We start from the raw sequence: 72,089 nt of genomic DNA, 5'->3' as shown, positions 1-72,089 counted from the left end.
CATGTCAAATACAATTAAATGAACTCTTTGAAGTTATTCACTTTGATTCCCTGTCTGTGAATATAGATTTAACATTTGTGGAGAAACTATGGATGAAGAAATGATGGGTATTGCAAGTTCATGGCTTGAGAACCTCTGGGCTGCATAAGTCTGGGGGCTTTACAACATTTTATTTGCTTCCAAAGATTTTAGGATTCTACCCCCATTGGTGCTGCCCATTGTCTCAAATAGTGTGCCTCACAGTTGAAAGGGAAAACAGCATATTCTTCTTGTCAGCCAGCCTCTGAAGCAGTACAGATTAGTTTTTCAAGTTACTATATTTTGCTTTTATTCTGAAGCTATATGGATAAAGAGAAAAGAATATTTTTGATCTTTGCTACTCTATTCCCTTCTCTTTCTTTCTCTGAAATGATATAGCAAAAGAACTATATGAATAGTACTAAAATGAAAGATTAATACATGTTTAAAGAACTGAGTATAATTTTCTATTTTAGATGTAAACAGGGCTTAGTACATATTTTTGTAAGTAATCATATAAGGATGTCATCTAATTTTTGCCATAATTTCTAAGCAGGCTGTTCATTACTTTTATGTTACACAAGAGAAATACAAATATTCTAGGCTACTCTATAAGAAATGTGAGAAAAGAAAACAGTAACAGGAATTTCAGAGGGGAGACTACAAAGGCACTGATGCTACTCAACCTAAAGCAAATCTCTCAAGTTATCTTCATTAAACATTCTGCTGCTCTTTAAGAATATTTATTAGTGGGGCTGGAGATACGGCTTAGCAGTTAAGGTGCTTGCCTGAACAGCCAAAGGACCTTGCTTTGATTCCCAAGGACCCATTTAAGCCAGATGCAGAAGGTGGCACATACGTCTGGAGTTCATTTGCAGTGGCTGGAGGCCCTGGCACACCCATTCTCTCTCTCTCTCTCTCTCTCTCTCTCTCTCTCTCTCTCTTCCTCTCTCAAATAAATAAATAAATAATTAAAAAATATTATTATACATACATTACACTAAGTGATAGTTCACATTATGATCTTTCTGTTGAAGTACATCATGTACGTTGATCATATTCACTCTACATTATACTCGCCTTTACTATTATATCTACCCCCTTCTGCTCATCCCCTTCTTCTTCCCATATAGTCCTCCTTCTCCCTTGTATTAGCATGTCATTCATATGAGGATGTGTATTATACACACGTGTGTGTGCTTGCATGCACACACATCCCATATATATATATAAAATTTGGTTTTAATTATAAAAGAAAACATGAGATAATATTTATCTTCTTAATCTGTTTCATTTCACCAAATATGATGACTTCCAATTCCCTGTATTTTCTTGTGAATAACATAATTGCATTCTTTTTCATGGCTGAACAAAGGTCAATTGCATGTATATACCACATTTGCTTTATCCATTCATTGGCTGGTGGACAACTAGCTACCACTGGAGTTGGCTCTTGTCGAAGGTGCCTCAATGAACATGGCTATGCAGGTGCCTAAACAGTTCTTCCATGTTTATTCTCTTGTCTTGCTCTCTACTATCTCTGCTCCCTCTAGCTGCAAATGATGGAGAGGGCAGCTTTGAGAGAATGGATAGAAAAACATGAAAGACTGTGTAAACTGAAATATCTGAGAGAAAATAGTTATGATAATCAGTTAGCAAACCTTCTTTGAAATATGTATCTACAGGTGAAATATGGAAACAAATGTCGAATATTGAGATTAGTTAGAATGCCATAATGGCCTAATAATGCCTTATGAACTTTCTCTTGTGGTAGAAATGTTCTATATATTTACTATCTAGGACAATAGCCATTAGCAACATAGAGCTATTTAATACATGATGTAGCTAATATGATTGAGAATCTGAATTTTTAATTATATCAATTCTTCAACATTCATGTTTAAAATAGCCACACGTGATGAGGACCTGCTATGAAGTAAAGCACAGGTAACTTTACTTTTAGTATTTTTTCATCTTTACTGAAGTTTATGTCCAATGAAGTGCAAGCTATAATTCATCATGAAAGAAGAAAACTAAGCCCCTTATAAAGGGTTCTTTTGAAATAAATGACTTTGATGGAATTATTAGTAAATTCATAAATGAAAGATATATCAGTAGACAATAGCTTCAGTTGTTCAAAACTTTAGGAATTATCTAACTCCAAGAGAAAAGTTATATGCTGCTTTTTTTAAAAACCACTAACCTTGGGAGACTTTTGTTGCCGAGTGTATATCTATGCCCAAATATTCCTTCATTACTTAGTTCATTCTCTCTTCACTCCTTGTCCCAGAGGTGGTATTCTCATTATAGCATGTCCCAGGACAAGGCAACAGTCACTCTACACGTGTGTCTGTACTGGGCCTTTTTTTTTTTTTTTTTTTTGCAAAATACCAGGACATTTTAAATATTTTTTATTTATTTATTTGAGAGCGACAGACACAGAGAGAAAGACAGATAGAGGGAGAGAGAAAGAATGGGCGCGCCAGGGCTTCCAGCCTCTGCAAACGAACTCCAGACGCGTGCGCCCCCTTGTGCATCTGGCTAACGTGGGACCTGGGGAACCGAGCCTCAAACCCGGGTCATTAGGCTTCACAGGGAAGCGCTTAACCGCCAAGCCATCTCTCCAGCCCCTACCAGGACATCTTAAGAAATGGGAGCCAGTAAGAAGGCGCTCAGATGAGGCTCTTCTGCTTGGAAGCTAAGCTGAGAAGCACAGCAGAATTTATTCCTGTTAGCAGTAACATATGCAACTATGTGAACAGAAATGACTAATCTGTTTGTTTAGTCCCTACAGAAACACTATAATAATTTCATCAGATGTGATTCGCTTGTAGCTCTATCAATTGTAACTGTAGTTTATAAATTCAACTACATGTTGTGTGTGTGTATAGCTATTACTATGGTGAGCTACTTTACAAGCTGAAAGTTCCAACCATCAAAGTAACATCTTGGGAGATGGCTGTAGCTAGAATTCTAGGTTTACATTAGGTTGCTAGCTGAAACTGTTTTTTCAATAGCAAGCCAGATCACAGAAATGGGTATCTCCTAGAAGCAACATGCCAGCCTCAGCCACAAGCCTCATGGGGTACAGCCAGACAGTGATGGCAGCAGGTGCCCTCAGAATTCCGGTGTATAGTCAACAGTGGATAAGTTTTGAGTGATGTTCATGGTGTAGCATCTTCCATAGCCCATCTTCTTTTGAAAGCTACATTCCAGCTATAGTGGTGAAGTTCTCAAACTCAGAGTAGCTCCAGCATTACCCCAGTTTCTGTCACGTCTCAGTGACATTCCTGACATGCCAATTTGTTACAACTTTTCCATTGAAACTGTAATCTTGGATAGTATTAAAATTGTTTCTGGTCTGAGATTGTGCTTTCCACAAACAGAATCTGAGATGAGGTTTTATATCCAAATAATTTTCAGAAAATGCTCCTATAGAAACATGGAGCAAGAAAGCATGACAAGGAAGGGCAAGAAGACTGGAAAAAAGCCAATCTCAGGGTAAGCACTCCATGTTAGCATGATTCCTCAGGGTGACATCATACACTGAGTTATTTTCTTTTCTACTTCTAGGTCATAAGATACAAACTTCCATGAAGTGGTTAAGTGGAAGTGCTTATTATTTTTTCCTAAGGGGAAATTCCCGGACCTTTTTCAATGAGTCCAGAGCCACAGGCTGTCATATGGCAGTGCTTGCTGAAGGGAATTGAAGGAAACCCTGATATTATCATCCACAGTTTACCCTTTATTGTCTCAGGCCTGCCCTTTCTCATATATATCACAGATTCTTCAAAATGATGATTGGTCACAATTTGTATGGTAACATGTAAGAGCAGGATTTGTAGGATAATCTAAAGAGTTTTCTATTTTAAGAGGCCCCAGTATCCTTTTTTCTAACTGCTTTCTAAAAATAAATTCCTTTCTAGGGTCTACAATCTCCCAGTCATAGAATTTTGACCTCGTTTACAGTTCCAATCATGAGTTACCTCCTTTTCAGTTTTTAAATATAATTAGAAAGTATCAGCTTTTTTTTTTTTAACAGTCATGCCAGTACTGGACCAGGGCACAGGCCTTGTCTTTCATGCCTTATGGATCTCTGACTCATTTTCCCACAGGGAAATCATACTTCCTTCATATGTGTTCTATTCTCAATTTTGAGAAATGATGTGATCAAGATCTTTGTTCTTGGGTTGGAGAGATGGCTCAGTGATTAAGGTGCTTGCTTTAAAAGCATGAAGGTCTGGGTTCAATTCTCCAGTACCCACATAAAGTCAGATGTGGCAAAATGGCACTTGCATCTGGAGTTCATTTGCTGTGGCAAGGGCCATTGGCACACCCATTCTTTCTCTTACTCTGTGTCTCTTTCTCTCTGCTTGTAATAAATTATAAAATATAAAAGACATAATAGAAAAGATCTGTGTTCTAGGATGTGAATGTAGCTTAGTAGTAAAGCTCTTACCTACTATATACATGACCCACAGTTTTATCCTCAGCAACACACACACACACACACACACACACACACACACACACACATACACACACAATATATATATATATATATATATATATATATATATATATATATATATATATATATATATAGCTGGATGTGGTGGCTCATGCCTTTAATCCCAGCTCTCGGGAGGCAGAAGTAGGAGGATCACCATGAGATCGAGGCCACCCTGAGACTACATAGTGAATTCCAGGAGAGCCTGAGCTAGAGTGAAACCCTACATTGAAAAAAACAAACAAAACAAAATGAAACAGAACAATATATATATAATTTTGTGTTTCAAAGAATTGTGCTCCTGATGATCATACCTATGACATAAAATATTATATACTTTTTACTAATAATACATGCCAAAAAAGGGTTTTTAAAGGGCCCCACTCATTTAAGGAATTCCTACCATATCCCTCTTTCCTACCCTTAGGAAAAAGCAAACATGCCTCTTTGTGTTGATTCAGAGTAAATTACTTCTCTGGGCATAGTAGTCCCTTCTCTTTACAGCTCCTCTATGAGCCATTGAAGTTTGGAATGATATATAATAGCACTAAGTTTAAGATTAGGGGTGCTCTTAAAGTACTTAGTAAAAATATTTCTTCTATAGGAAATGGGAATCCAAGAACTACAGAAAATCCGGTCACGCAGCCTGGAAGGACATGAAGGCATTTGTCAGAGTAAAATCAACCCTTGACTCACAGACCCTTGAATTCTACTGTGTAGTAATGTGGTATTATCATTCTATTGGTTCAAAATAAATCATAATTAGATACTACAAAACTCAAAATTTATAACTCCTCTATGTTTTACTGTATTTTATGTCAGTTGTATGTAGACAGCATGTATTACAGCAAATATTCTTTTTGAGAAATAATAGTTGAGGTTTCTTCTGTAAATACCACCTTTCTCTGTTGTTGTTTCCTAAATGTCACCTGTATTTGATGTGTACAATGTATATGATTCACCAGAGAAAAGTGATACCTGTCATCAATGTACTCATCTACCCCTGCTACTAGCTCCCTGAAATCAATCTTATCACTTATTTCAGGTTAAGGTTTACTTCTTATCTCCACAACCCTTTATTTTGATGCATTTTCACTTAGAAAAAAATAGAACATGGTATAATGTTATGTGGCTGTGCAGAGAAAGACTTGGAGATCAAAATGCAATTCAGAATTATTACTAAGGACAGATGGTTTTGCTCCCTTTAAAAATTTTCTCTTCCTCAAAGATTTTTTAAAATATTATTTATTTATTTGAGAGTGACAACAGAGAGGAGGAGAGAGAGAAAGAGAGTGAGAGAGAATGGGTACGCCAGGGCTTCTATCCATTGCAAACGCACTCCAGACGTGTGCCCCCCCTTGTGCATCTGACTAATGTGGGTCCTGGGGAATCGAGCCTCAAACTGGAGTCCATAGGCTTCACAGGCAAACACTTAACCTCTAAGACATCTCTCCAGCCCATCTTCCCCAAAGTTTTAATACTTGTTAAAATATTTAATAATATAAATTGTAATATTGTAATAGTAAACATAATCAAGAAAGAGACTCAGCTTTCTCTATCCTATTAAAATAGATTTTCAAAGGGATGAGAATAGAATACAATAATTTCCTAAATACATGTGCTACTAGAACTGTATTATCCCTGCATCTGTCATTTTGTGTTGTATATGTATATGCATATATGTTTATGTTTGTATACATGTATTAATTTGCATAAAACCCTGTGGCTTAACTAGTACTTTACCTTGTTTTTAAGAAAACATGTATGGAAATTGTATATAGCTTGTTGGCACCCAACAATATGTGCTGCCACAGGAAATTTTTCCTGTATTTATGATTCTAGCCCTCCATTCTAAATCACTACATGGGAAGGAATTAGCTGTTTGGCAGAACAGTCTTGTTGCTAGGACAAATTCTTGATCAGAAGCAGTTTATGGGAGGAAAAGATTTATTCCAGGCTTACAGGTTCCAGGGGAAGCTTCGCGGTGACAGAAGAAACTGGCTCCCTTCATCTTCCATCTGCAGCACAGAGAGAAAGACAACAGCCAGGTTTTAAGCTGGATCAAAACACACCTTAGGGATGAACTCAAGGATCTACCTTCAGTGACACACCTCCTTCATTGGGGCTTAAGGAAGTTTAATGATAAACGTGTTCTCCAAATACCATTTAAGTTGAGATCTGGACATATGACTAAAAATGTTCTTTGTGGCAGGCGGCTGAATGGAAGTTCTGGGATAGAATAAACAATTGATCATAAATAAAGAGATAAATTTCTTTAAAAAAATTTCTGTGGCTATGTGGCAACTTACATTCAAATCACCATAAATCTATTATTTGAAAACAGCTATCTGAGAATGCTATAAAGCTTCGCAAGAATGATTCTTATAAAGTGGGTAAATACAGATATAAAATTTAGCAGAAATGATATATCGAATCCATGGTAGGGACATCCTTCTTATTTTAGTCAAAAGACATCACTCAATGTAATCCTAGGAATAGCACCCTCCTTGGTTCATAAAACCATCCTGCATTGTCCTATGAACAGACACTTCATGAAAACTTGATATTTTCACTACAAAAATTGAAACATAATTACTAAAAATAAGTAAATAAATAAATAAAATAAAGCTGGAAGCTGGGTGTGGTGTCACATGCCTTTAATCCCAGCACTCAGAAGGCAGAGGTAGGAGGATTGCCATAAATTCAAGGCCACCCTGAGACTACAGAGTGAATTCCAGGACAGCCTGAGCTAGAGTGAGATCCTACCTCAAAGAGAAAACAACAAAAAAATTAAACTAATTAAACTAATTAAACGAATTAACATGTGTTCTTCTGATTGTTTTAAACGTTTTTCCCCTTTTGGCTTTTTTATATCCTCTGAGAATTCACCACTTAATTTTTTTCTCTGATTCTGTAAAAATAAACCAAAATTTTCAGACAAATTAAGTCATAAAGCTAGATCATAGCAGTATGAAGTGTTCCCACTATGCTTCCACTTACATTTTCTCTAACCACCCCAGTGTTAATATGAGGAAGGCAAACCTGTCCTCAGGCCATGGTTGAGAACCAGAGCATCTCTGGAGAATGTGTAGTCTAGGATGAAAAGTCCTATGGCTAAACATCAGATAGTGGGATTATAGTAGATTTTGTTATAAATCTCTGCAGCTTGATAAAATCTCACTTTAAAAAATATTTTTACTTATTTGCAATGAGAAAAAGAGAGGAGAAAGAGAAACAAAGAGAAAGGATGAGCATGCCAGTTTCTTGCTAATGTAAACTCCAGATACGGATGTCCCTGTGCATCTGGCTCTATGTGGGCACTAGGGAATTGAACCATGGCTAGCAGGCTTTGCAAGCAAACACTTGTATCCACTGGGCCATCTCCCCAACCCTTAACTCACTTTTAACTAAACATACAAATAAAATTGCACCTTTCTGTTGCATGTAACATGATACTTGAAATAAAATATGTGCAATTTCTGCAGTCCTAGCACACATTTTGGTTGCATATAAACTTGTATTCATATTCTTTCCTTGTTGATTTATCCATGATTATGTTGATTTGTATGATAAACATACTGTCAGTTTGTTTTATATCTTCATGATAGACTATATTTCTCTAAATGGATACAATAGTCTTTCTTTTACCATGTTTTCTTTCAAATGATACCTGCATTCCTTCCATGGAGAGGTATATTTATATCAGCTCTGCTTCAGTCTAGGTGGGGTTTGACTATAGCAAACTAACCCTGTGTGACTTCTGTTTGGTATTAAAAAGTGATTCAACTTGCATCAGCTCACTTAGGGCACTTGCTCTTAAAAAGCCAACCACCTGTGCTTTGGAGAAATCCATATGGCCACATGGAGAAGCCATTTGTGAGCCTCAATCATGAGACACAGAAGGGAAGAAGATTGCAGATCTTCATCTACCCAAGTGTTAAATCACTTCCAGACTATAGTCTTTTCATCTCAAACCATATATAGGGACTACATATCTAGACTGGTATATTCACATTGTCCATAGCATCTCTAAGCATTTAAAATAGTTATGTCTGTAAGATTAGAGTGACTTTCTCACAGAATAGATAATTGAGTACATTCATCAATCTAATAATATCTTTAAGTGCTTTTATTTACTTAGTGTTTAAACTTTTATTTCAAACCACGCAAGTTTACTTCAAATATTAAAGTAAAACATTTCTATTAAACCACACTTGTATCAAGGGGATGTATTTAGATTAGAGAACCACTGCCATTAAAGCCTTTTCTCTATTTTTCCAGGGATATAATGGAAGGAGAAATTCAATTTGCAAGTTATTTCACAAGTTGACAGTTTGTTAAAAATTTAACTTTATACAACCAAGTTTGGATCAATTAAATTATTTTTGTTGTTTGTGAGATAGTAATATTTAAAGAACTAATAAGACCATGTCAACTCTGCTTACTTTTGTACGTAAGAAAGATAAATAGCTGTGCATGTTTTCATACCTTGGTAGGTAGGCAAAAAGTATTATATATAAACTCTATTGTTCCCTGATTATAAGTTCCCCAAACAACAATATATATCACTTCACATATTTCTAAACTTCATTTTTAATAATGTCTTGACCCTCTTGGCTTGTAGGAATTGTGATGTCTGTCATTTGAAATATAAGTCATTTGAATATAATTGTATCTTGCATCTGAAGCCACAGTTACTATTTATGGTAATTATGTTTTAACTATTCATATGACTGATATTTGTTTTTGTTTGCTCCATTAAATCTGATTTTTGTAAAGTGCTCCTTCCCCAAATCACAGCAACTCTAACTCTTAAGGCTTTTCTGAGTTGTGATCGGTCATGTAGTGGTTTGAATGAAGTGTCCCTCATAGCCTCACATGTTCTGAATGTTTGATCCTCAGCTGATGGCAATTGGGGAAAGTTGTGGAACCCTTGGGAAGTGGAAACATGCTGGAGAAGTGTGTCACTTGGAGTGGGCCTTGAAGTTTCATAGTCCCACCCACTCGACATTGCTAGGAAATTTACTTTTCAACTTTCTACCAGCTGAGACGGGACAATATGAGCCACCTTCCCACTCTTGCTGTGCTTTTCCTGCCATGTTGAAACTTCTCCTCAGGACTATAAGCACAAATGAACCCGTTCCTTCTAGTGAGGTATTTTGTCCCAGCAATAAGAAAGCAACTACTGCCGAGTAACTGCTTTGAGTCTCTTGCCACAGAAAACTGTCATAAATCAATAGGAAATTCAGTTAGAGATAGAGTATACAGACAAATCAAAAGTGATCACTTATCACAGATTATAAATCCATTTCCATTTGCCTTAATGTAGGCACAAAATGGAAATAAAGTACCAATTTAGTAAATTAAAAGAAATCAATGTATAGCTGCTTTATGTAGCTCTGCATGTGAAATGAAATGTGCCAGTATTATGTAAATTTAAATGCTGTAGCAGAGTGATTTCCATACATATCCTAGCATGATTGTAGTCCCAAAGTGACTATTCTGCCTTTATTAAATTAAGAAGGAGCAACAACTTTGATAGAATAAATCATCAGCATTTGAAAGATTAAAAAAAAGCACAACTTTAGAGTTAGGCTTGTAAAGACATATGGGTAGATCACTGTCCTTTCAGTTTTAATAAGACAGGGTCTCAGGTACCCTAGGCTGGCCTCAAACTTACTGTGTAGCCAAGGATGACCTCAAGTTTCTGATCCACTTGACTCCACCTCCCAAGTACTTAGATTGCAGATACATACTGCCAAACCTGCTTTTTGTGATTCTGGTGGTCAAACCTAGAGCTTTGTTCACTCTAAGAAAACAGTCTACCAATGGAACTATAGCCCCAGTCCTAGACAAATCACCTCCTGAGCCACAAAATCTTCATCTGCAATGTGGGTGCAATAATGGTTTCCTATACCACAGGATTTTTGTGAAGCTTAAGGCATAGCAATCATAGAAAGTACTGTGAGTAACCTTTGCCATGTGGAGACGTTCTTAGTGGTTTTTGGCTTGTATAATTTTAGGAGGGAAAAGAGAAAAGACTAAGAAGCGTGAGCCATTTGGTGAGTGTTTTTCTGACTGTGACCACATATCACATCCAGCAAAGGCTGAGACAAGACTACCTGTCTTATTGGTTCCATTTATTGGGCTTAAACCCAGGTCTTTATGGATTCTCATGGATTTAGTCAGTTCTTGCCTTTATTTGAATTGCCCTCTAAAGTTGCATGCTGTCTTCCTAAACAGTCTTGCATCTACTCCTTTCTTCCAGCTTTCCATATTATTTGTCTAGCGAGAAATACAATAGGGACATTCCCTTTAAATGCATATAGCCATTGTATAGAAGCAGGAAAACACAAGGAAACTACAAATACAAAGTACAGCATGAAAGCGTAGACAGTATAAGCACTTTCACTTGTTTCCTTGCATGCTGCTTTTCTTAGGTGTGTTTTAGGGAAACTTGGTAAGCATGCTATATGTACAATTATGTGGGGTCATAGCATGCTCTTCTTTACTATTTAGTTAGGAAATGGCACATGTTTTTTTTCTCCCTCAACTTCCAAAATATTTCCTTAGCTTGTTTCTGTTATTTGATCTGAAGATAACACTAGATTATGGTAGCTTATTTGTTTTATCTAGCTTCTATTTACTTTGCTCCTGATGCATTTTACAACTTCTGTTCCTTGAAAAGAGACCACAAACTTTCAGATAAAAGCCCCACATAATATTCTTATTCTAAGGTTATAATACTCTGTCCCTGTCAGCAGATCCTTAAATTTTTGGCACAAAGTTAATATTTGGGACTTTGATTACTTATGGATGAGTAAGACAAAGGTTTCTCAAGCTACCACATATTTAAAGGGTGTATTAAATGGCCAAATAACTATCCAAAAACAACCTATGGGAGGAAACGTTTATTCTGGTTCACTGTCTGAAAAGGTAGTGTCCATTGTGACGAGGAAGGCTGGTGGATTTTATGGTGGCTGGAGCATGTGGTAGTAACTATTTACATTTTAGAGTATTCAGAAGCAGAGAGCAGAAAATGCTGGTGCTCAGCTAGCTTTCTCCTTTTCCCCTTTTTATTCAGTTCAGAATTCTAGCCAAAAGATGGGGATGTCTTTGGAATGTGGTCATGGAGACACAGAGTGGCTGTTGCATTGATAATCTTACAGTGGCTGATTGTACGTGCAAGAGACCTGCATAATATGAGAGCAGGGCTGGAGAGGTGCCTCAGTGGTTAGAGTGCTTGCCTGCAAAGCCGAATGGCCCAGGTTCAGTCCCTCAGTACCCAAACAAAGCCACGTGCACAAAGTGGCATATGCGTCTGGAGTTCATTTGCTACAACTGGAGGGCCTGGCATACCCATTCTCTCTGTTTCTCTTCTCTCTATTTCTGTTCACAAATAAACAAATAAATAAATAATAAAATTAGTGCATAATATGAGGCAAAATGTAGCATCAAAATAGAATAGGGATTAGTTGGAAAGAAGTACTTTAGGGGTTCCGTGGAGAGGATATGGGAGGGAGGACAGAGAAGGGTGGTTGTAAGGGATTAGAATCAACATACATAGTGTATATGTGTGAAAGTTGTCAATAAAGAAGACTTTTTTTTAAAAACAATTATTTATTTATTTGAGAGTGACAGACACAGAGAGAAAGACACAGAGAGAGAGAGAGAGAGAGAGAGAGAGAGAGAGAGAGAGAGAATGGGTGCGCCAGGGCTTCCAGCCACTGCAAACGAACTCCAGACGTGTGCGCCCCCTTGCGCATCTGGCTAACGTGGGACCTGGGGAACCGAGCCTCGAACCGGGGTCCTTAGGCTTCACAGGCAAGCGCTTAACCACTAAGCCATCTCTCCAGCCCTAAAGAAGACTTTTTTTAAAGTGAAAGTTTCAAGATTCTTCAGGCTCTTCTACAATGCAGTAAATGGGGGCTGGAGAGATGGCTTAGCACTTAATGCACTTGTCTGCAAAGCCTAAGGAACCAGGTTCAATTCCCTAATACCCACCCCCATAAGCCAGATGCACAAGGTGGCACATGCACCTGGAGTTTGATTGCAATGGCTGCACACCCTGGTACACCTATTTTCTTTTTATCTGCCTCTTCCTCTCTCTCTCTCCCTCCCTCTCAAGTAAATAAATAAAATATAAAAATAAAAGCAGTAAACAATTGCTGGGGAGAAAAGACTTCATGGCAGAGATGATAGCAAATTTCTCAGGGAACTCCAGAAATGCAGCTTTCTTGAGTTATTAGCCATGTTGGGGATAGTCTTTCAGTAACACATATACATTTGAGTCACTTATGGTCCTGGTAATAACCCAAATGACCTCATCAGTTCATCGAGATAGACTTGGGTGAAGTTGTTTCTTTGGTCTAATGTTGGTGATCTATCTGCTGTGAATATGTGTTTGTTATGTCTTCCCAGGGAAAGTTACATAACTATGATGAATAAAGTGTCATATCCAAATAATCCAGAAAGTGACAAATGAACCATTAAAGACAACAGGTCAAAGCATAAAGTGAGTCCACATTTAAATAGAGCTGTGTAGCACAAGGCCTATACTGACAGCATTTTTACTATATATGTATATTCTCCAATGTAAGGAATTATTGAATATTTTATATCCTCTGTTCCAGTTAGATTTATACTCAACTTGAATTTAAAGTTTTAAAACTTTAAATAGCATATTTATGTATTACCTCACTTTTTTATCATATTTTTGAGGTTAAAACATTTCAAATGAGCTAGAGCTTAAATCACAGTTAAGGCGCTTGCCTGCAAAGCATTAACTGTGTCCCAAGCTATCACCACACTATTCCCTACTCTCCGATTATGAGTTCAGTTAGTTTAGATTTCATATGTAAGTGACCATGCAGTAATTGTCTTTCAGTGACTGACATTTCACAGAAGCCTATCTTTTAAATTCAAATGACAGGATTCCTTCTTTTTTATTCAGGCTGTATCATATTCTGTTGACTGTAGATACAACATTTTTAACCCATCAATCCATTGGCTGTTCAATATATTCATTTCTTTATTTTTCAAATATTTATAAATTTTCCAGTTGTGTTCTTATTAAAGATTTCTAGTTTCATATTATCAGAAGGACACTTGATATGATTTCAGTATTTGTAAATTTTCTAAAACATTTTCTAACCTATTCTACATTTAATCACCTCTAACATATATCTCATATGTGTGGATGAGAAGAATCTATTCTTTTGCTGCTGTTGGATGGGATGCTCAGCATATGTTACATTCTGTACATGTTAGATCCATTTGGCCTAAACTGTAGTTCATGTCCAATGTTTCATTATTCATTACATGTATAGATGAACTATCTGTTATAAATCGAAAAACTGAAATCTTTTGTTATGGCATTGCTATCTATATCTCTCATCATATGCATTAACATTTGCTTTATATACTTGGATGCTCCAGTGTGGAGGACATGTGTATTTACTATTGTAATATACTTCCTGTGAACTCATTCCTTTATGATGTGTAGTGACCTTTCTTTCCTCATGACTGATTTTGACTGAAAGTCTATTTTGTCTGATTTAATTATCTTCTGTTCTCTTTTTCATTTCCATGTGCATGTAATATTTTTCTATTCTTTTTTTTTTTTTTTTTTTTGGTTTTTCGAGGTAGGGTCTCACTCTGGTCCAGGCTGACCTGGAATTAACTCTGTAGTCTCAGGATGGCCTTGAACTCACGGCGATCCTCCTACCTCTGCCTCCCGAGTGCTGGGATTAAAGGCGTGCACCACCATGCCCGGCGATGTGCATGTAATATTTTTCTATTCTTAATGTTGTTAGATTATTTGTGTTCTTAAAGTGAACTGTTGCAAGCAACAGTCACTTAGATATTGTTTATTTCATTAATGTCCATTTTCTATTTTGATGCCTTGTGGTGAGAAAATTTAATATATTGAAAGTATTCCATCTAAATCTTTTCTCTCTTTTGTTCTTCTAATTGAACAAGTCTTTCAAATGAACTGATGTTGAGTTCACTAATCATTGTGTCCTGCATAATCAACTCTGCTATTGAAACTATTATGTTTTTCAGTTATGTCATTTGAATCATAAGCCCCAATATTTTTGTTAAATTCTCTCTATAGTTTCTATTTTTGTATAAAATGGCTCATGTATTTATTATTTTCCCAATTTACTTACTTCTTGTTTGTCTTTCCTTAAGTGTTCTTAGGTTTCCATGGGGGAATACACACACACACACACACACACACACACACACACACACATTTTTTTCAAGGTGGTTTCAAAGATATCCTATAGAATCAGATCTGCAATCCTGTCCCAGGTACTCAGGCTTCTCCTGGGTCTTTTGGAGAAAGAGTGGACTTGGACCACTGAGAGTGTGTGGGGATATCGGGGGGGTGTTGCTGAACTGACTTGAAGGTTATTTCAGGGTCCACATTAGACTGATGTTTATAAAATTGTCTTCTAATATGTGCGTGTATGTGCTTTGGTGCTCCCTGGTAAGTGTTTTTGGTAAACCCAATGTCAAATGAAGCCATGGTTAACCCACAGGAAGATGGGGCCATATGAAGGTGTGGAGCTGTGCTCACAAGCGTCAAGTCTTCTGGCTGGGAGTAGAGTCTACCTTCTACTAGGGACCTGCCTAGTTCTTAGATTCTGAGGCCAAACCCTAAGACTCCCCCCAAATGTATTCATTGTTAATGGCTATGGGATTATTATCAAAGGATAGCAGTGGAGTACTTATTCCACAGTCTTTCTCAACAGCACTGTCTGAAGAGTTAATCACATTTATTAGGTGCTCAAGTAAAATCCAGCCAGTATTTAATTCTTGTTAATATGTACTATGACCTGCTCATATCCTTTAAGTGCTAAATGCTTTTGTATGGTTGTTAGGAATGTAAGTATAAATTTCTGTGCATGGAACACTGATCTTCCTAAAACTATGCCTGAATTCAAAACCATATTTTCTATTTAACAACTTGCTCCAAATCCTCATTCTTCAGTGATGTAGTGATGCCAATTTCTTGTATTTTGCTTATTGTTTCTCAAAGGTGAGTCAAATGAGTACTTAACACAAAAAAACACACTAAAGATTTTGTCTGTTTACTTTTTAATTAATTAATTAATATTTGCCTATGTGTGTGTGGAGATGCCAGGGTTTCTTGACACTGTAAACAAATGCCAGGCACCTGGGTCACTGTTTGCATCAGGCTTCATGTGGATAACTGGGGAATGGAATTGGGACAAGCTGGCTTTGCAAACAAATGCCTGTAACAGCTAAACTATGCCCCCAGCCCCAAATAATTATTTTGACTTGCACATTTTTCATGGTTATCCCTCAAAATTGGATTTTAATAATATGAAGCAACTAGCAGTTAAGAGTGATCTGTAGTAATATTTCCCCCAAAGTCAGAACTGTTTAAGAGTATATCTAATAATATAACATTTGCTTCATAAAAATAACTATTCACAAACAAGCAACTCTCCTTTCTGTCAAGCCCCTGTCATTCCCATTCCTGTGAAACAGATCATTGCAGCTACTAATCTTCAAAACTGACATTGGATTCTCCTTAATAAAAGTTATAAAATTAATGTAAAAATATTAGGAGTTAATAAGACAAGAGTCATATAGAAAAAGTTACAAGTAAAATGTTTTGACTTATCTCGTAGAAACTGTGTCATCAGTTTTCTTCCAAGTATTGATTTCCTCTCCAGACTTCTAGCATGTACTAAGCAGCAGCTGAGTGACTTACAGCAGCTATTTTTAAACTATTATTTCTTATAGGCAAAGTATCAGACACTCCTTACATACCAACTGGGCACATCCCAGCCTCAGCCAATCCTGGCTCAGGCCTTTGGAGATGTTTCACCTCAGCTGTGTCTGGCAGCCCACCTCTTTGTGGGAACTACTCGTCTGTCCTGGAATTGTCCTGCACTGTCTGGGTACATCGTGGCAAGATCTCACTTGTAGTCTGTGATGTGTGTCTCCAGCCTTCTCCTCTGGGGATCGCCTGTTGCTTCAGTGACTGGTTTTATAAGACCAATGAGAGAAAAAAAAATGGGGTTTGCATCCTCTCTTATCCCTCTCCCCATCCCCCTCACATGGCCACAGACGGTGCTGCCACTGTGCTGTGTACACAGGGTGGCCAGCTCTGACCAATGTGTGTTTGCTTTTCCTTCTTTCTGAATCTAACTTGTCTTTGTGTTTACTTAAGAATAAGTTCTTGGGGCTGGAGAGATGGCTTAGTGGTTAAGCACTTGCCTGAGAAGCCTAAGGACCTGGGTTCAAGGCTCGATTCCCCAGGACCTATGTTATCCAGATGCACAAGGGTGAGCAGGCGTCTGGAGTTTGTTTGCAGTGGCTGGAGGCCCTGCCATGCCCATTCGCTCTCTCTCTGTCTCTCTGTCTGCCTCTTTCTCTCTCTGCCTGTCACTCTCAAATAAATAAATAAAAGTAAACAAAATTAAAGAAAAGAATAAGTTCTTAAATCAATTCAAAGAAAAATATTGCCCCAGGATCTGCTTTCTGGAGAATAAAGCTAAGACAGACAGTTCCTAGGGAATTTTTTTTTCTTCCTGTCATTTCAACCAGAACTTACCATATGATACATTTTAGAAAAGATATTACTTTTATTTATTTATTTTTATTTTTTCGAGGTAGGGTCTCACTCTAGCCAAGGCTGGCCTGGAATTCACTCTGTATTCTCAGGGTGGCCTCAAACTCATGGCAATCCTCCTACTTCTGCCTCCACAGTACTGGGGTTAAAGGAGTGCACCACCACACCTGGTTTAAAAAAGATATTAAGTAAGAATCTTTAAGGGCCTCGGAGAAAAGATTTTCTCCCAATTACAGAATCAGAAGGAAAGAGAAACCCTCATATCCCCTGAACTGTACATTGTTCTGTGAATACATGGGGCCACTGCCATTCCAAATGAACTTCTCTTCTTCTGAGTAAGTCACCAGCAGGTGAGGGGTAGGCCTTTTAAAGTGGGGAGTTCCAACTTCTGTGGTGCCAACCGGCTTGGCTTCCAAACTCAGAGGTTTACAGCTGCAGGAACAGTGAACTGGAAACTTCTGATTCCCAGCTTTGAGAAGCCATAGACAACAGCTTTAGATCCTCCACAACTGGAGGCTTACTGCTATGGGTTTTTCCTGTCAGTGGCCTTACATCTTACACAGTGGCAGCTAGGAAGATCCTTGACTTTGAGCAGTAGATTTAAGCAGCAGCAGCAAGTAGCAGTTAGTGGCAGGTAGCATCACATCTCTTAAGCTTTGGACATCAGGACCTTGTACCTTTAAGTTTTAGCAGGTCTTTGGAATTCTTCCAGATTCAGAGACCTGGAGTTCTGCCTTCTCTATATGCCCAGCATTTTTCATCGCTCCTTACTACCTGTTCTCCTTACCATGTCTGTCTTCCCATCACTCTCTGGAAGTCTTCAGCTACCTTCTTGTAGTAGCTGCTGCTGCGAGCACCGTCATCTCCTCGCCATGTTGCCAGCTTGGACTGATCTACCCAGGGCAATGCTCACAAGCAGACAAGAAGACACCATGCCTGAGAAGCCTTCTGTTGGGCATAATGCAATACCAGGGGCCAGAACAGGAAGGGGTCTTCTGGAATACTGGAAAAGTGAATTGAGCACCCTGATTTCATGTGCAGAAGAGGGTGTGTGGCATAGGTGTAACATGCAAATGAAAAAATATATTTTTTCAGGGCTGGGGAGATGGCTCAGCAGTAACTGCTTCCTGTACAATCTTGAGGACCTCTGGGGGCCTAGAACCACCAGAGTTCAAATCTCCAGAGCAGCTGGGCTTGACCATATGTGTCTGTTAGCAAATAGGAACAAAGATCATGGAATCATCCAGTCTTATGAAAAACAGCAAGCCCTGTTATCAATAAGGGATTCCTGTTCAAAATATGAACAGGCAGAAGAGTAATGGAGCGGGACTCCCAACATTCTACTACAGCCAGCCCAGGGCAAGCACCCGTGCAGCAGGCAAGTTCATGGAGCACTGCAGTGGTACATAATACACATGCGTAACACACACACACACAAGCAAAAATATCATATTTGTACTAATAACAGCACAGCTCCAGTTCCACCAACAGAGAGACTTTATATATATAGGCCAACTTGGGCCTTGCATAAGGATCAATCATAAGAACTGCATTTCACCAATCAGTCATCTTTTCATGTTACTGACATGGAAGAGGTTCTCCTGTCCCATCTTTAGTGAAGATAGCTGTAAGGTCAAGTCATACATGGTGTGTTTGTGATTACAGCCAGGCCTTCTGGACCAGAACTTGTGTCTTTGCATCTAGCATACCCTTAGCATGTTCACAAAATATACAAAGCATTGAATTTATATGAAAGCAATGGCCCATTGGGCAATTGTTCTTTGCTCCCAGCCACAAGGCATAATGGAGGGATGGAGCTGATACCATTTATAAGACCTGAATGGCAAATGCTGTGTGTGTGTGTATGTGTGTGTTTGTGTGTGTGTGTTGAAGAAAGCTTTAACATTAACAAGCATTGTCAACCAAATTTAGCAATGCTTAGCAGAGCTTAATCCCTATCCAGTCTTCTAAGGAGAATTGGGTCCTCTGATGAGTCTCAACCCAATCTTTGAACACAAATCTTAAGTGTTTTGAGGTTGGCAGATTGAACGACTGAAAATACCTTTGGTAATATCATTGAACAATGGAACCAACCTTGGGACTACAGGCAACTAGACAACTTGTTATTTCAGAAAATAAATTAAAAGCGAACAAAAGTGCCTACAAATAGTTGGAATGAAATAGTCTATTGGTGTAATGAACTCCAAAAGCAAGAATTCTTCGTTGAGTTTATTTCCTTCTGCATGAAGTGAATCTTTTCTTTTTCTCTTGTCTTTTGGTTGTTGAGAATATTCTTTTTTGACTTTATAAACATGGCACATTCATGATAAGATGCCATCTCATTCTCTCCATGGCTGAATACAATGAAAGGTAAATAAACAATCCTGACTTCATTGGAAATTGAAAATCTTATCAGTGAAAGTATAATATATAAGAAATTTTCTTTCAAAATGTTAGAAAATACTTATTTAAAAAATTTAATAAGTGTGGGTTAAGCCCTTGCCTGGCTTTGCCATTGTTGAGAAGATAGCCATGTAAAGTTCAGTCTTACATAGTCTTTTCAGTTCATGATTCCAGAGAATCCCTCTTCCGGGTATGTTTTAAAAAACTTCAGTGAAACTCTGATCCACATTTAATCAGATGTTCGCTCTTCTACTTTTCTTTAGAATTCAAGTGCATTGGTCTTCCTGGATTATATGCTTGGTGTGAGGATTTACTGTGTGGGGGAGGAAGAAGCCAGAGAAATGCATGTGAACAGTGTGGATAGTTCCCTAACCAAAAGCAAAACAACAACAGCAAAAAATTAAGTAAACAAGTCCCTACTATAATATCCAGGAGAAGAAGAAGTAAGATTTCTGAGGAGACAAAAATTAAGTATCAAATATTTACCAAGTTATATAAATAGGAAATGGTGGTAAGAAAAGGGAGATAGAGCAAGAACAGACATTTTCCCATCTATACACATCAAAGTTCTTTTCTAATTCCCTAAAAACTTCTGGTGCAACTCATTCTTCAATATGGAGTCCAATGTGAACCATGGTCAGTCTCTGAAGAGAACATTCCATTCCATTCCTTCCCTATAATCCAAGAAAGCTTCCAGAGTCCACATTGTAAGTGAAATTTTTATTGGAACAAAGTAAGAGGTGGCAGATTGGGTGAACTTGGAATGCTCTAAAGTTTCAATTGTAAAGCAATAAATATGTAAACACACAACTAGAATTACAAACCCTGGTTTGGTCAGGGAATTTGGAAAAGATGCTGTGCTATTTATTGTTTCTAAGGCAGTTAAACTAAATGAAGGCCTTTGTGTCAACTCTGAAAATGAAGGTGAGTCACATGCTCTGGAAAAGCCATAGCTTTGCTAAATTTCAGATAAAGGTAAGTTAAAGAATGCTTGCTTTTAGTAATTTTTTCTAAAAAAATAAGATCCAGGCTGGAGATGAAACTCAGTGGTGGAGTACTTGCTTTGGAGGCACAAGACCTTGGATTCTGTCACTAGTAACACCCTCCATCCATGCACATATAAACATACAATAATATAGGGTTTGATCAGGTCTGAGTAAAAAATGTTCCTGTTCCTGTCCAAGGTAACCTCAGTGAGTACGATTCTTCCTCAGAGCCAATAGCTCTGTCCCTTGTCCACTAACAATACAAAGCACTGACAATGAATACCTGATAGTGAGCTACAACACTGGTAATACCACGTGTTTAGCACTGAGAACAAAGCTAGTACTGAGCCATCCACAATACTGGCCTCAGCATTAGTTTAGTAGAAATTCCAAGACAGAAGGCTAGACCTGAGGTGTCATAGTAGTATGATGGAACTTGACAGTGTTTACATTTCAAAGAGACAGTACACCTACTTTGTGGAATACACTCAGAAAAACAAAAAAGAAAAAAAAAAAAAGCCAGAGTGAGCACTGGAGAGATGACTCAGTAGTTAAAGGCGATTGTTTCCAAAGGCTGACAACCTCGGTTCAATTCCCCAGGACCCATGTAAAGCCAGATGTACAAAGTGGCAAATGCATCTGGAATTCATTTGCAGTGGCAAGAGTCCCTGATGCACCCATTCTATCTATTTTTCTGTCTGCCTCTCTCTCTCTGTGTGTCTCAGATAAATAAATAAATATAAAAATAAAACACTGCTGGACACTGTGTAGAAGTGGTTAAACAAAATTATAATCTAGTTTTACTGTCATTTCATGTGACACGCTTTGCCCTAACCCACTATTGCCCTGCAAATAAACAAATCATCAAGCAAACAAGCAAATAAATAAATAATAAACAATAAACAATAGGGGCAATAAAAGAAATTCAGCTTCACTCTAATTAACAGGAGTTTAGAGGACAAGAAAGCACATGAAAATGAAAATAAGCCATCTCTCCAGTTCCAGCACTTGTTTTGAATAAGAAGTTATTATAATACTCTCACACTCACATATAGTTTATCTTATCTAATTGCTACCTAGTCGATAGTGATGAGATGCACACTGACATGAATCACACTTGCCTCACTTTGATGCCACCATGTTCTGAAACCAGAATTATTTAGATAGGATCCTATTAGATAGAATGCTCTAACTTTGAATGTTAGGATAACTTGTAAATGAATTATCAGAGTAGTGTGTATGCATGTACATCAAGAACTTTCAACCTGTGTATTTTAAACCTGTTTTTACTTGTGTATCACATTCCTGCTAGGAACTCTAGTTATATAAAGCTAATGAAAATATTGAGGATACCTGCTATTCATAAGGACACTATATACAGAAAAATCATGCTAATTAAATGCTAGAACAAAATACTTGATGAAGTTTAAAACTAAGGATAGCCTAGGTTTTTCTGGGAAAATATGGTTATTTGTTTTGCTTTAACTACTTTTTCTTGGCCTGACAGTAGTCTCAGGAGAAATTTTCTACTTTAAATGATAAATATACAAGCTTTCTTTGAAATAATTAAACACGTACTTCTCAAAATATATAGTGGTTCTGAGAAATATATATATATATATATAAAATTGGTTTTTCGAGGTAGGGTCTCACTCTGGCTCAGGCTGACCTGGAATTCACAGAGCTCCTCCTACCTCTGCCTCCCAAATGCCGGAATTAAAGGCATTAACTACCATGTCTGGCATATTATATATCTTTAAAATATGGATTAAGGGCTGGAAAGTGACTCAGTGGTTGAGGTGCTTGCTTGCAAAGCCTAAAATCCCAGGTTCAATTCCCCAGTACCCAAAGTGGCACATGTGCCTAAAATACATTTGCAGTGGCTGGAGGCCCTAGTGCACCCATTCTCTCTTCTTGCCTCTCTCTCTCTCAAATAAATAAAATAAAATACTTTTAAAAAATATGGCTTGAATGAAATTCAGCTTCATACTGACACTATCCCTTCCTCATTCATTGTCCTTGAGATCCAGTGGACACCTCAGTGCTTTCCACACTTCAGGCTTACTTCTCCTAACTCCTATTTCCACTGATAATAAAATATTTTGCTCACATGTCCACTACAGCTCACTCTCTCTCTCTTTTTTTGAGTCTCTGTGAAGGTAGCACTTAGTGAGCACCATTCATGTGACTCCACTGGAGTTATAACCAGCCCCTCCCCCAACCTTAGACACATCTCTTCTCCTTAACTTTATTAGTTACTTTTCTCATCACTTTTATAAAATACCTGAAAGTAGCAGCCTATTACAGGATAGGTTTAGGTTTATTCCATCTCATGTTTTGAGAGTGTACAGTTCACCGTGGATTAGAGCTGTGTCAGCAGAGTATGAGATAGCAAATTATGTTATATTACCAGGAAACATAGGGAGACTGGGGAAGAAGCAGGGCTGGACAATAATTATCCATAGCTGTCCTTAGTGACCCATGCCTCCAGCTAGGCTGAACTCCCTAGAGGACTCATCAGCTCCTGGAACAGTGCCACCAGCTGGAGATGAAAAGTGCTCAGACCCTAGGGACTTCCGGTTAAGATGGCGGCGTAGGTACCACGCCAAAGCAGTCTAGGGGGTAAAAAGACCAAAAAAACTCAGCAAAATACACACTTTTACTAAAAAGTGAGGTGTATAGGAAATTGAAGCGGCAGCAGAGAAGTAAAAGAGTTCCAGAGCATCCAGAGCCTGCACAGGCAGGAAAAGTGGCTCCGGCCAACCGCCGCGGCCGTGGCGCACCAGAAAGCTACCAGACTCGGCTCCAGCCGCAGGAAAAGCCAGGTGCAGGAGCTTTCCCTCACACCGCACTCTCTGCAACTCGGGAAACGTGAGGGGAGAGCGGCAGCGAGCAACGGAGGAGCAGACCACAAGGTAGAAGAACACGTGGAGCAGCATGAGAACCAGAGCAGCTGCGGCTCCCTCCCCTCCCCCACCACCTGAACCCAGCTCCGGCAAACAGAGCAGCGCCCGGGGACCCGGCCACGCCAACTTGGGCTGACAGCGGGACCCAAGCAGGAGCAGAGTTCGGCAGCAACATCAGCGGCTCCAGCACCGGTAACAGCGGCCCCAGCAGCAGCAGACCCAGGAGTGGCAGCAGTGGCAGACGCGGCAGCAGCAGCATCAGGGCGAGCAGTAGCAGTGGACACAGCAGCAGCAGCTTCAGCAGCAGTGGTGGCTCCAGCAGTGACAGCTACAGCAGCAGCAGAGGCAGCAGCAGCAGCTCTGTTTGCCCCGCAGGAAAAGCAAGTGTCCAGCTCCAGAAATCAGAACAGCAGCCCGACAGCCCAGGCGGCAACTTGACTGAGACCAAAATCATCCAAGGTAACTGGGATTGCACCAGGGAAGGGTCTCACTTGGTCACAAGCTGACTTGGATCCCTCAACAGACCAGAAATCTTAACCTCTTTGTTGATAGAGGATCTGGTCGTTATAATAACTACTCTTGCATACATACTCAGGGCTGTTTTTGATTGAATGTGTACAGTGTTTAGTTAAATTTTAGAATCTACCTGTATTTTATTCCACTCAGCCTGCTTGAATACTCCTATAGCAGGGAAACTCAACCCCTAGGAACATCTTTGTAGATACTCTGAGAGTCTTAAGAGCCACACCTAACACATTAAGGTCCTACCCTGAAAATATATTACATCAAATCAATTGATACAGCTAAGAATAAACAGCTAGCTAGAAAATCCAAGCATTAACTTAATCCAAGATGCAAACATATATACATTATAACACAAGAAACACTAAAAAGCAAGATGATAAAAATCCACCTAAAAGTATTAATGCATCAGAAATGTCCTTCAGTGAGAGTTAGAGGGAATGCCTGAGAAAGAATTCAAAAGAATGATTATAAATATGTTCAAAGAGGTCAAAGAACACATCAAAACAATCCAAGAAGAAATCAAAGAGGAAATCAAAGAGGAAATCAAAGGAATCAAAGAAGAGGCAGGACACCAATTTAATGAAATAAAGAAGGCAATACAAGACATAAATAGGGAAATAGAAATAATAAAGAAAAACCAGTCAGAATTACTAGCAATGAAGAACACAGTTAATGAAATAAAAAAACTCTGTAGAAAATCTCACCAGTAGGATGGATGAGGGAGAGGACAGAATATCTAAGCTAGAAGACCAGGTGGCAGACCTAATGCAGTCCAACAAAGAGAAAGACAAACTTATAGAAAAGTATGAGTGGGAATTTCAAGATATTCGGGACACTATGAAAAGATCCAATATAAGAATTCAGGGCATAGTAGAAGGAGAAGAACTCCACTCCAGAGGCATAGTAGGCATCTTCAACAAAATCATAGAGGAAAATTTCCCCCAAATTGGGAAAGAAGTGCCAATACAGATACAGGAAGCCTTTAGAACCCCAGCCAGACAAAACCCAGAAAGAACTTCTCCGCGCCATATTATAATCAAACTTCCAAACACACACACCAAAGAAAAAATATTGAAAGCAGTTAGAGAGAAAAATCAAGTTACCTACAAAAGCAAGCCCATCAGGATTACAGCAGATTATTCAACACAAACTTTTAAAGCCAGAAGGGCTTGGAGTGATATATTCCAAGTTCTAAAAGGTAACAAATGTCAACCAAGGTTACTTTATCCTGCAAAGTTATCCATTCAAATAGATGGAGAAATAAAGACATTCTATGACAAAGGCAGGTTAAAGGAATATTTGAAGACAAAACCAGCTCTACAGAAAATACTTGATAGAAATCTCCATGCTGAACAAAAGGAAAAGCACACATATAAAGAACCTAGAAAAAACAAGCTATACTGAAATACCAGTTAACAGAAGAGAGCATAGGTAGAACCAGAAACACACACACACACACAAATGGCAAACATAAATACACACCTTTCAATAATATCTCTTAATATCAACGGCCTCAATGCCCCCAAAAAAGACATAGATTTGCAGACTGGGTTAAAAAGCAGGATCCTACAATTTGTTGTCTCCAAGAAACTCACCTTTCTACAAAGGATAGACATTATCTTAGGGTGAAAGTTTGGAAAACGGTGTTTCAAGCAAATGGGCCTAGAAAACAAGCAGGGGTTGCTATCCTAATATCAGACAGGGTAGACTTTAGTCCGACGTTAGTCAAGAAAGATAAGGAAGGTCACTTTATATTCATTAAGGGCACACTCCAACAGGAGGACATTACAATCCTAAACATATATGCACCTAACATGGGGGCTCCCAAATTCGTCAAACAAACACTATTAGAACTAAGGTCACAGATAACACCAAACACAGTGGTGGTGGGTGACTTTAACACCCCACTCTCATCAATTGACAGGTCATCCAGGGAAAGAATAAACAGAGAGGCATCTGGACTAAATGAGGTCATAGAAGGAATGGACCTAACAGATATATACAGGAAATTTCATCCAAAGGCTGCAGAATATACATTCTTATTAGACACAAAGCAAATCTTAACAAATTCAGGAAAATTGAAATAATTCCTTGCATTCTATCTGACCACAATGGAATTAAACTACAAATCAGTGGCAAGAAAGGCTATAGAGCATACACAAAATCATGGAAACTAAACAATACACTACTAAATGATGAATGGGTCAATGAAGAAATCAAAAAGGAAATCAAAAAATTTATAGAGTCAAATGATAATGAGAACACAACATACCAAAATCTCTGGGACACAATGAAGGCAGTTGTAAGAGGTAAATTTATAGCCTTAAGTGCCTATATTAAGAAATTAGAAAGGTCTTAAGTAAACGACCTAATGCTTCACCTTAAAGCCTTGGAAAAAGAAGAACAAGGCAAACCAAAAATCAGTAGACGGGAAGAAATAATAAAGATTAGGGCAGAAATTAATGAAATAGAAACAAAAAGAACAATCCAAAGAATTAATGAAACAATGAGTTGGTTCTTTGAAAGGATAAACAAGATTGATAAACCCTTAGCAAATCTGACCAAAAGAAAGAGAGAAGAGACACAAATTAATAAAATCAGAGATGAACAAGGCAACATCACAACAGATTCCAGAGAAATTCAAAAAATCATAGGGACATAATATAAAAGCATATACTCCACAAAGTATGAAAATCTGAAAGAAATGGATGATTTCCTTGATCTATATGACCTACCTAAATTAAATCAGAATGAGATTAATCACTTAAATAGGCCTATAACAAACATGGAGATCCGAACAATTATCAATAATCTCCCAACTAAAAAAAGCCCAGGCCCGGATGGATTCACTGCTGAATTTTACCAGACTTTTAAGGAAGAGCTAACACCATTGCTTCTTAAGCTTTTCCAGGAAATAGAAAAAGAAGGAATTCTACCAAACTCCTTCTATGAGGCCAGCATCACCCTGATTCCAAAACCAGGCAAAGATAGAACAAAAAAAGAAAATTACAGACCAATCTCCCTTATGAACATAGATGCAAAGATTCTCAACAAAATATTGGCAAACAGAATACAAGAGTATATCAAAAAGATCATTCACCCTGACCAAGTAGGCTTTATCCCAGAGATGCAGGGCTGGTCCAACATACGCAAATCTATAAATGTAATACATTATATAAATGGGTTGAAGGACAAAAATCACATGATCATCTCATTAGATGCAGAGAAAGCATTTGATAAAATCCAACGTCCCTTCATGATAAAAGTCCTACAGAGACTGGGAATAGCAGGAACATATCTCAATATAATAAAGGCTATTTATGACAAGCCTACAGCCAACATAATACTAAATGGGAAAAAACTGGGAGCTTTTCCACTAAAATCAGGAACAAGGCAAGGGTGTCCACTGTCCCCACTTTTATTTAATATAGTTTTGGAAGTCTTAGCCATAGCAATAAGGCAAGAGACACACATAAAAGGGATACAAATTGGAAAGGAAGAGATCAAGTTATCATTATTTGCAGATGACATGATTCTATACATAAAGGACCCTAAAGACTCTACTAGCAAGCTGTTAGAGCTGATCAAAACCTACAGCAATGTAACAGGGTACAAAATAAATACACAGAAATCAGTAGCCTTTATATATGCTAACAACAAACACACAGAGGATGAAATCAGAGAATCACTCCCATTCACAATTGCATCAAAAAAAATAAAGTACCTTGCAATAAACCTAACCAAGGAAGTAAAGAATCTCTACAATGAGAACTTTAAAACACTCAAGCGAGAAATTGCAGAAGACACTAGAAAGTAGAGAAACATCCCTTGTTCCTGGATGGAAGAATCAATATCGTGAAAATGGCAATCTTACCTAAAGCAATCTACACATTTAATGCAATCCCTATCAAAATTCCAAAGGCTTTCTTCATGGAAATAGAAAAAACAATCCAAAAATTCATTTGGAGTCACAAAAAAACCTCAAATATCTAAAATAATACTGAGCAACAAAAATAAGGCTGGTGGTATCATCATACCTGATTTTAACCTATACTACAGAGCCATAGTAACAAAAACAGCATGGTACTGGCACAAAAGCAGACATGTAGATAAGTGGAACAGAATAGAGGACCCAGATGTAAGCCCAAGTAGCTATAGCCACCTGATATTTGATAAAAATGCCCAAAATACTCATTGGAGAAAATACAGCCTCTTCAGCAAATGGTGTTGGGAAAACTGGATATATATCTGCAGAAGGATGAGAATAGATTCTTCTCTCTCACCATGCACAAGAATTAAGTCCAAATGGATTAAAGACCTTAACATCAGACCTGAAACTCTGAAACTGCTAGAGGAAAAAGTAGGGGAAACCCTTCAACATATTGGTCTTGGCAAAGACTTTCTGAATACAACCCCAATTGCTCAGGTAATAAAACGACAGATTAACCACTGGGACCTCATGAAATTACAAAGATTTTGCACTGCAAAGGACACAGTGAAAAAAGCAAAGAGGCAACCTACAGAATGAGAAAAAATCTTCACCAGCTATATATCTGATAGAGGATTAGTATCTAGGATATACAAAGAACTAAAAAAGTTAAATAATAAGGAATCAAACAAGCCAATCAAAAAATGGGCTATGGAGCTAAATAGAGAGTTCTCAAAGGAAGAAATACGAATGGCATATAAGCATCTAAAAAAATGTTCTACGTCACTAGTCATCAGGGAAATGCAGATTAAAACTACATTGAGATTCCATCTCACTCCTGTCAGATTGGCCACCATCATGACAACAAATGATCATAAATGTTGGTGGGGATGTGGAAAAAAAGGAACCCTTCTGCACTGCTGGTGGGAATGCAATCTGGTCCAGCCATTGTGGAAAACAGTGTGGAGGTTCCTAAAACAGCTAGAGATTGATCTACCGTATGACCCAGCGATAGCACTCCTAGGCATATATCCAAAGGACTCATCTCATTTCCTTAGAAGTATGTGCTCAACCATGTTTATTGCTGCTCAATGTATAATAGCTGGGAAATGGAACCAGCCTAGATGTCCCTCAACAGATGAGTGGATAATGAAGATGTGGCACATTTATACAATGGAGTTCTACTCAGCGGTAAAGAAAAATGAAGTTATGAAATTTGCAGAAAAATGGATGGACCTGGAAAGTATTATACTAAGTGAGGTAACCCAGGCCCAGAAAGCCAAGCGCCACATGTTCTCTCTCATATGTGGATCCTAGCTACAGATGACTGGGCTTCTGCATGAGAATGAAAATACTTAGTAGCAGAGGCCAGTAAGTTAAAAAGGAGACATAAAGTGTAGAGAAAGGAAGGGAGGAGGATACTTAATAGGTTGATATTGTATATATGTAATTACAATGATTGTAATGGGGAGGTAATATGATGGAGAATGGAATTTCAAACGGGAAAGTGTGGGCGTGGGGAGGGAGGGAATTACCATGGGATATATTTTATAATCATGGAAAATGTTAATAAAAATTTAAAAAAATAAAAAATTTAAAAAAAAGGAAAAGTGCTCAAAACCCTGAGGAAGGGGTATTTGACACTCATACACATCTATTGGGTGTTTTGTTTTATTTTAGGTAATCTAGGTTAGGTAAGGACACCTTGTTTTATTTAAAAATATTTTCATGTCATTTTCAATATTTAGAACTATTTTGCTAATATAAAATTATTGGTTGTAATACTCTTGTTCTTACTTTTTCTAGAATTTTCCAATACTGTGTAGGTGTCTCCTGGTTTCCATAGCTTTATATACTGACATGACTAAAAAGTAAAATTTTAAAGTTGAATCTTGAGTAAGTAGGTAGGGAGAAAAGGTGATGTTTCCTGAGAAAGTGATTAATGTATTGATGGAAATGATAAGGAACTAGTGCTGACAACAATGAGATACAAAGAATTTAATATAAAGGGGAAAACTGTGTTTTGTGAGATCAAATTTTTGGCTACTGTATTTCTTACTAGTCATGTGAGTCAATGCTTTCTTTCCTTATAATATCAAATTTCTAGAGGATTTCTGCTCTTATTGGTTTCTTCTTCATTACTTAAACCAAGAACATATGACTTCTGTCACTGTAAGGATGATACATGGTCTTCTCATCAAGTACAGAGTATTTAGTTCACCATCTGCTCTTATGTTGTGGGGCATTTGGTATGTCACCCTCCTGGGATTCCCTCAGGATGTGGGGTCCTTTGTGGATCTTTATTTCCATATGAAATGACCCTTTGTTCTGCCCTCAACTTTGACATAATCATTTGTTTCTATTATTTCAATTTCTTTCTTTTCATCTTCGTGTCCAACAATACATGATCATAGCTCCAAACTTGTCCCCAATCCAGAACCATCTTCACTCTGTATATGGGTTTCTCATATTCAACTTATGTATATCCTATTTCACAATGAATCAGTGTATTCCTAAACATCACCCTGAGTTTTCTATGTCCCTAAAATTGATGCTCACACTTACTTAGTCCCTGAACATTTCCTTGAACTTCATATCAAATTGCTCAAAATTCAAGATTCAACTTTAAAATTTTACTTTTTAGTCATGTCAGTCTGAATAGATCCAGAACTGTTTATGCCGTTACTATTAAAATACACTTACTTTTTAACCAAAACATTCATCAGCTTTTTTATTATTCCTATTTTGAGGTTTATGCACTGTCACAACCAACTCATCACAAATGTTTTCTATGTTTCACACTGACTTTAAATTGCCACATGCTGGTGAACATCACTTTGAGTGTCTATCTGAGTGGCAATCAGGGCAGACACATGGAAATAAAAATAAGTAAAGTTCATTGTTTTTTTTCTGAACTTAATTTACTCTTTCCATTCTAATTTATTCTCCATATACCAGCCAGACGGATCTTTGCAAAAATGCCATAAGATTACATCTACTTCTGTCTCAAAATGGCCACAATCTTCACATCATACTAAGATAAACTTCTGTCCATGCTAGGAAATATTTCAGCCTGCTTTCTTATATTTCTTCTTCTTCTTCTTCTTCTTTTTTTTTTTTTTTTGAGATAGGGTCTCAGTCTAGTTCAAGCTAACCTAGTTCAAGCTAACCTGGAATTCACTATGTAGTCTCAGGGTGGCCTTGAACTCATGGTGATCCTCCCACCTCTGCCTCCCAAGTGCTGGGATTAAAGGTGTGAGCCACCACGCCAGGCTTTATATTTCTTTATGTCTTTTTTATGCCTTCTTTATGGCTGCTTTTTCATGTCTTTAACTATCAACTTACTGTAGTTAATCTTGCTTGAATTTATTATTTTACTCTTATTCTCTTGGAAGTCATAGAAATTTTGTGAGCTTGCTTTCTGCTGATGTATAACACCTATAATTATTTACTTAATAAGCATTTTAGAACAAACATGAAGATGGACATTTGGTTTGACTATGAAAATTCAATAATAAGGTGAGGAGAGTTTTGAAGTATATGTATTGTCATAGACATGAAGACCTATTCCCAACTTGATAATTTTTAGCAGTCATAAGTATAGAGAAAGAAGTAAGTAGGACCATTAGCAATGAGGAGAATGACTTTTGGTAGGATTTTGAGCTGTGAAATGCTTTTATGGGTAATATGCTATAATAGAAAAAAACATTGAACTTAATATTTTCAGTACACCCAACTCATATTTGAAATTAGAGAAAATTTAAATATCTAAATTAAAATTTCTATGAATTTTTTGTTATCTAAATTAACCATTTGCTACAAGTTGAAGTGAAATAAAAATGTACTAGTCTGAAATGTCTTCTTTGTGGATTAAGAAGTTTGAGATTCAATGCACAGAAGTGTTTTAATTGAATTTGCTGATACATAAAGATTCGCTTAGTGCCTTTGAAACTAAGTGCTGAGCATTCACTCATGAAAGAGGCTCAGTGCCTGCTCTGGGAGAAGTTATTGTCTGGAAGAGAGGTGCAACTTGTAAACAAATCAATTATCATGTACTGTGTGAAATGCTAAAGGAAAAGCGTGAAGAGAGGGCACCTGAGGACATGAAACAAGACCAGCAAATTGTGATGGTAATATCCAGAAAAGAAAAGGGCATCTTTAATTTCCAATGTAGTTTGGCTCATTACCTGAATTTTCCCTGCAATAGTCATGAATATACCGTGATACATAGCACTTCTGGTTAGACATATATGTTTACAAGTCATTCTCCCCGCCTCCCCAGAGTGATGTTCTATTCCTGTTTGGTCTCTCAGAATACAGACTCACAGAAGAGGTGAGATTATCTGTCTCAGGAATCAGTGTTCCTAGGTTCCCAGAACCCAAATACAGTACTCATTAGTATAATTTCTTTGTGTTTCTATTTCTTTATTCCTAAAATGGGGGTGAGAGAAACAATTTGAATAAATATTTGGGGCCTAGAGAGATGGGAGGCACTAGTCTGCAAAGCCTAATGACCTGGGTTCAATTCCCCAGTGCCAACATAAACCCAGATGGACAAAGTGATGCATGCCTCTAGAATTCATTTGCAGTGGTTAGAGACCTGACATACCCATTCTCTCTCAATCTCTCTCTCCCCTCCCTCCTTGAAAATAAATAAATAAGTAGAATATTTTTAAATTAATACATATTTGACAATAACGACAAGTTATTGCAGGGTATGTCATTAGGGATTTATGAAACATTTTGTAACTACCAACCAATGATCTGAAAATATTGTGAGGAAAAGCATTCCTTCAGTGAAGAAGACATACCATAATTTGAGGATATCCCTTGTGCATATTTCCATGCTTATTTCAATAAAATGGATATTCTCAAATGTACCAGCATTAGATGATCTTAGGTTTTACTGAAATTAAAGTTGTCTGCATGTATGTGTGTAAGCACAGGTGTACACATATGTGTGTGTGACATTTGGCTTCATATCCTGACATTCTTAATATTCAGAAACAAAATTAAGTACCTGACAGCAGTTTCTCAAATAGCAGCTTTTTAAAAATAGAACATTGAAAATTACAGTAAATTTCCATTCCATTAGACATATATTATTGATGCAAAATATTTGCTGTGTTGTGCCCTTTGAAGGTGAAGTGGCTGACAATGGATATAATGACAATGACAATAGCTTGTGTGCTACTGAGCTCTATTATTCACTTACTCATTCCAGGGATTAGTTAAAGCACTGAATCTGACAATAGCATTCAGCTTAGCAGGATATAAATCATAAAAGACTGTATTTAGCCATTTATTAAAATTACTGCTCTTATTATTTTCTTCATGCAGGTCCTGGGGTGATTTCAATTTAATGACCACTTGTCAGGACCCTCTTTCTCTCATAGTACTGAAAATTCATATGTATGCATTTGCTACTCAGCAGTCAGGAATCTATTCCCTAGTAATTTGGCAGGAGTACCTTAATTTTGTTGGTAAAGGATCACAAGTGCTTCACACAAAGCCTGTTTGACCTCCTTATCTACTTGTAGAGTTAAGGACGTAAGCTGAGCTATTTAGTGAAGTCTCCCATGAACACAATGATACTTTGATGGATTAAGGACAGTTATAAAATTAGATTTAGGTCATAAGATGTGTTTCTTTTTCATACTGTTTATTGACTTTGTTTATCAAGTTCTATTTAGCATCAAATATAATGTGATTTTTAAAAGAAGAATTAGTATTATGTCATCTAATTATACCCACACTATTTTCTTCCACTTCATAGTATTTCATCACTTTATAGCAATTTTCAAGATTTATGTTTCTTGGTAATCTCTACTATTTGCTTAAACCACAGAAACTTGGAGAGCATGTCTATTTTTATTCCATGCCTAGAGTAGTGCCTAGAACATTACAGGTAATAAATAATTTGTGATCAAATAGATATGTTTATTTGCCTAGTCCCTGAAACATACTAGGATAATTGAAACTACTAGAAATTTGATTCTGTTTCTAGTGGAAAACATACAGGGGAAGATCAAGAAGGCAACCTTGTTAGAATTGTTCTGACACATAAAGTTCAAGCCAATTTCTTTCCCCCAGAAAGGTCCTGGTAAGGGTTTAGAATAATCAAATATAATGGCACTGCATATATCCCAGATGCTTCAAATGTTAGTTTGTGTAGCTGGTTATAATAATATCCTGTTGTTGGAACAAGTAAGCACATAAAATAGTGTTGTGAGAAAAAATTGCTGTCATTCTATTTTCATATGGTCTACAATAAATAGAACTGATAGTTAATAACAATGTATGTCAATTAGGGTGGGATAAATAGCCCAGACATTTGGCCAAACATTATTCTGAGAGTTTTAACAGAGTTCTTTTTGTTTTATTGTACACTTTTATTAACACATATTAATTATACAGAATCATTTGTTTCATTGTGATATACTCATATATATTCATAAAACATACTTTAGTCATACTCACCTTCTTTTGTTCTCCATGTACTCTCCTCCTTACAGAAGCTTTTTAACTTAATTCATGCCCATTTTTTCAGTTAAGTTATTTGGTGTATTTTGAGGTGATTCTTTTGTGTGGGGAGAGAGATAATTATCTGGTTTCGATTATCTGCTTACGGAGATTCCATTATTCTAGCAATATTCATTGAAGATATTTTCTGGTATATTTTTGGCATCATTGATGTAAGCCAGATGATTGTGAGTGTGTAGCTTTCTTACTGGATTTTCTATTCCACTGGTCTGCTTTTTTTTTTTTTTCTTCTCTGTTCCATTGGTCTACATTTGTCTAATGTTATAGTAACATCAAACTGGTTTTATTATTAAGAATTTATGATGAGCTGGGCATGGTGGTGCATGCCTTTAACCCCAGCACTCGGGAGGCAGAGGTAGGAGGAACACTGTGAGTTCGAGGCTACCCTGAGACTACATAGAGAATTCCGGGTCCGCCTGAGCTAAAGTGAGACCCTACCTCATAAAACCAAAAAAAAAAAAAAAAAAAAGAATTTATGATGTTAGCTGGGCATGGAACTTCACACCTTTAATCCCAGCACTCAGGAGGCAGAGGTAGGAGGATAGCCATGAGGTCCAGGCCATCCTGAGACTTCATAGTGAGTTCCAGGTCAACCTGAACTAGAGGGAAACCCTACCTTGAAAAAACAAAAAAAGAACTCATGATGTAATTTCAAAATGGGTGTTGTAGTATTACCATCATGGCTCTTTTTACTGGACTGTTTTGACTATTTGGTGTACAAGAGTGTTTTGTGGACACATCTCCCTGAGTGTCTTATGACTGCCATTTAATGAAGACCTTCATTTCCATCACTCTCTCCCCTTTAGACTTGCTGTGAAGTTATACCTTGTCTGGGAACTTGCACATATTAGTTTGGGACTGAATTCCCACAGTACGCTCTCCTGCTTCTCAAGTCTCCGAGTAGAACCATATCATTGTCTGCCCTGTATCTCCTTTATCTGGCACACCATACATGTCTTGGCACATATCCATATCTGACTCTTACCAACTAATTCCTTAAAATATCTAAATATTTTAGATTTCTAAATGTTTCTCTCTCTCTCTCTCTCTCTCTCTCTCTCTCTCTCTCTGTGTGTGTGTGTGTGTGTGTGTGTGTGTGTGTGTGTGTGTGTGTGTGTGCTTGCCTTTCTCTCTCTCCCCCATACCTTCATACACATACACTCACACACTTGGTTCTGGTTCTTTGAGGAAATCTAATATATTGGATTTATTTTAACTGTTTGGATTTCAGTAAGTTTCAAAGAATATGAAGGATAAGATGAATCTTTTCTTTATCCATCTCCCTCTGAGAATTCATCCAGAGTCCATTAGTGTGCATTTTATGAATATCTGAATTTTAAACTTCTAATTCAAATGTCTATAACCTCTGTGCTATAAATAAATTGATTGGCTACAGGAAACATCAATCAAAGATGTAGGAAATGTCTGCTCAAAAAATACAAAGTTTGCCAGGCATGGTGGTGCATGCTTTTAATCCCAGCACTCAGGAGACAGAGGTAGGAGGATCACCATGAGTTTGAGGCCACCATGAGACTACACAGTGAATTCCAGGTCAGCCTGAACTAGAATGAGACCCTACCTCTATAAAAAAAAACAAAAAAGTTTGATTATATAGCTAGAAATTAAGTTCTTTCAGAGTTGGCACCATGTGCTAGATCCTAAGAGAAGTACAAATGCATAAATGTTTTGTTTCTCTTCTGTTAATTAGACTGCTGGATTGTTTGCCACCTGAGTTACATTAATATTTTCATGTGTAGAAATATGATTTTTAATATTACCAAGTTCTAAAAGCTGCATTATGGAGTCTAACTCATAAAATATGTTAAAAAAATAAATATCCTGGTGTGAATCCTTTAAAATGCTAATATAAAATGCTTAAAAATTTTTATTGTAATAGTCCTTTTAAGGTTTCCTCTTAATATTTCCACATTAATACTCAAAAATATCTACTTTTGTTAAATCCAGAGAAACAAAATACTTTATAATTATTCAGAAATTGTGTTTATAGTTATTCTGGTAACAACTTAGTGACACACTAATTTTGGAATTTTACAATAGTGGATTATTTCTGGGACAGCATTACTTATCAACTTCTTATTAGTCCTGTGAACCCACTGAAGCACCACCTCCGTCAGTGGGGGTTGCACCTTCTCCTCAAATGATCTATACTTACATATTCTCTGTTTCTTTCATAGGTTTTGCTCACTGTCTCTTTTAGTAAAAATTCATCTTAATGCACATGGTTTCATCATTTTATTTTTGATGATCTGAAGCTGTGGGCTTGCTTAAGAAATGTTTGTAGTAGAACGAGAAAGAATACAAATAAAATCATGGGAGATCTCAAATACATTCACTAAAAGAAGATAAAATTTTACCACACAAATCTGGTATTTCTTTTGCCATTGAATTCTCCCAGATGTTTATTAGCTACATTGTTTGTAGAACAATATAAAATATACTAAAATATTAAACTCTCACAGGTTTTCATTTCTGATATGACGTTTTCACTAATTTTATAAACTAGTATTTATTTTTGCATTGCTTTCCATCCAGCTGGTGTGTGTGCATGTGTGTGTGTTCAGAGAAGGTTGAAATAAGAGTTGAATTTGTCTTTCATGATTCACATTATGCTCTGAAGTTATCCTAAGGTTTTTGTGTACCACAAAAGCAAATAGCATGCATTACAATAACTATTTTTTTCTTTATTGGGGTAAGATCTAGACCTAAAATACTTTTGTTTACCCTGTGTGGTAATAATGTGAGCTTCTAAACAAATCTATTTTACATTCATTGATTTGAATGTGGTTCTTGAGCTGCTGAAGTATTTCTTCTTAGAATGTGGTAGTTAAACAAGGACAAATGCCAGAAAAATCAAAAGAAGCTGAGCTAGATGCAGCTCCCATACAGGGAAAACTAAACACCCAAAACCAATCCTAGTAAAATAAATAGGGAAAGATTTTATAGGACCTCACCAGAGAATTGTGTCTAAATAATTGTGCCATGCTGTGACTAGGAATTGATGTCATGGTCTTCTAGCTATACTTGAATACACATGGTTGAATTTCTAATTAATAAGTTATAGAGTTTCTTCTCTTAATTGTTCAAAGAATTAGATTTTCTTCTTTACTAAAGGGATCCCACTACATCAAAGACACATCCATCCTTTGGAAATTGAGATTAGTACTCAAATTCTTGTTTCATAGGTCACTGTGCTTGACCACAGTATAAATTAGCTTGTGTACTTGTTAAGATTCATAATCAGTGAGTAACACCAGCAGGAAGGAGGAATTTTTATGTGAAGTGGAAATAATAAAAATCATGCTACCTCTCAGTCTTTTCTCTTAAGTAAATTGAACATACTGCCTACTTAATATGGTTCTTTGTATATCATTACTGCTCAGCATGTTACCTGGAGAAACAAGAACATTTCAGCAAAAATAATGGCGAATTTTGAATAAAATGAGTAAATTTTTTATACTTTGTATGTTCATTATAACTAAAATTTTTAAATATTTTGCTTACTTATTTTAGAGAAAGAGACACACATAGAGAGAACAAGTACACCAGGGCCTCTAGTCACTCCAAACAAAGTCAGATACATGTACCACCTTTATGTTTTATGTTTTATGTTGGGACTGGGAATTGAACCTGGGCCCTTTGGCTTTGCAGGCAAGTACCTTAACCACTAATCTACCTCTCTAGAGCCATTATAACTAAATTTTAAGAGAACCAAGCAAGTATTGATAATGTATTGTTTGTTTTTATTTCTGTCCTTCAGAGAGGTCATATCACTTTACTGCAAAACCTCAACTGGCATTTTTGAATGTACCAGGGCAGCATTCATATTTTTTGAGTCAGATGTATCTTGGCAAGTGTCATTGGAAAGTTTTTCCCTGTGGTGTTGTGAACATATGTCTTCTCTACAAGATAGGGTACAGATGCCAGACCAAAGGACAATTACACCAAAATCAGTTATGGTGAATCAATGAGTTTATTGGGGTTACTTATGGGGCATGGATGAGGGGTTACTTACAGTAGCATGTGTGACTCAAGAGCAGCTCTAACACAACAAAGTCCCACCATATCCAGGTTGGTGACCTCATTAAAGCCATATCATGGAGGCCCCTGAGCAGCCACACCATAGGGAAGTGCTATTTCACCCTGCATGATAACCTTCCATAACCACAGTGGAGCCTGAGCTCCCTATGTCAGGATTACTCCCACAAATGCTCTTCCCTCAGCATGTGCACAAGGGCTTACTTATAGAGCACAGAGACCCAAAAAGCAACTGCATCATTGAGAAGTTCATTCCATTGGATGATTACCTCATGGAACTGCTTCATGGAAGCCCCCTTCTAGTTAACCTCCTACCTCTTATATAATCTAGCTTTTCTCCAAGATCTTTTGCAGCTGGGGAGGGACAGAAACAATCCAGGTGGGAACCTATACAATGAACTCTTATGCATATCCCATGTTGTTTATTCAGTTTAAAGTCATAGTGAATGAGATCACTGCATAATTATTTTTGCATATACCAAAAACAGTTAAAGGTAAAACCACTTTTAAGGTATAGTGTACCTGAATGTTCTAATTTTTGAAAACCTTTTCATTCATTAATTAAATTTTATTTTATTATATGGACATATTAAATTGAGATTCCTTCTTCCCATGTGTTGTGTGAACTCTTTTCTTGGGAGAAGCTGAAGAATGCTTGCTCTCCCAGAGAAGACAGTACCCTGGACAAGCAAAGGGGTGATTCCATCAGTTAACCTTGGCAAACCAATGAATTGATTGAGCTTTCTGACAGAGCGTGTGCAAGGTGTTACTTATAGGGGTATGATTCCAAAGCAACTACAATAAAAAAATCTTGGGTCTGGAAAGATGGCTTGGTGCTTAAAATGCTTGTCTGGGAAGTCAAAGAATCCAGGTTCTATTCCCCAGAACCCACGTAAGCCAGATGCACAAAGTGGCACATGCATCTGGAGTTTCTTTGCAGTGGCTCGAGGCCCTGGCATGCCTATTCTCTCCCTCCCTCTCTCTGTCTCTCTCTCCTTCTCCCTCTTTATCTCAAATAAATAAATAAATGAGAGTAAAAAAAAGTTTCATCCCAGCATGAGTAACAACCTCTCCTTGGTGAAACAGGTACTATTCCCATACCTTAGTTTTCTTCTGTCTATATACCCTATCTCCTCCTGAGGCCACAAGACAATGCATCACTGCATAAAGCTGTCACAGCGCACTAGTGAGACCTTTCAGGAGAAAGATAGCTTCTTTTTGGCCATTTCAGTTAGGGAAAGGAAACCAAAAAGAAAACCAGACCAGACAATGCCATCCCACCTCAGCAGGAATGGAACTTCTGTCTGATCCCTTTTCGTCTGAAACAGCTGTAGCACTCCTGCTTCCTCCAGTCTAACACACTACTTGGGTGGGATGGCCTTTGTGGTCAACTCCTTGACTACCCACCAATCAGGTATTCCCCTTACATACCTGAGCCTGACAAAAGAATACATTTTTTTAATTGACTGTAAAGTGTTGTCTGCTGACCTCACTGCTCTCTCTGCCTTGTGATCTCTGTTTGGACCCAAGTAAGTCAGACTTTGCCCTGCTCAGTCAGACTGGGTAAGATGGAACAGATTTTCTGCTTGTCTTTGTTTTATGCTTTGGGGTAACTTTTCACATTACTTACATGTATGTTTTTCCTCTGATCTCTGAGTACACCATGTGTATTTTTTCTTTAAACTCTAGATTCACCACTTGGGAATTACTTCTAAACTCTAGGCCTGCTACCTGTGTAATTTCTCTAAACTACGAGGAACCATGGGAGCAACACATTGTTTCTTTTTTTGTTCTTGTTATTAGCAACATTTTGTATGGATACATCATGTGTGTGTTGGATCCCACTTTTCCCTTGTTTCTGCCCCCATTCTGCTGAGGACCCTCTTCTGTGGGGCTGCATGTATTCTCCATGGGGTTTTGGGTCATATGTTACTGGAGCAGCAGCCAGTTTGTGGGGGGAGGGAGGAGGCAATACCTCTGTGCATGATGTCTCAACCAGTGTCTCTTACGATCTTTCCTCCCCCCTCTTCTGGAAAATTCCCCTAGCCATAGTAAGTGTGTTTTAAGTCTACTTCAGTGCTGAGCTCTTAGAAGCCTCTGGATCTCTGCTTTGGTAAGTGTTGAATATCCTCAGGGTCTGTCTCCTTTACCCTGGTAGTGATTGTCAGGCTTACCATGGAAACAGCACTCTTACTTGTCTCCCCAAGTTTTAGCTGTGAGTTGGGTGAAGTGTGAGGAATGGTTTATCTCCTTGGGTCTTGATATCTTTTGTAAAAGAAAAACAGATTCTCCAACAGAGAGTGAAGTCAGCATAGTTTAAATGGGATAAACATTAGTAATTTAGGGAGAATTTGATATATGTAACTCCTCTCTTAACCAAAGACTCGTGAGAGCTTGACACTGCAGAGCATAACCTTTGTCTCCATAGGATTCTGATTTGGTTCCCAATTCCATATATGGGTTGCTTTACACTGAGAAGATTTCTTGGCTAATCAGAAAGCTATTGGATACCCACCAAGGTTGTGAGCCACTTTTGCACTGGTGTGTACATCCTGTCAGGGTGTTTGCGTCTATATAGCTTAGACCTCTGGTTGCTCAGATCATTGTAGGCCACTTTTCCCTAGTGGCTCATTTAGTGCTTTCTAGCACTAGGTGGGCTGTTTGGGAATTGGCTTTCTTCCAGATTCCAGCCAGGTCTCTCCATGCTGTGTTGGCAGCATATGGTGTCTTTAGCAATAGGGCTTACCTTTTCCTTCATTCAGGTGGATAATCTGATGCTTTGACAGCAGCCTGTCTTTTTTTGGTGACCTTATAGTTCTCTCCAATCAACAGCTCATTGTAGGTAGCAATGTTACACTGTTTGTTATGCTACTGGGAATTACAGGCCAGAGACAAAATAAATAAATAAGGTTAATCTTCATTCCACCCTCTCCAGGGCCCTTCATTTTAGGTGTTCTCCCTTACTTCTGTTGAGGGTTATATGTTTTAGTCTATTTTCAAGAATAAAGGTTACTGGACTGGAGAGATGGCTTAATGGTTAAGGCATTTTTCTGCAATGCCAAAGGATCTTGGTTCGACTCTCCAGGACCAACATAAGCCAGATGCACAAGGGGACACAGGCATCTGGAGTTTGTTTGCAGTGGCAGGAGGCAATGGCGAGCCTATTCTCTCTCTCTCCCTCTCTCACGTTCTGTCTCTTTCTCTCTTTCAAATAAATAAAAATAAATAAAATATATTAAAAATTAAAAAAAGAATAAAGGTTACTATGGAACCAGTTGATTTTGGATTTAGTTTTGCGATTGCAATACTTTTTTTTTTTTAATTTTTATTAACATTTTCCATGATTATAAAATATATCCCATGGTAATTCCCTCCCTCCCCACCCCCACACTTTCCCGTTTGAAATTCCATTCTCAATCATATTACCTCCCCATTACAATCATTGTAATTACATATATACAATATCAACCTATTAAGTATCCTCCTCCCTTCCTTTCTCCACCCTTTATGTCTCCTTTTCAACTTACTTGCCTCTGCTACTAAGTATTTTCATTCTCACGCAGAAGCCCAGTCATCTGTAGCTAGGATCCACATATGAGAGAGAACATGTGGCGCTTGGCTTTCTGGGCCTGGGTTACCTCACTTAGTATAATACTTTCCAGGTCCATCCATTTTTCTGCAAATTTCATAACTTCATTTTTCTTTACCGCTGAGTAGAACTCCATTGTATAAATGTACCACATCTTCATTATACACTCATCTGTTGAGGGACATCTAGGCTGGTTCCATTTCCCAGCTATTATAAATTGAGCAGCAATAAACATGGTTGAGCATGTGCTTCTAAGGAAATGAGATGAGTCCTTTGGATATATGCCTAGGAGTGCTATAGCTGGGTCATATGGTAGATCAATCTCTAGCTGCTTTAGGAACCTCCACACTGTTTTCCACAATGGCTGGACCAGATTGCATTCCCACCAGCAGTGCAGAAGGGTTCCTTTTTTTCCACATCCCCGCCAACATTTATGATCATTTGTTTTCATGATGGTGGCCAATCTGACAGGAGTGAGATGGAATCTCAATGTAGTTTTAATCTGCATTTCCCTGATGACTAGTGACGTAGAACATTTTTTTAGGTGCTTATATGCCATTCGTATTTCTTCCTTTGAGAACTCTCTATTTAGCTCCTTAGCCCATTTTTTGATTGGCTTGTTTGATTCCTTATTAGTTAACTTTTTGAGTTCTTTGTATATCCTAGATATTAATCCTCTATCAGATATATAGCTGGCGAAGATTTTTTCCCATTCTGTAGGTTGCCTCTTTGCTTTTTTCACTGTGTCCTTTGCGGTGCAAAATCTTTGTAATTTCATTAGGTCCCAGTGGTTAATCTGTGGTTTTATTGCCTGAGCAATTGGGGTTGTATTCAGAAAGTCTTTGCCAAGACCAATATGTTGAAGGGTTTCCCCTACTTTTTCCTCTAGCAGTTTCAAAGTTTCCGGTCTGATGTTAAGGTCTTTAATCCATTTGGACTTAATTCTTGTGCATGGCGAGAGAGAAGAATCTATTTTCATCCTTCTGCAGATATTTATCCAGTTTTTAAAACACCATTTGCTGAAGAGGCTGTCTCTTCTCCAATGAGTATTTTTGGCATTTTTATCGAATATCAGGTGGCTATAGCTACTTGGGCTTACATCTGGGTCCTCTATTCTGTTCCACTCATCTACATGTCTGTTTTTGTGCCAGTACCATGCTGTTTTTGTTACTATGGCTCTGTAGTATAGGTTAAAATCAGGTATGGTGATACCACCAGCCTCTTTTTTGTTGCTCAGTATTATTTTAGATATTCGAGGTTTTTTGTGATTCCAAATGAATTTTTGGATTGTTTTTTCTATTTCCATGAAGAAAGCCTTTGGAATTTTGATAGGGATTGCATTAAATGTGTAGATTGCTTTTGGTAAGATTGCCATTTTCACGATATTGATTCTTCCAAGCCAGGAACAAGGGATGTTTCTCCACTTTCTAGTGTCTTCTGCAATTTCTCGCTTGAGTGTTTTAAAGTTCTCATTGTATAGATTCTTTACTTCCTTGGTTAGGTTTATTCCAAGGTATTTTATTTTTTTTGATGCAATTGTGAATGGGAGTGATTCTCTGATTTCATCCTCTGTGTGTTTGTTGTTAGCATATACGAAGGCTACTGATTTCTGTGTATTTATTTTGTATCCTGCTACATTGCTGTAGGTTTTAATCAGCTCTAACAGCTTGCTAGTAGAGTCTTTAGGGTCCTTTATGTATAGAATCATGTCCTCTGCAAATAATGATAACTTGATTTCTTCCTTTCCAATTTGTATCCCTTTTATGTGTGTCTCTTGCCTTATTGCTATGGCTAAGACTTCCAAAACTATATTAAATAGAAGTGGAGACAGTGGACACCCTTGTCTTGTTCCATTTTAGTGGAAAAGCTTCCAGTTTTTCCCCATTTAGTAATATGTTGGCTGTAGGCTTGTCATAAATAGCCTTTATTATATTGAGATATGTTCCTTCTATTCCCAGTCTCTGTAGGACTTTTATCATGAAGGGATGTTGGATTTTGTCAAATGCTTTCTCTGCATCTAATGAGATGATCATGTGATTTTTGTCCTTCAATCCATTTATGTAATGTATTACATTTATAGATTTGCGTATGTTGAACCATCCCTGCATCTCTGGGATAAAGCCTACTTGATCAGGGTGAATGATCTTTTTGATATACTCTTGTATTCTGTTTGCCAATATTTTGTTGAGAAATTTTGCATCTATGTTCATGGGGGAGATTGGTCTGTAATTTTCTTTTTTTGTTCTATCTTTGCCTGGTTTTGGTATCAGGGTGATGCTGGCCTCATAGAAGGAGTTTGGTAGAATTCCTTCTTTTTCTATTTCCTGGAAAAGCTTGAGAAGCAATGGTGTTAGCTCTTCCTTAAAAGTCTGGTAAAATTCAGCAGTGAATCCATCCGGGCCTGGGCTTTTTTTAGTTGGGAGATTATTGATAACTGCTCGGATCTCCATGTTTGTTATAGGTCTATTTAAGTGATTAATCTCATTTTGATTTAATTTAGGTAGGTCATATAGATCAAGGAAATCATCCATTTCTTTCAGATTTTCATACTTTGTGGAGTATATGCTTTTATAGTATGTCCCTATGATTTTTTGAATTTCTCTGGAATCTGTTGTGATGATACCTTGTTCATCTCTGATTTTATTAATTTGTGTCTCTTCTCTCTTTCTTTTGGTCAGATTTGCTAAGGGTTTATCAATCTTGTTTATCCTTTCAAAGAACCAACTCTTTGTTTCATTAATTCTTTGGATTGTTCTTTTTGTTTCTATTTCATTAATTTCTGCCCTAATCTTTATTATTTCTTCCCGTCTACTAATTTTTGGTTTGACTTGTTCTTCTTTTTCCAAGGCTTTAAGGCGGAGCATTAGGTCGTTTACTTGCGACCTTTCTAATTTCTTAATATAGGCACTTAAGGCTATAAATTTACCTCTTACAACTGCCTTCATTGTGTCCCAGAGATTTTGGTATGTTGTGTTCTCATTATCATTTGACTCTATAAATTTTTTGATTTTCTTTTTGATTTCTTCATTGACCCACTCATCATTTAGTAGTGTATTGTTTAGTTTCCATGATTTTGTGTATGCTCTATAGCCTTTCTTGCTACTGATTTGTAGTTTAATTCCATTGTGGTCAGATAGAATGCAAGGAATTATTTCAATTTTCTTGAATTTGTTAAGATTTGCTTTGTGTCCTAATATATGGTCTATTTTAGAGAATGTTCCATGTGCTCCTGAAAAGAATGTATATTCTGCAGCCTTTGGATGAAATGTCCTGTATATATCTGTTAGGTCCATTCCTTCTATGACCTCATTTAGTCCAGATGCCTCTCTGTTTATTCTTTCCCTGGATGACCTGTCAATTGATGAGAGTGGGGTGTTAAAGTCACCCACCACCACTGTGTTTGGTGTTATCTGTGCCCTTAGTTCTAATAGTGTTTGTTTGACGAATTTGGGAGCCCCCATGTTAGGTGCATATATGTTTAGGATTGTAATGTCCTCCTGTTGGAGTGTGCCTTTAATCAATATAAAGTGACCTTCCTTATCTTTCTTGATTAACGTCGGACTAAAGTCTACCCTGTCTGATATTAGGATAGCAACCCCTGCTTGTTTTCTAGGCCCATTTGCTTGAAACACCGTCTTCCAACCTTTCACCCTAAGATAATGTCTATCCTTTGTAGAAAGGTGAGTTTCTTGGAGACAACAAATTGTAGGATCCTGCTTTTTAACCCAGTCTGCAAATCTATGTCTTTTCGTTGGGGCATTGAGGCCGTTGATATTAAGAGATATTATTGAAAGGTGTGTATTTATGTTTGCCATTTGTGTGTGTGTGTGTGTTTCTGGTTCTACCTGTGCTCTCTTCTGTTAACTGGTATTTGAGTATGGCTTGTTTTTTCTAGGTTCCTTATATGTGTGCTTTTCCTTTTGTTCAGCATGGAGGATTCTATCAAGTATTTTCTGTAGAGCTGGTTTTGTCTTCAAATACTCCTTTAACCTGCTTTTGTCATGGAATGTCTTTATTTCTCCATCTATTTGAATGGATAACTTTGCAGGATAAAGTAACCTTGGTTGACAGTTGTTATCTTTCAGAACTTGGAATATATCACTCCAAGCCCTTCTGGCTTTAAAAGTTTGAGTTGAATAATCTGCTGTAATCCTGATGGGCTTGCTTTTGTAGGTAACTTGATTTTTCTCTCTAACTGCTTTCAATATTTTTTCTTTGGTTTGTGTGTTTGGAAGTTTGAGTATAATGTGGCGAGGAGAGGTTCTTTCTGGGTTTTGTCTGGCTGGGGTTCTAAAGGCTTCCTGTATCTGTTTTGGCACCTCTTTCCAAATTTGGGGGAAATTTTCCTCTATGATTTTGTTGAAGATGCCTACTATGCCTCTGGAGTGGAGTTCTTCTCCTTCTACTATGCCCTGAATTCTTATATTGGATCTTTTCATAGTGTCCCGAATATCTTGAAATCCCCACTCATACTTTTCTATAAGTTTGTCTTTCTCTTTGTTGGACTGCATTAGGTCTGCCACCTGATCTTCTAGCTTAGATATTCTGTCCTCTCCCTCATCCATCCTACTGGTGAGATTTTCTACAGAGTTTTTTATTTCATTAACTGTGTTCTTCATTGCTAGTAATTCTGACTGGTTTTTCTTTATTATTTCTATTTCTCTATTTATGTCTTGTATTGCCTTCTTTATTTCATTAAATTGGTGTCCTGCCTCTTCTTTGATTCCTTTGATTTCCTCTTTGATTTCTTCTTTGATTGTTTTCATGTGTTCTTTGACCTCTTTGAACATATTTATAATTATTCTTTTGAACTCTTTCTCAGGCATTTCCTCTAACTCTTTCTCACTGGAGGACATTTCTGATGCATTAATACTTTTAGGTTGATTTATATCGTCTTGCTTTTTAGTGTTTCTTGTGTTATAATGTATATATTTTTGCATCTTGGATTAAGTTAATGCTTGGATTTTCTAGCCAGCTGTGTATTCTTAGCTGTATCAATTGATTTGATGTAATATATTTTCAGGGTAGGACCTTAAGGTATTAGGTGTGGCTCTTAAGACTCTCAGAGTATCTACAAAGATGTTCTTAGGGGTTGAGTTTCCCTGCTATAGGAGTATTCAAGCAGGCCTAGTGGAATAAAATACTGGTAGATTCTAAAATTTAACTAAACACTGTACACATTCAATCAAAAACAGCCCCGAGTATGTATGCAAGAGTAGTTATTATAATGACCAGATCCTCTATCAACAAAGAGATTTAGATTTCTTGTCTGTTGAGGTATCCAAGTCAGCTTGTGACCAAGTGAGACCCTTCCCTGGTGCAATCCCAGTTACCTTGGGTGATTGTGGTCTCAGTCAAGTTGCTGCCTGGGTCGTCGGGCTGCTGTTCTGATTTCTGGAGCTGGGCACTTGCTTTTCCTGCGGGGCAAACTGAGCCGCTGCTGCTGCCTCTGCTGCTGTTGTAGCTGCCACCTCCGGAGCCACCACCGCTGCTGAAGCTGCCGCTGCTGTGTCCACCGCCGCTGCTCACCCCGAAGCCGCTGCTGCGGGATCTGCCGCGCTGCCGCTCCTGGGTCCGCTGCTGCTGGGGCCGCTGGTACCGGTGCTGGAGCCGCTGAAGTTGCTGCCGAACTCTGCTCCTGCTTGGGTCCTGCTGTCAGCCCAAGTTGCCGTGGCCGGTCCCGGGCCGCTGCTGTGTTCGCTGGAGCTGGGTTCAGGCGGTGGGGGAGGGGAGGGAGCCGCGGCTGCTCTGGTTGTATCGCTGTTCCACGTGTGCTTCTACCTCGCGGTCTGCTCCTCCCTCCGTTGCTCGCTGCCGCTCTCCCCTCACGTTTCCCGAGTTGCGGAAAGCGCGGAGTGAGGGGAATATCCCGCACCTGGCTTGTCCTGAGGCTCGAGCCGAGAGTCCGGCGGCTTTCTGCCGCGCCGCGGCTGCGGCGGTTGGCCGAGCTGCCCCGGAGCCGCTGTTCCCGCCTGTGCAGGCTCTGGATGCTCTATAACTCTTCTACTTCTCCGCTGCCGCCTCAATTTCCTATACACCTCACTTTTTAGTAAAAGTTTGTATTTTGCTGAGTTTTTTTGGTCTTTTTCCCCCCTAAGCTGCTTTGGCGTGGTACCTACGCCGCCATCTTAACTGGAAGTCACGATTGCAATACTTTTGATTCCCCATTTCTCATCTGAAATTTCTGGTCTCTACTTTGGAACTTTCTTTCTGCAATTCTTCTTCCTTTTGCCATCACCACTTGTTCTCTTAACTTTCTTCCATGGGGAGGCTCAAGGCGGATGCTGTGCTTTGCACATAAGTGCACTTTTCTTTTAAATCTTCCTATATAGCTCCTAGGGTCTATCTTCCGTGTGTTTGTGGTTCTGATCCAGCCTCTTCCCAGACCTCCATGAACCTCATGAAGTGTGCTATGCCTTCCACACGAGTGTATTTTCTTTCATCCACAAGCTTGCAACTCTGGTCCAGCCTTTTACTAGACCAATTTCCCATAAATAATCCCTAAATACTCAATAGTTCACAATTTATCCTCCTTGAGTTTGTTTTATCAATTATTTGTTAAAAATAAGATGAGAGAGGACTTGATTTTATTCAACTATTCAACTATTTTATTTTAGCGAGTTTAAAACACAAACCCAAGCTCATGTCTGATTTTAACCAAAGAATTGGCTAAACCAGACTAAAAAGGATAATTGTTAAATTATTAGTTTTATTCATAAATCAGGAGGAGTGAGGGAGAGTCCATGAATTAAAGAAAGGGGAATGGCTTGGGAGGTTAGATGGGGAACCAAAGAGTAAGAAATGGATACATCCACATGGTGTACAGGCCACTGTATATCTGTTTCCACCTAACAGCAGTTAAGTGGTGCAGGTAAGCTGCCAGGGTGGGATGGCCAAAACCTTACCGGTGGAGCAACCTCAGATGCTGAGAGATGAGAAGCCCAAGAGCTGGAAAAGAGGGAAAAGGCCACCAAAAGCCTTGTGAGGAGCCAGGCTTCTTATTTGGGGTCTGTGGTTGAATCTGAACGAAGTCAGCGCACCTGGGTGCAGCCTGTGGCAGTGGCTGGGTTTGAACACACACAACTGAGCAATACAGCTCTGCAGTAGCCATTGCAGACATGTGAGGTAATTTTCTCAAAATTTTGGTTAATAAGTTTGGGAGACCTCTCCTAAACCCCAAAATGCTACACCAAGATGTGGGTCTGATAATCCCTCTCTTCTTGCCTACTTCTATGGGGGAGAGTCTCCGGGCTTGACCTGATATCTCATGTATGGCCACAGCTGCTTGTGATAAAGGTGACAGCAGTTGCTTTTCTCAGAGGCCTGTTGCAGAAATCTGGGTTCAAGTCAGCTGGGAAGCTAAGCACTACTCAGTTGATTGGAGAACTTACTACACCATTCCAGTGGGCTGAAGGAAATTCCATGTGCTAAAATCCCTTCAGCAGCCCATTCTAGTGGATCTGGACCTTTCATAGGCTGTTTGTCAAGACATCTGACATCACCTTGGGTCTTTTGCATTACTAATGAGCAAGTTTCTAACTCTATGTGACTATAGTCATGAAATTTTTCAGTGATAAGCAGGTTACAAAAGGCAAAACAATAAGCTGTTAGCTTGGAAATAGGGTTAGGTGTTTTACCTGTGGTCTGGTCTTACAAAATAATGGACTCATGTCAGGCCATGGCTGGCTGGATTATGATAAAAGTAGGGCAAGGTTGTTTGTTTTCAGTATACATATTTCAGTATAATTTCCAGCTTAGAAACTGAGGTGATTGCCACACATTAAGCACAGAATGGGGAGAGTGGCTTTAGTTTAATATTTCTACCATATTTCCCCTTTGATATAGATATTATCAAGAGACATAACCTACTTAACAAGTGGGATTTATCCAGGATTTCCAAGGTAAAGGGAAGGAGTGTTAGATATTCTGCATATGTATGGTGGGTAATGGGCACTATTTAATCCTCTAGAGCTTAATAGCACTCAATCTCTTACAAGAAATAGATATATATATATTTTTAAACCAAGCATAGCGAACACACGAGGAACATAGTGTATTAGTCAGGGTTCTCTAGAGGAACAGAACTGCAGGAATGAATTATTTTTAAAAATGGAATTTATTGGATTAGCTTCAGTAGTCCAATAGCAGTTGCAGGCTCAAGAATCACAGAACTTGGTAGCTGCTCAGTCCACATGGCCAGATGCCTCAGCAGGCCTGACCCGGCACTGCAGATGGCTGTGGAAAGCCTGGAGGCTTGCTGAGGAGCCTCTGGATTTCCATCCACACGAGTCTTCAGTTGATGCTGGTCTTCAGTCCACGCTGGTATCCAATCCATGCTGGAAGGCAGTGAGCAGCTCCGGCAGCCAAGTGGAAGGAAGGAAAGAAGGAAGGAAGGGAGGGAGGGAGGGAGGGAGGGAAGAAGGAAGGAAGAAAGGAAGGAAGGAAGGAAGGAAGGAAGGAAGGAAGGGACTCTTTTTACCCAGAGCTTCCTTATATCAAGTCCCCCTCTGAGTGGGGCTGCCCACTCTGGGGGAAGGGCTCACTCTGGGGGAAGGACTTTCTCCTTTAGTTGATCCTTCCTGGAAGGGTGGCCTCGAACTCAGGGCGATCCTCCTGCCTCTGCTACCCCAGTGCTGGAATTAAAGGCATGTGCCACCATGCCCTGCAGTGAACCACTTTTTGATTACTGGATCATTTATTTAAAGGCTGATTAAGTAAGGGCCAGGTGAAGGTAGAAGGCATAAATTAACATAAGTTTGGTATTCTAAGCTGAAATCAGAAAAGTGAGCTTATCAGTCTGAATCTTTGTTTACATTGTAATACTTTGTGTTTATATTTTACTGCATGTTTAAGATCATGTAGAGAAATACATTACTGGTGTGTTCTATTTTCAATGGTCAGTTATGGCTGTGCAGGGAAGACTCTTAGGGAGCTTTGTGCTGCTCTATGACTCCCAGTATTGTGTCATCTTCAAGGATAAGTCAAGGCCATGTTGACCTTGTGGCTGTCTTTGGAAGTACTTGTTGTGACTCTCCTTTTGGCAGATAATCTGATTTGGAATCCATCTTTGGGTCTCAATTCCCTCACTGATCAAGATGACAGGTGACTTACGAGAGGTAAAGGACATGCTAGAAGTGAAAAGTGTTCCATCATCTCCTGAGGCCTTTTGACCTGTGAGCAAGAACCAAATTATTGGTTGTGTTTGGTCTTGACACTAATGTCTCCAATTGAATTTGGTTTCTACATATGGCTATTAACCACTCAGAGAGACGATATACATTTGATTAAAAAGACAGATCTACTTAAAGAAGTATAGAGCATAGTTGGTTAACACCTAAGTTTAATTTTCAGGTGACAGTGTAAGTCATGTCTGGAACATAGAAAATAAGCATTTTTAAATTTTAAGTATCTGTCAATTATAAGTATAGGCAGAACAGCCATGGAAGTAATATTCAACTGGCAACTTTAAATTAATTGCTTTGATGTAGAAATTATATACTGGGAAAAGACAAAACTGCATAAAATCTTGGCATCTGTGTTTGAAACATCTTCAGTCTGTGCCTCTGTGTGGGTACTAATTGCCCTGAGAAAGCTCAAAGTAGAACAGCAGAGCTTGAGATTATTTTTCTTAGATAAAGATCATTTGAACATGAGGCTGTATCCTGGCACAGAGTATATGTGTTAAGAATTAATTCAACTATAAGCAAGTTGCTTGAGATAACAGAAATGAGACAATTACTTAAGTAAAACCTTGACTGAGACCATTTGATTACACACAGTTTAAGAATAGAGCAAAACATGGCCATTTTTTAACTAAACCAGTTTGGCCTCAAGCATGATCCTGTGAGGTCCCAAAACAGTAATCATGCTAGAATTTTTTTCTTTTCTTTTCTTTTCTTTTCTTTTCTTTTCTTTTCTTTTCTTTTCTTTTCTTTTCTTTTCTTTTCTTTTCTTTTCTTTTCTTTTCTTTCTTTCTTTCTTTCTTTCTTTCTTTCTTTTTTCTTTCTCTCTTTCTTTTTGTCCAACCCCAGTGTGGCTGATGTTAGAGAGTGTTTTTAATCTTCCCTTCCAAAGTTTCTTGCTGTATTTCATCATCCTTCCTTGGATAATCTTGTTTTCTAGTTCTCCCCCATCTGCACTTAGGTCTGGGTGGGATCTGTGAAACTCCTGTTGTCTCTTCCTTTCAAAGATCCATATCTGCTTACTTATTTTATTATTTGGTCTTTTTCTTTCTTCACATTCTTTTACTTTAGACTGTATGTGATCACTTTATAAAAATCCATTTTAAACATTTTATAATATGAAGCATAACATGTTTCCTCTCTAGCCTATTGTCTGATCATCCTGTCACACCATAAGTTTGAACAAAATCCTTTTATTAGTCATTGGTTTCAGTAGGATCAGTAAGTCCATTTTTACTGTATAAACAAATCACAAGTTGGTGTTATTTCCTTATGCTATCATTGAGAGCAAGTTTTGTTTTGTTTTTTTTTTTTTTCTTCCTGTTCATTGAGGACCCTCCTCAATGAAGTTATGCATACATCAATCAGTCTTCATGGGGGACAATGTCTCAGAACACTTTTTGCCATAAGTCTTTTAAGGGCTTTTGGTAAAAGGTCATTAAGTACTTTGAGATAACTTCTTACAAAATAGTAGACCAGACTTGATTTATAATTTTTACCCAGTACCCACGTACAGATTTTATCATTTGTTGAACTTGGGACTTTTTTGTAAGTTCTCTGAAACACATTTTTATAAGTATGAAAGAAGGTTAGAACATCATAAAAATTCTGGAAGTTTTTAACTAACCCAGTATTTAGTACTCCTGAATTTGCAAAGCATAAGAAATGTTTACGCTGTGTTTCCTATTAGCAGTCCCGCGGAATCAGAGAGAGAAAGCAAGCTTTGAAGCAGTGATAGCACTTTTTTTTTTAACATGGTTTTTAAAAAGTATTTTGTTTATTTTATTTATTTGAGAGTGACAGACAGAGAGAGAAAGAGGCAGATAGAGAGAAAGAGAGAGAGAATGGGCGCGCCAGGGCCTCCAGCCACTGCAAACAAGCTCCAGACGCGTGCACCCCCTTGTGCTGGCTAATGTGGGTCCTGGGGAATTGAGCCTCGAACCTGGGTCCTTAGGCTTCACAGGCTAGCGCTTAACCACTAAACCATTTCTCCCGCCCTTTACATGGTTTTTATAAGACGTTTCCCATCTGTTCATAAGGAAACCTGAAGCAGCTTGGGACCTGGCCATCATCATCCGGGAGCTCTGGAGACTTGTTTGCCCATAGCACAACGGTTTCCATCAGGCCAGGCAAAGATGCCAAGGAGGAAAGGATCTTAGGGACTTCCCTGGGAACAGCAACGCCCCCACCCCCCAGATAGATCTGTGCCTTCGCTTGTTCTCCCCCCGCCCCCCACCTCACCGCCACAGCACTCAAGAGCAAGGCAGATGAGGTCCTGTTGTGTCTCCAGCATCCTCCTGGGACATACCCAGCACGCAACTTTTCCTGTCTCCACCCCTCCAAGTGCTGGGGAGCAACAGTGGGACAGGGCGACCTCACCAGATCTGTGCTGAGTTCTGTCTCCTCCCACTGTCAGTTCGTACTGAGCAAGGAGACAAAACACATTTTGAAATAGGTAGTGTATTTTTCAGAGCCAAAAAGCCACAGAAGAACAAAAGATAAAATTTGGCGTTGTCATGGCTCCACAAACAGTTCTAGAATAAGAAGCCCTCTTGGACATGGCCAAATATTTCTTTCCAATAAGCTCCAAGGCCTTGGCACATACCTGTCTGGGCGAGCTCCTCTCGGGTTAGCAGCCCACATCCCTCAGCCCCTTCCTCCCAGCGTTAGGCTGTGGAACAGCAGAAGCCCCCATCGTCCAAACTGGTGTCCATCCTCTCCTGACTTCCCAGAGCCTGGCAGGGAAGGAAGGCGCGGGGCCATAGTCCACAAGACAAGTGCCTTGGGGGCTCACAGGAAATCTGTTTTGCAATCTGTCTCCTCGCCACTGGTCCATCAATGACACTTACGTGCAGGGCACCCCCTGGTGCTGCTCACTGGCAACCAATGCCACCAGGCCACTGTGCCATCCAATCCCTGCTGAGGAGGCGCTGAGCAAGTTAGTGACACATTGAGGTCACTGGCTTATGCACGGCCCCATTTGAGGTCTTTTTAAAACCAAACCTCGCTTAAACTGTGGCTCACGCAGCAGCTAGTGGGCCCACTCTCAGCATCACTCATTCCCTGGTTCTGGGGTACAGGGGCAGGAGCTAAAAGTGACCTCCTCAGCTTGGGCCAGGCTCCCTCCTTTAGGGCCCAGCTATGGCCCACTCTAGGATTTGATGCCTTTACAGCCTCTGCTCATGGAGTGGAGCAGCCAGGCAGAAATCACTGGAAGCCTCAGGACATTGAGACACACACACACACACACACACACACACACTCTGAGAGGTATCACAGTGCCTCCCCCATACCCGCTTGCTTATAGCCCCTCCCCCTTTTCCTGGTATACATTCAGGTTCAGGGGCTCTGCAGGAAGGTGTTACCTACCTGTCCCTGTGAGACACAGGGAGATTTCTAGAACTCCCCACACCACAGTCACTTATATATGGGATCATGCCATCTACAAATAGGGCAAACTTGACTTCTTCTTTCCCAATATGAATCCATCCACAATCCCCATGGGGTTGAACTGCATCCCCAACTGGGGAAGGCCTCCCCAGAAAAGGGGCAGGCAGGAGGGAAAGGAATGTACCAACATGTTATGTTTGCATACAAAATATTTCCATATCTAATAATAAAAAACTCCACCACAGGACCACAATATACAATACCATGTATGTATATTTTATGTATATCTAAATACCAATATTGCCACAGGGCACAATAAAATACCAGCTTTTAGAAAGTCACTGATCTTATTGACTTTAATGAAGAACTTATGCCACCTACAAATGGCCTTTTTTGTTTTGTTTTGGTTTGGTTTTCCAGGTAGGGTCTCACCATATCCCAGGTTGACCCTCAAACTCACAGTGATCCTTCTACCTCTGCCTCCCAAGTGCAGGAATTAAAGGTGTGTACCACCATGCCCAGCTACAAATGGCCTTCTTAATCCTCAGTTATTTCTATTGACTAAGTGAATTTCCAAATACTACCAGTGTTGTTTGGATGCTGTTTATATAAACAATGACAAAAATTTTGAACTCATGTTGGATAACATCACCTGTTGTATCATTTTGTATTTCAATTTATGTTTTTGATATTCCTTGATAAGTGAGGATGTCTATTCTTTTATGCCTCAAGGACACATATTATGGTAATGAAAGTATGTTTGTTTACGTGGTTGTTGTCTTAATAAGCATCAACACTGGTGGTGTTTGATAAAATTTTGTACAGTGCTGGAAAGTCACTTGATCCAGGTAGTTTGAAGTATCAACATTGCATATGAATAGGATTTTCTAGACTAATTAAATATCTCGCCAATCAAAATGGCTCAGAGAAATTGATAATAAGTTCCTTTATGCAAGAAGGTACTATGATAAAAGTTGGCAATGAAAATGACATTTTAAAGGTCAGTGCAATTTCCCTTGGTGCAGACTAGCTTTCTTTTTTTCTACGAAGAGAAGCAGACTTTTTTTTTTTTTTTAATTTATCTATTTATTTATTTGAGAGCGACAGACACAGAGAGAAAGACAGATAGAGGGAGAGGGAGAGAATGGGCGCACCAGGGCTTCCAGCCTCTGCAAAGCAACTCGACGCGTGCGCCCCCTTGTGCATCTGGCTAACGTGGGACCTGGGGAACCGAGCCTCGAACCGGGGTCCTTAGGCTTCACAGGCAAACGCTTAACCGCTAAGCCATCTCTCCAGCCCGAGAAGCAGACTTTTTGAGACAATAAGTAGTCCTGTGCATTTAATAATTGTTTTCTAGAAATAAATAAGCCAAATGAAATAGCCTTCCTCCAATGTGACACACTATCTTTGGGAGAGTCAGACAAGCAAAATGTGGCATTTTCCAACTACAAGCTAGAGCTAGGAAGTTGGGGAATGGAGAAACATAGAAAGATAACATTCTGGTCTGGATGCTGTTCACATCTTGCTTAAACGCAAAGTAGGTTTTGAACCAGGACTAGTCCTTTGGCTTTCATATTTGAACAAATGACTGAAGTCTGGAAGCAAAAGCAGTAAAGTCACACTCCATGCAGCTCTCCTACCCATCACCAGTCACCATTCACAGCCATCTTCATAGTTAACACTCCCAAGGTAACAAACACATACCATTTTCTTGGCATCAATAGAAGAAGCGTGCATTGAGTTAACATATTCACAGTGTTTGATGAATGTGGTCCATATATAAGGATGCATTAGAAAACACTGGAGTAATGTTTTTCCTTGGCTCTCAGTATCTTTTATGTAATTCAGGAGCCAAATGGAAGAGTTTCCATTATTAATGACACAGTTCTAGAAGTAGCCATTTCAAATGCCATAGACATATGAATTAACATTTCTTACCATTTCATAATTACTTAATTATTATCAATTAAGAGCATGATATGAGCATATGGTGATTTCCCATCTGCTCATTTCTTCTGCTCAACTTGTAATTTCCATTAATATAGTTGATGGTGACAGTGTTGTACCAAATTAAACTAATTAATAACAGTCTACTGGGTTAAGGCCTTTCTTTTTGCATCTCATGCTCATTCATCAGATGCTGACTTCCCCACTGTAATCAAGTTTGAGCAGAATAAAATATTTGATGGAAGTTATAAATATTTTGATTAATGATATTTGAGGATTTCTAAATTTTTGACTTTTCTAGTATGTGAAAGTCAAACATGCTAGTACTAACCAGGCCTGTTCTTAGTTAGCTTCTGAGATGAGACCCTACCTAACTCGTTCAGAGTCACATGGCCATACACCGGTTTTAGAAGTAATGCTTCTTCTTTTTCATTATGCCACACATGCATGGTTTCTTCTCCCTTGAGGCTTTCAAGTTTTATTTTATATAAATTAAAAACTCCTCTGCATGTGTGTGCACACGCACACACACAATATATATACATACATACATATATATATATATATATATATATATATATATATATATATATACATATGATATTTGTATATATATATATATACATATGATACATATATATATATATATATATATATATATATATATATATATGATATTTGTTTTTAAAGGGATATAATTGTAGTTCTGAAGAATTATCAGTCTTGAATATGTACTCACCTTGGGTACAAGACACTCAGATTTCTTTTTCTTGTTAATCATGTAAGTTTTATTTGTTTTGTTGATGAGTCATGAAATTGGATTTTTGTGCCAAGGTTATTATTTGTAAACTTGAAAACTGTGACTAGACCAATTTAATCCACATAGCACAACGATCAGGATTGAGAACAAAGATTACTCATGTCAAGTTGATTCAATCATTTTAATATATATATTTTTATTGACAACTTCTATACTTGCAAATAACAAACAATGGTATTCCCCTCCCTTCCCCTCTCCCACTTTCCTCTTCATAACTCTGCTCTCTGTCATATACCCTCCCTCTCTCAATTATTCTCTCTTTTAATTTGATGTCATCAATTTTTTCTCCTATTATGAGGGTCTTTGTGTGGGTATTGCTAGGCATTGCGAGGTCTTGGATATCGAGGCTAAATTCTGTCCAAACAGTTGTATGTAAGGAGTGGTACTTTTCATTTGGCTATTACATTCTTTGCACCACCTCTTCCACAATGATGCTGAGCCTTGGAGGGTGTGAGATGTTTCATTCTGGACACTCCTCCATTCCTTCTTCTCAGCACTATGTTGTCTTTTGGGTCATCACAGTGGTAATCACCATCTGAAAAGATAAGCTTCTCTAACCAGAAGTGAGAGTAGCATTAATATATGAGTATGAACATTAAGTGTAGTGCTTTCAGGGCAATATGGTCAGAGTAATATATGCATTTATCCAGACAAGTGCAGACTTTATACCCCTAAGGCTCATGACCTCCCTTGCCATAGGCTTTTGATTAGGTTTTCAGTACCAGGCACATATTCCCTCCCATAGAGTGGGCCTTCAGTCCAATTAGAGAGCAGTTGGTTTCCTCCAGAGAAGACATGCCACTTTTGCACTTGTTCAGTCATTGGGCCTGTCTGGCCAAACTTGAGGTTTTCAGTGTCCACTGTTTTCACTGCTGATGACTTCTGTCTCCCATAAGACTGCATACAGTACAGTTTTTTTCCAGCTTTCAGCTTGGTAGTATACAGGGAGAAGGTTTTCTGCTCAGCACCATCTTTATTTCTCAGTGACTTTGCCACTCAGGCAGGTGAAGTCTTCAGCAGTTGGTCTTACCATCTCTTTTTCACGGGGAACCAAGGGCCTTGGCAATAGCCTATAATGTTTTAGAGGCAACAAGGACCTCCCTGGCAACAACTCACTGGAAGGTATCCCATCCCAGACACTGAAAATTTTCTAGTAACAATCTATGGTTTCTGGATGTGCCATTATTTAAGAAAGTAGATTTTCATGTCTTATTCAGAACACCTTGAATTTTGATTGGCCCTCCCCCCTCCACCTTTCTTTTATACAATCTCTTCCTCTGACCTCACTTAGGCCTTTCCCGTCTTTGTAATCTGTTCTACTTACCTTCCTGGCCAACTCAAGGGTAGGTATCCCATTCCTGGCACTGAAAATTTTCTAGTAGCAATCTATGGCTTCTGGATGTGTTGTTATCCAAAGACGTAGGCTTTCATATGTCTTATTCAGAATATCTTGAATTTTGTTTGATCCTCCCCCCACCCTTCTCTTAATCTTTTTCCCTGGTCTCACTTAGGCCATTCCACTCCCTGTAATCTATTCTTCTACTTAAATATACACAATACCATCCACTAAAGTCCTTTCTCCTCCCTCCCTTATAGCATTTTTTCCAGTTTACTGGCCTCTGGTACCAAATTTTTGGTTCCAGATCACACAGAAGTTGAAACATTTGTAGCTAGAATCCACATATGAGAGAGAACATGTGACTTTTGGCTTTCTGGGCATAGGTTACCTCACATAGTAGAATTCTTTCCAGATCCACCCATTTTCCAGCAAATTTCCTAATTTCATTTTTCTTTACTGCTGAATAGAACTCCATTGTGTAACTGTGCCACATCTTTATTATCCATTCATCTGTTGAGAGACATCTAGACTGCTTCCATTTCCTAGCTACTGTGAATGAAATGGCAATAAACATGGTTGTGTAAGTATCTCTAACGTAGTGAGAAGAGTCATTAGGATATATGCCTAGAAGTGCTGTAAATGAATCATATAGTAAATCTATTTTTAGCTTTCTCAAGAACTTCCACACTGATTTCCCCAATGGTGTACCACATTACATTCCCAAAAAAAAACAGTGTAGAAGGGTTCCCCTTTTACTGTATCCTTGTCAACATTTATTGTCATTTGTTTTCTTGATGGTAGCCATAATGACAGAAGTGAGATAGAATGTCCCTGATGGCTAATGATGTAGAACACTTTTTTTTAGAAGTTTATATGCCATCTGTATTTCTTCCAATGAGAACTGTATATTTAGTTCCATAGCCCATTTTTACTTGTATTGTTTGATTTCTTATTATTTAGTTTTTTTGAGTTCTTTGTATGTCCTAGATATTGATGCTCTGTCAAATGTATAGCTGGCAAAGATTTTTCTCCTATTCTGTAGGTTGCCTCTTCACTTTATTCACAGGGTCCTTTGCTGTACAAATGCTTTGTAATTTCATGATGTCCTAGCAGCTGATCTGTGGTTTTATTTCCTGAGCTATTGGGGTTATAGTGAGAAAGTCTTTGCCAAGACCAATATGTTGAAAGGTTTCCCCTACTTTTTTCTCCAGAACTTTCAGAGTTTTAGGTATGATATTAAGGTCCCTGATCTATTGAGACTTAATTCTTATGCAAGGAGAGAGATAAGGATCTATTTTCATCTTTCTACATATATATTCAGTTTTCTCAGCACCACTTGTTTAAGAGGCTACCTTTCCTTCAGTGAATTTATTTATTTATTTATATATTTATTTATTTATTTTGGTTTTCTGAAGTAGGGTCTCACTCTAGCCCAGGCTGACCTGGAATTCACTATGGAGTCTCAGGGAGGCCTTGAACTCATGGTATTCCTGCTACCTCTGCCTTCTGAGTGCTGGGATTAAAGGCGTGCACCGCCACACCTTGCTCCAGTGAATATTTTTGACATTTTTGTCAAAAATCAGATGGCTGTAGCTGCCAGGATTAACATCTGGATCTTCTATTCTGTTCCATTGATCTATGTGTCTGTCTTTGTACCAATACCTTGCTGTTTTGTTCCTATGGCTTTGTAATATACCTTAAACTCAGGTATGATGAAACCACCCACCTTATTTTTGTTGCTGAAAATTGTTTTGGCTATTGAAGGTTTTGTGTGTTTCCAAACAAATTTTAGGATTTTTTTTTCTATTTCTGTGAAGAATGCCATTGTAATTTTAATGAGGATTGCAATAAATGTGTAGATTGCATTTGTTAAGATTGACATTTTCACAATATTGATTCTTCCCATTAAAGAACATGGGATACCTTTCCATTTCCTATGGTCTTCTGTAATTTCTTGCTTGAGTGTTTTAAAGTTCTCATTGTTGAGCTCCTGCATTTCCTTGGTTAAGTGTATTCCAAGGTTTTTGCTATTTTTTTTTTTTTTGAGACAATTGTAAATGGGATAGACTCCCAGATTTCATCCTCCGCATGTTTATTGTCAGTATATAGGAAAGGTACTGGTTTCTGTGTGTTTATTTTGTATCCTGCTACATTGCTAAAAGTGTTTAACAGCTCTAACAATTTGCTGGTAGAGTCGTTAGGGTCTTTAATGTATAGAATCATATCATCTGCAAATAATGATAATTTGGTCTCTTCCTTTCCAATTTGTAGCCCTTTTATGAGTGTCTCTTCCCTTATTGCTACAACTAAGCCTTCCAGTACTATAGTAAATAAAAGTGGGGACAGTGGACACCCTTGTTCTTTTCCTGAATTTAGTGGAAAAGCTTCAAGATTGTCCCCATTTAGTATTATGTTGGCTGTAGGTTTGTCATAAATAGCCTTTATTATGTTGGGACAAATTCCTTTTATTCCCAGTTTCTGTAGGACTTTTACTATGAAGGGCTGTTGTATACTGTATTACATTTATCGATATGTGTATGTTGAACCATCCCTGCATCTCTAGGATAAAACCTACTCGATCAGGGTGAATAATCTTTTGGATATATTCTTGTATTAGTTTTGCCAATATTTTTTTTCAGAATTTTTACATCTATGTACTTGAGGGAAGTTGGTCTGTATGTTTATCTTTTTGTTTTGTCTTTGTCTGGTTTTGGTATCAGGGTGAGGCTGGCTTCATCAAAAGAATTCTGTGGAATTCCTTACTTTAATATTTTATGGAAAAATTCTGAGAAACAGTGCTGTTAGTTCTTCCATGAAAGTCTGGTAAAATTCACCAGTACATCCATCTGGGCCTGGACTTTTTTTAGTTGGGAGACTTTTTATAAGTGTTTGGATATCTGTACTTGTTATAGCTCTACTTAAATGTTTTATCTCATCTTAATTTAATTTTGGTAGGTCATATGAATCAAGGAACTCATCCATTTCTTTCAGACTTTCAAACTAGGAGGCATATATATTCTCAAAGTATGCCATTATGATTTTCTGAATTTCTTTGGTATGTGTTATAATTGTGCTTTCTTTCATCTCTAATTTTATTAATAATTTCTCTTCTCTGTTTCTATTGGTCAGCTTTTTATTTATTTTGTTGTTTATTTTTAGTTATTTATTTGACAGTGACAGATAGAGAGAGAGTGAGAGAAAGAATGGGCATGCCAGAGCCTCCGGCCACTGCAAACGAACTCCAGATGCATGCACCCCCTTTTGTATCTGGCTAATGTGGGTCCTGGAGAATCGAGCCTCGAACCGGGGTCCTTAAGCTTCACAGGCAAGCACTTAACTGCAAAGCCATCTCTCCAGCCCTTGGTCAGTTTTGCTAAGGGTTTATCAATATTATTTATCCTTTCAAAAAACCAACTCTTTGTTTCATTTATTCTTTGGATTGTGTTTTTGTTGTTGCTATTTCATTAATTTCTGCCCTAATCTTTATTATTGCTTCCTGCCTACTGATTTTTGGTTTGCCTTGTTCTACTCTGTTCAAGGCCTTAAGGTGAAGCATTAAATTGTTTATTTGTGAACTCTCTAATTTTTTAGTATAGGAACTTAGAGCTGTAAATTTCCCTCCTAGGACTGCCTACATTGTGTCCCAGATGTTTTGGTATGTCATAGTCTCATCATCATTTGAGGCTATGAATGCATTGATTTCCTTTTTCATTTTTTCAATGACCCATGCATCATTCAGTAATGTACTGTTTAGTCTCCATGATTTTGTGTATGCTTAGTGGTTTTTCTTATTGCTGATTTTTAGTTTTATCTCATTGTGGTCAGATAGAATATAAGGGATTATTTCAATTTTCCTATATTTGTTAAGATTTGCTTTGTGTCCTAATATATGGTCTATTTTAGAGAGTGTTCCATGTACTACTGAGAAAAATGTATATTCTGCAGCATTTGGATGAAATGTTATGTAGATACTATACCCTGAATTCTTTTTTTTTTTTAATTTTTATTAACATTTTCCATGATTATAAAATATATCCCATGGTCCCTGAATTCTTATATTTGATCTTTTCATAGTGTCCCAGATATCTTGAAATTGCCATCCATACCTTCCTTCCTATTAGCTTCTCTTTCTCTTTGTTGTATGGTTTTGGATAGGCCGCCTGGTCTTCTACTTTAGATATTGTTTTCTCCTTCATTCATTCTGCTTGTGAGACTTTCTGTAGAGTTTTTTTTAAATTTTTTTTATTTGACTAGCTGTTATTTTGCACTTGAATTTCTGGCTGAGTTTTCTTCAGCATTTCTATTTCCTTACTCATGTCTTGTAATGACCTCCTTATTTCATTATTCTTGTTTCCTGTGTTCCTTTGGAATTCCTTCAGTAGTTTGTTTTCTTCTTTAATTCCTTTGATTTCTTCCAATATAGATATATTTTTTTAAATCTTTGTCAGGCATTCCATCTAAAACAGTCTCATTGGGGGCCATTTCTGGTAGATTTATAATTTTTGGTGAGATTGTATTGTCTTTATTCTTTGTGTTTCTTATAGTATAATGTTGTGATTTTTGCATCTTGAGTTGATTTGATGCTTGGGTTTTCTAATAATCTGTGGAGCTTTAAGATTTTGAAATCCACATTTATGTACCTTCAGAGTAGGAGTTTAAGGTGCCAAGTGTAGCTGTTGTACTCCAGTCCAACTGCATAACTAATCCTAGGTGTTGAGTTGCCTGCTACTGAAGTATTCTAGTGGGCTAGGTGGAGCAATTTACTTGCAAATTCTAAAATTCAACTGAGCAATATATACATTCAATGAAACCAGTACATAGTATGCAAATGTGGGGATTGAAGCAAGCAGATAATCTTGTAAAGTCAAAATCCCTAAGAGTGTGTGTTACTTTATAACCTTAATCCTGTCAACTGAGAGATTTCTGTTCTGATTTGGGTTCCAGGTCATTCTGGATCTGAATCAGATCCTGCCCCCAATAATAACAGAAGTAAAAGGCAAAGGCCCTATAAAAATCTGATAGCCTCTAAGGCAATAATAGTCAAACCCCAAGTATAGCTTAATTGAAAATGGTAAAGCCAACCAAGAATATGTAACCAATAACCTGACCTGACATGGAAAGAGAGATTAGCACTTCCAGTGCAGACCTATGTACCTGCTTTTTTGTCAGTTGGCCTCATTACCTTTTGAGGTGGCTTCCAATCTCATCAAGTCTGAGTGTCTACCTGGATCCTTCCGTGTTGTGCTGTGGAGCAGTGTTCTGATCAGCTGTGCTGTCTACACTGCCACTAGGGGCTGAATGCATTCTCTGGAGGTTCGCAGTTCGGATGGTTGGGAGAGTGCAGAAAGCCTAGAGTTGTACTGGAACTGCTCAGCTGGTCCTACTGTATCTGTTTCAGCAGCTGCTTAGCTGATCACTGTCTCCCTTTTAGATTTCTTGACTTTGCAAGGAGGCTGAAGAGATTGGAAAATCCCCTTGTTTGGTCGCTGCTCCTGCAGCTCATCTCTGGGCAGGCAGCACTGGAGTTGCACAGATCCGGTAGATAGTGCAGATAGGGCTGCTAGAGCCTCAGTGGGATTCTAGCCATTTTCCTCCTTTCTGGTAGATCTTGGTCTCTCTTGCTTCTCCACTGTTGCAAAAAACAAACAAACAAACAAAAAACTATACACCTTCACTTTTTAAGAAGAGTCTATTTTTCTGTGGTTTTGTTTAAATCTCACTAGGGAAGTTTGGAGTGGCTCCTATACCACCATCTTACCCATAAGTTGCCCCTCTCTTTAATGATGTACTGAATCCTATAATCATGAGTAAAATAAATTCTTCCTGTTGATTATTCTTATATTTTGATCATTGTGTGATGCTTTCAATCAGATATCCTCTACTAACTCATGTGTTCTGAATGCTTGATGGCAAATTTGGAGGTAGAGTTTTCCTGGAAGGAGGTGTGGTGTTACAGGCAGGGTCAAGGGTGTTATAGCTAGCTCCTCCTTGATAGAGTTTGGCTCACTGTCCCAGTGTTCCTGCTGGGGCAAGGAAACGACCTTCATCCTCTGCTCAAGCTGTGCTGCCTAATACCACCGTGAATCTTCCACTTGAGACTATAAGCCAAAATAAAAAAAATTTCTGCCCATCAGTGGCTTTTGGTCAAGTGCTTTGTCCCAACAATAAGAAGTTAAGTGCAGCACACTGTGGTGAAAATATAAACTAATAAATCCAATCCTCAGGATTAAGTGGAAGTAGGTAAATGAAGAAACTCACACCCAAACTGCTTACATATATTGCAGCACTATGTCAATTATTATCATTAAAAGATTAATGAAGGCAATCATAAAAATTAAAGCACTGACATTAGGTCTGCCTATACACACATTCCTTAATTCTAACTCATTAATTAGGAAATTTGGGTCTAATTTACCAGATGGCTAATTGTGCAAGGCAGCCCTCATGCCCTAATCATGCCTTGGCTTTTACCTGTTCTCATATTCTTTAAGAACAAACGTTATTGCCAAATTCCCACCACAAACAGGACCACAAAATTCTCACACAGCCAGTGTGCTTCCCACAGTGCTAATTTTCATAGCTGAATGTTTAAATAGCTCCACAACAGAAAAACAAAATGCAAGAGGAGCATGCTGGCTTGTTAAAGGCAGAATATAGCCAAGATGGTGCGAGTTTTATTTCAAAATGATGAGCTATATTTTTTAAGGGTTCTGGGGCTCAAAGTGATAGCCTCCCACTTATGGACAGATGCTCTACCATGGAGCTACACCTTGAGTCCAAGGTACCTTTTTATTAGTTCAAATTCTAACTCACTTCATCTTAAATATCAAGGACACCAAAAACCTTTCACATATGTGAACAAAACTGTCAATAATTTCTACTCATTAAAATAATTGAATTAAAAAATATGATAGTAGCCATGTTCTAAAATATGTTCTGTGTCAATATAAATATATTTTAATAATATGTTTTTCTCTTTTTTTTGAGGTAGGGTTTCACTCTAGCTCAGGCTGACCTGGAATTCACTATGTATTCTCAGGGTGGCCTCGAACTCACAGTGATCCTCCTACCTCTGCCTCCTAAATGCTGGGATTAAAGACGTGTTTCACCACGCACTGCTATATTTTTCTTTTTTCATTTATTATTTTCTGTGTGTTCATGTGTGTGTGTGTGTGTGTGTGTGTGTGTGTGTCATGGTGCACGTGTGGAGGTCAGCAGACACTTGTCAGGTCTGTCCTCACCTGTCTACTTCATCTGACGCAGTTCCTTGCTCTAGATTCTCCCTCTGCCATACTTTGCTGCTTTTGCCATGAGCTTCTGCAGAAATTCTTCTGCCTCCTCCCCCCCATCTTGCTCTCAGTGCTGGTGTGCTGGGATTATAGACATCTGCAACAACTTCTGGCTCTTTTTACTTGGGGTTTGGTGGTTGAACTCAGGTACTCCAACCTGAATGGTGAATATTTTACTCATTGTGCTGTCTTCTCTGCCTATGAAATGCATTTTCTAGAAGCTAAAGTCATTGTAGTGAGAGAAAAGCCATTTTAAAAATGTTTGTAATTTTTTACTCTGAATTAATTAAACAAAATGATTCTCACATCTTTTTCAACAACCCAATATTTTGCTATATATATATATTACACATAATATATATATTATATTTAATTCATATATATATATATATATATATAATGTTTTTTAAAATTAAGAAAATCTGTCATAGTGCAGTGAATAATGCAAAGAATAGTGGGAAATGATGTTGCTATAGTCTCTTCAGATAATTGTAATTATTCTTCTTTGATTATACTTCCAAAATTTGATAGTTGGTGTAGCAGTTTAAATACATGTCCCCCAATATATTCAGTGTTTTATTAATTTTTAGTTTGGATCTATAGCCACCTGCCTGGAGGAGGTGTCACTGAGTGAATCTTAGGATCCAGCTGTTAAGGTGCAATGATGGATTGAAAATCCCAGTCTAAAGATATAAAAGTGTTAAGCTCTGCCTGAAGTTCCTTAAGTCTACTTATGGTGTGGCTTTTGTATTTGTGGATTGTGTCTTTTCTCTTTGCTTGGACCTGTGAAAGCAGGCCAGCTTCTTCTGCCATTATGAAACTTCCCCCTGTACCTTCAACAAATTCCCTCTCTCCATAACTGTACCTGGTCTAAAAGTTCATTTCAGCAAACCTGAAGCTGTCTACTACAGAAAAATATTTTTTTGATTCTGAATTAATTTTAAAAAATGAATAACACATCTGTTTCAACAATATAATCATTTTCTATATATATTATGTTTAAAATATACTAGGGAAATCTCTCATAGTACAGTAAATAATGCAAAGAATAGAGGAAAATTATACTGCTATAGTCTCTTCAGATAACTATAATTATCCTTATTTGATTATTCTCCCAAAACTTGACAGTTAGTAATGTCTTAAAATAAATTTGGTTACCACGTAAAATGTATACACACACACACACACACACACACACACACACACATATATATATACAAATATATATACACACAATTATGTAAACCAAATGCCTTAATATGCATAGGATGAGTTATATTTAAATAAATATTTATATTTACATGGAATTATAATAAACTGGAAATATTGTTTTATAGAGTGTATATCAAGTTTATGGTAGCAGACACAATTTTCTTCATCATCAAAACCTCAAATCCCATTTATTAAGAAATGACATTAGAAATCAACATCTGGCATTAGATGTGATTCAGGTGACTGGGTATTTCTGCTTTTAGATCCCAGATAACAAAGTAAGTAAGCAGTGTGTGTGTGTGTGTGTGTGTGTGTGTGTGTGTGTGTGCACATAAACTCATTTGGTCACTGAAATATTGCTCTAGACTCCCATCAGTTCCTTGGTCATTGTCATTTCAATTCAAATAATTTAGACTAGACACACGAAGTATAAAAGGTAGAGTTTATAGCAGAGAAGCACACACTCTCAATGTATGGGAGTAGACAATGAGCAAAGGGACCATGGTGGAGTAGAACACTCTAAAGAGGTGAAAGTGGGCAATGCCCCAATAAGTCATTTTGCCACATCATATTTTAGGAAGTTTGGTCCTACTTCTAAAGTTTATACAACAGTCAGCTTTACTGACAGGCATTTTCCTGTCCAAATGATGAAGAGGTCTATTTGAACAGACTTTTACAACAGGGAGCCTAGCTGTTTTTTAATCATAAAACCTTCTCAAATATAGCCATTTTATAAGGCTTAGGGCTTCTGGGAGCAAGTTTAGACAGTGATCAATTAGTAGCCTTCGGGCACTTCTGGATATCACATCCTTTAAAGCCAAAGATGCAATCCTTGTGACAGCTTCAGGTACTTCTGGTTAGGCTTCCTACTTGTCTCCAGAGGAGGAGCCCTGCTGCAGGAGGGGGTCACTTGGGGCATATCAAAACCAGCTCTTGCTGTGTGAAGAAGTGAGCTAGCTTTTTCTGCCGTGATGCAGCTTCCGTTCAACACAGTAAGCCTGAAACAAACCTGTTCCTCTCATAAGCTGCTTTTGGTCAAGTGTTTTGTCCAAGCAACAAGAAGGTAGCTACAAAAAGCCTTTAATGTACTTGTCATAGGTTTTAAATTTTCCTGTTATATTTTAATGTCTGTGTTCTATCTGAATCTTGTTTTGCTGATAATGTAGTCTCTACAGGTTGTTTCTTGTTTTAGCATTCATTACAGTATTCAGTTGAATGCCATGGATAATAACTTGAGTAATTAGAACTGTGTTAAAGTGGTCATTTAACATGTGTATTTTACCAATCTGGTGACACTTAGGCTATATTTAATGTTTGACATACCTATAGATCTAAAGATTTCCAATTCCTCCAACATCCTTGTTTTTGTCTTCTATTTTGGCATTAAGACTCATCTATATATTTCACCTAATCTGTGTCTTTTAGCTATGATACACTTCTACTCTACTAAAATCTTGTTAGTATGGAGTTAGTGGGTGAGGAAGTCTGGTTTTTTAAGCCTTTGGTAAGTCTTACTATTTTGGTGGGCCAGTGCCTTGGGAACAAAGCCTTCACAAATGTCTCTGTATATCTTCCAAGTGTATTGCTTTTCCCTACTTCATTGTCTCCTACTTCTTTCCCTAGCTGCAAATTACATAGTCTACCTGTATTCTTAGTTGGTACCTCAAGGATGGACAGGACTAGATTGATTAAAAACTATCCCCCTGGCAAGACTATGAGTTCCAAATTGAAGACTGCTGATGGGCATCTTTTTTAGAAAGCATGCTTTCTTTTCATGGAAAATGTTCTCATGGTATTTCACATTGATGTTCTTTCTTTCCCCTAGCCAGTATAAATGACAGCTCTTTTTAGAATTTACTGTGAGATCTTGGTAGGGTTCCTAAAAAGCAAGCTCATAAGTGTGAAACTTCCTGTAAGAATGCAACCCTAAATTTTTGTTACCTTCACATTATTTAGTCCACATATAGCCTCTTACATTTAATCTAAATTAAAAGACATGACTTCATGGCTTCAGGATTTCTGCTCAGGTGAAGAATGCTCTGTTGTACTCTGAATGTGCCAGTCTCTCCTGAATTGGGAGTAGAAATTTGCATTTAAATCTCAATTCTCTGTTCCATTTAAGAACACTTAATTTTAAGTTTCATAAAATTTTCTTTCTGTAAGAAAAAGAACTGCTATGTTCTTTATAAATCAAAACCAAACAAGCACCTAGATGATTTTTTAAATACTCTAACTGCCTTATTTATTGGCTGCTAAAGAAAAAAAAATACCAGCTACATAAGATCTAAAGAACAAAACTTACTTATATATTTAAAGCTTATAGATGCTAGCTGTGTGTTGTCCTAATTTTGAATACAATATTAATGTCAAGAATGTTTTTTCAAAGAGTAAGTTCCATCAAAGGTTAAATATTAAGGGTAAAGACTGAACTCATTCTTTCATAGGCTATGCAAGGATTCTATCTTATCTAGAGAGATCAAGCATTGAAAGGACTCTCACTTTGTCCCATCACTGACAACTGTTTTCTCTGTTCTCAATTTCAGCTGATGCTGAAGGGAAGAAAGCACACTGTGTGGGCTTAAGTCTTTTAGGGTTCATGTCACAAGAACAAGCTGTATGAGCTTAATTCTTTGCACTTTAACTTAAAATAGGCCTTAAAATGGAAATTTAATCGCTTCTACAAATCTTTATGTTGTAATGAATCTATGATCCAGTGGTGGGGAATTTTATGATGAGTGATTTAAATGTTTTGTAGAGGATCATCATTTGATGTAATGAGAGAACTTCTGAGACTGCTGGAAAATGCAGAAGGAAATCACAAGTGGTTGGAAATAGCACAAAGAATGAAAGTTTCTCTGCTGAGAATTGCATAGCCTTGGGTTTATTTTACTAATAACAGTTCTAGCTATTTCAGAGCCTCTGAAAGCTCAGTATATAATATTGTAGGGGGAAGGAAGGAAATCCACCAAGTTTACACTTAGGGAGTGATTCAATCCTCCTCTACCAACAAAACTAGAGTTCATAGTTTATCATGGGCTTAAGGAAATGGATGTCTAAGGACTATTGAGATGCTGACTTTTGTACCCTGTTTTCTGTCTAGACAAATATCCAGTTCTCCATACATTGACCCCAATCCTATAAAATTACTTATCAGGTTCTGCCTACAGGATTATCTACTTTAACCTTATATGATCTGTGACAGAATGGACAAGCCACACTCACCAGCAATGTTTTTCAGTAATGGAGGTGACTCTCACTACCACTAATTAATTAGTGCTGAGTCTGTTGGGAGAGAGAGAGATCTGTCTAATAACAATGTGTCCAAATATCAAAGACATGTCTCCACACAGGTTGTATTCAAACATTGAAGCTAGTCGGTAGATTATCACTCATATGGTCATCAATGTGGGCATGGATGAATAGAATACGGCAAATCAAAGCACTGGAGTACTATTCAGTAGAAGTATAGTAATGTCTGATCCTTACCACATGACTGACTCTCAAGGTATTCATACTATATGCTACTTAAAATAAACTAAAAAACCACCTACTTACTGTATTATTGAATTTATATGGAATTCTAGGAAACACAAGACTACTACAACAAAAAGTACATTAACCATTGACCAAAGATTAACAAAAGACACAAGGAATTTAAAGTATTTAAAACATGATTTTACACATGCTTTCAGGCATGTATATACTTATCCAAAGGTTTAAACTATGAATTTAAAGTAGATAAAGTTACAACCTATAAATTAGAAGTCTACTACCCTATCTATGCTTGAATGAAGATCTAATAATTTGAGTTTAATAATTAGTTATGAAATATGCTAATGTTTTTGAATATATATAATTCAACAGACAGATTCCAGTCTTAGACTAATGAAAAATAAGAGAGGGAAAATTAAAAAGATATAATAAAAATGTGTATATAGCATTTTATATATATAAACTATGGAACACTGGCTCAAAGCTATGAAAATAGATCATAGGCATAGCTATATCATCTATTACATCCAATATCCCAATATTAAATTGGTAAAACACTGCCTTAAAATATAAAAATTTAAAATGTTGTTTGTCAATGATAATTATATGATTTTAAAATAATTTTGGTGATATCATAGACTACTTAATGAAGATGCAGACCCACGTTTGGGATTGATCTATAGAATATAGTGGTAACATATTGTAGTAGACAGCTTCGCATTGATGGGATAAATCACACACAGCTTATGGGAGGAACAAGATTTATTTTAGGTTTATAGATCCAAAGGAAGTTCCATAATGGCAGAAGAAGTTGGCTCCCTTTCACAGATCGAATCAGAAAGAGACAACCAAACAGCCAGCACCATAAGCAAGCAGACATGGACACAAAAACAGCAGAGACCCAGGCAGAGCTCTGACTTCTCTACACATCTTTGGAATAGAAATCTGGTCTGCCCCCAGTGACACCTCTTCCAGCCAGGTGGCTGGAAATCCAAGTATTAATGAAACACCTGAGTTTGGTGGGGGCATACATTCAAACTACCACATATATCAAATGTCACTTTTAATGATGAAATATTGGCATTCCTTGGGAATATTGTTAATTCAGTTTTGCACCAGTCTGAAAAGCAAATAAAATAAGTCAGGAATATTTTGTAAGTTAAATTTTTAACTATACTATGGTCCATAAAGCATGGCAAAACATTAGAAGTAAAGAACTTAAAGTACTTCATTGCTAAAAATGTGTTGTGAATCACCCAGGCCTTCAGCAAGTCTTGATAACTTTGTTAGTGGAGGGTTTCACCCCATTTTCGAGATCTGCTCACTGACTGGGGTAGCTGT

This window comes from Jaculus jaculus, chromosome 2 (genome assembly GCF_020740685.1).
Source record: "Jaculus jaculus isolate mJacJac1 chromosome 2, mJacJac1.mat.Y.cur, whole genome shotgun sequence".
Lineage (NCBI taxonomy): Eukaryota > Metazoa > Chordata > Mammalia > Rodentia > Dipodidae > Jaculus > Jaculus jaculus.
Note: the sequence above shows the minus strand (reverse complement) of the source record.